General features: G+C 43.7%; 2 protein-coding genes and 3 pseudogenes across 2 annotated transcripts; all 5 read left to right on the top strand.

Moving 5' to 3' along the window:
• The first annotated feature begins 3,992 nt into the window (after window positions 1–3,992).
• On the top strand, window positions 3,993–4,627 carry LOC148123317 (small ribosomal subunit protein eS7 pseudogene; annotated as a pseudogene).
• Window positions 4,628–13,823: 9,196 nt separating this feature from the next.
• LOC125405492 (palmitoyltransferase ZDHHC18 pseudogene) lies at window positions 13,824–15,308 on the top strand (annotated as a pseudogene).
• Window positions 15,309–15,837: 529 nt separating this feature from the next.
• LOC125405493 (uncharacterized protein C2orf78 homolog) lies at window positions 15,838–18,643 on the top strand (annotated as a pseudogene).
• Window positions 18,644–36,842: 18,199 nt separating this feature from the next.
• LOC125409676 (uncharacterized protein C2orf78 homolog) lies at window positions 36,843–42,601 on the top strand. Its single transcript, XM_087905502.1, has 3 exons — window positions 36,843–36,975; window positions 38,358–39,119; window positions 40,317–42,601. The coding sequence occupies exons 1-3, from the start codon at window positions 36,969–36,971 to the stop codon at window positions 42,200–42,202; spliced, it is 2,655 nt and encodes an 884-aa protein (XP_087761628.1). The 5' UTR covers window positions 36,843–36,968; the 3' UTR covers window positions 42,203–42,601.
• A 13,666-nt stretch (window positions 42,602–56,267) lies between these two features.
• On the top strand, window positions 56,268–66,592 carry LOC148123316 (ribonuclease P protein subunit p29). The gene is made up of 7 exons (XM_087906100.1): window positions 56,268–56,508; window positions 59,336–59,388; window positions 60,899–61,119; window positions 62,296–62,373; window positions 62,525–62,586; window positions 64,077–64,178; window positions 65,998–66,592. Exons 1-7 carry the CDS (start codon window positions 56,502–56,504, stop codon window positions 66,132–66,134), a joined length of 660 nt encoding a protein of 219 aa, XP_087762226.1. The 5' UTR covers window positions 56,268–56,501; the 3' UTR covers window positions 66,135–66,592.
• Window positions 66,593–72,089: the final 5,497 nt, after the last annotated feature.

The raw sequence follows: 72,089 nt of genomic DNA, 5'->3' as shown, positions 1-72,089 counted from the left end.
TAGACTTCAAACTAAAATCAAGCAGAAGAGATGAAGAAGAACACTTCATACTCACCACAGGAAAAATCTATCAAGATTAATTCTCAATCCTGAACATCTATGCCCCAAATAAAAGAGAAAACACATATGTAAAAGAAACTAAAGCTTAAATCACACATCAAATCCCACACACTAATAGAAGGAGACTTCAACAACCCACTCTGCTGAGCTTCTTATTCATGAACCAAAGAAATTAAATTTTGGGTCACCTACCACTGACTTCTCCTACCACAACTTGTCCCATCTCTTAACCTCCAAAGGCTTACAAACTCTACCTCATTCCCGAGTTCTTTCTCTCCAAGTGGCACTAATGGACGATGCCACAGATACTTTCCAATCTTGCTCACTCCTTAATATCTCACATCTTCTCCCTCAAACTAATACTGACCATACCCGCATCTCATTCCTGCATTGAAACCTTAGAGCAGCTACTGCCCCATACTTCATACATACAGGAGGGCACATTGCCACCTATACCTAATACACAGATGAGGAAACCTATAAAGTGGGCTATGCCATAGTGTCAAATACTGGGGTGGAAAAGGCACAGGCACTCCTCATCCATACTACTAACCAGCAGGCTGAGGTAATAGCTCTCACCTATACCTTCCAATTGACAAAGGGACAATTCACAAATATTTACACAGAATCCAAATGCACTTTTCATATTGACCTGTTTCGTGCTGCTATTTGGAAAGAGCTCAAGCATCTTACAACAAAAGGAGGATTTATAACTAACTCAGGCCAAATTATGACCATGTTAAAAGCCTCCCATTTCCCCAAGGCTATATGAATTATTCACTGTCAGTCCCATCTGACTGACAGCTCCATTAGTTGTAGGGTAAACAACAGGGATCCTGAGGCAGCTAGAGCTGTAGCCCTCCAAGGCCCAGACTCATCTCACCCACCACAGGGAATCCACACACTACAAACCATATTCTCAGTCATCCCCGACACTCAACAAATCTGTCCTATTTACATCCTAACAGCCAGGCTCTGTCTCATTGTGTCAAGGCTTCTCTCTAGCCCACTCCTGAGGACTTACAGTTCTTAAAAACTATCAGTGCCTCCTGTAAAATCTGTCAAAAGTCAAGACCCAATTCCAAATATTGTAGCTTCCTTTTTCCCACCCACCAGGCAAGGGACTCTATTCTGGGGACTGACTGGCTGCTTGATTTTACTCACATGTCCACAGTCAGATGGGTTAAATTCATAGATACCATGTCTGGGTAGGTAGCGCTACCACAAATAAAAAGAGATCCTTCTCAGTGAAAGTATTCCCCAGTTTGTGATTCAAACTTCTCTCCAGTCAGATAATGGTCCTGAATTCACCTCTCAGATCTCTTAATCTCTAGCTAAAGCTTGCAATATCCCTTTGCAGTTTCATACCCCATACCATTCTCAGTCCCTGCAGAAAGTAGAACAAACTAACTGCTCCTTAAAAAATATTCTTGTTAAGATGTCTCGCCACCAAGGCCACAGTAGTAAGAAAGACACATAGCAGCACAGGAACAAAACACATACCACTGACACAGTAGTGAGATGGTGGACAGCAGCTCAGAAGCCATACACACACTGACAGCACAGCAGCGAGATGCACACCATGAGCACAGTAGAAATATACACAACAACAGTACGTGGTGAGATAGCCAAAAAGGACAAAGGAGTGAGATGGACACCAGTGGCACAGGAGGGTGACCAACACCAGAAGCACCTAAACTAGACAGCTGCCAACAGAACAGCAACAAGACCACACCCTTGGCACAGTATCAAGTCAAATAGTGGCATCAAAGAAGCAAGATGGACACCAGTGGCACAGATGCGAGACGTACACCAGTGACACAGCAGTGAGACACACCAGCAACCCAGTTCTGTTGCAGCTGGCTCTAGGGAGACTCTGCACACAGTCCCCTAAGAAGATCATGTGGTGAACTGTCACCACCCCTCTGGATCTGTGCACTAAGGACTTCCTGTGCCCTCAGGAGGTGACTCTAACCAATGCACCGCTATGGGGAAGGAGTGAGGAGGCTTGGCAACTACATTCATTCCTCTTATTCCTGCCCTTCCCTAATAAACTCCTATGTGGATTTGTTGAGATCTTTGGTTTACTTCTCACATCCATAGAGACAATAAGGTATCATACATACATTATACACAGACAGTATAGTATCATATGTACATTACACATAGCTTCATCAATGAACCTTATAAGAGCACTGCCATGATAGCCTAGGCTAAACACCATAGGAATGAGCATTTCCATGCTATGATTGCCTCTTTCAGTAGCTCACACCTCAGTCACCATGGCTACTGTTGGTCTCCTAGCATCTTCTCCAACCAATCCCATCTTCTATTTAGAAAACAGTCCTTCCCATTGACTGTTACCTCATTTATGATATCATTCTCCCTCCAACCTACCAGCACCTCGTAGAATCTTCTTGTGCCCATGCCGATGCCCAAAAACAAATCTGGATCATCACAGGTCACCTCTGAACAGTGACCAGTGTCCAGTGAGTGCTGATACTGGGCATACTTGTCACTGAGGTCAGCTGTTCAGACAAGGTTTACCAATTGTCTTGCTCCATTAAATTATGGATTGCTGATACTCTCTCCCCCTGACTATGTCAGGTAAGGAAAGAAACTGTAAAACATTTCTTTGGATCACTTCTCCCGTAATATTTACTATACTTTCAAATCTTGTTGAATGCGGATTCTATTGATGTTGATGCAAATATATAGCTTTGAATGTCACATTTAGCTTTGGTACTTACTAAGTATGTCATTTTTGAAAGTTTACTCTCAAGTGTTTTCCATCCACCTCAAGGAGAGAGCAGTTTCACTATGCTCTGAGTTCTGCACTGACAACTCTTAAGAGGAAAGCAAATAAGGAATAAAATCAGGACCTTCTTAACAGTGTTAAACTCTAAAGACACAAGAACATGAACACGGAGTGCAGAGATCTAGCACACTACACCACTGAGGGAACAGTCTTCCTCCACTGTTTCCCCTTATGGTTTCTAATTCAGGACTGCTCTAAAAGTCACGATCACACCACAGATGGTGGCACGCACCTGTAGCCGCAATCTGCGGAGAGAGCTTGACAGGATGAAGGTCAGTTCAAGTCTAACGTGTTCCACGCTGTTCTGTGTCCACACCCATCAGATAAATATTAAATATGGACAAAGATCATGACTACCATTTTTGAGTTACTTGGACTTCCCTGAATTATACAAGGAAAGTGGGAGAGAATGAAAGGGCTGTGGAATCTCAGAAGGCAGTTGTACTGGAAGAACTAGTGAAGCTGTTACTTGAAAGACAGAACCACAGGAAATGAGGGAAGGAAGTAAACACAGTAGGGTTAGAAAATATAGAAATATAAGAAGGCACACTGCAGAGATGACCCTGGAGGTACACAAAGGGAGTTTGAAACAAAATATTGCAGACAACCACAGATTATAATCAAATAGCACAAAGCATTGTCATTTCCCAAGCCACATTTAGGCAACCACACTGTTAAGATTAGTCTGTGCAAAGGTTCCCTAGCATGTATAGAAAATAATATCCTGATCTGGTCCCTGGCTTTAACACTCCATCCAGCCCATCTTCTGCCAAATTCCCATGTCTCATGTGAACTGGTGATATTGGATATTATAAACAAGGGCTGGGCACTCCACAGTCAGTTGTCTGCAAAATGACAAATGACATGTCATTGTGTGTGGGCAATTCTCACAAGGATTTCTCACTTGAAGACTTATAAGAAGTTAATAGTTACTGAGGAACTGTCAGCAAAACAAATTAACCAACAGATATTAAATTGAGAATCAATCTTACTCAGAGATGAACCAAATAATACATTAGCAATCTCAGTCTCAAGAGGTCACACTAGCTCTTTTCGGCCTCCACCCGGATATGAGCAGTTCTCGCGAGAGCTGGGCCTCTTTCCAAGCCGGCACACCATAAGGCGAGCCATGTTCTGCTCGAGCACCAAGATCGTCAAGCCCAATGGCGAGAAGCCGGATGAGTTCGAGTCTGGCATCTCTCAGATGCTGCTCGAGCTGGAGATGAACTCTGATCTCAAGGCACAACTGCGGGAGCTCAACATAACCGTGGCCAAGGAAATTGAAGTTGGTGGTGGCCGGAAAGTCATTATAATTTTTGTACCAGTTCCTCAGCTGAAATCCTTCCAAAAAATCCAAGTCCGGCTGGTTCGTGAATTGGAGAAAAAGTTCAGCGGGAAACACGTAGTCTTCATTGCTCAGAGGAGGATTCTGCCCAAGCCAACTCGGAAAAGCCGAACAAAAAATAAGCAGAAGCCCCCCAGAAGCCACACGCTCACCGCAGTGCATGACGTCATCCTTGAGGACTTGGTCTTTTCAAGTGATATTGTGGGCAAGAGGATCCGTGTGAAACTGGACGGCAGCCGGCTCATAAAGGTTCATTTAGACAAAGCACAGCAGAACAACGTGGAGCACAAGGTGGAAACTTTTTCTGGTGTGTATAGAAGCTCACGGGCAAGGATGTTAATTTTGAATTCCCAGAGTTTCAGTTGTAAAGAAAATGACTGAATAAAGTGTCATTCGGAAAAAAAAAAAAAGAGGTCACACTAAATAGGAGCAAACAAGAATAAATTATATCAGCAGGTTGTATTCAAGGAATCGTATATGCATTCCTTGAATATGCTTAATAGTTATAAAAAGGTCATTATTTAAGGAAAGAATGCAAGGAGGAAGAGGAAGAGTGAGAGGAGAAAGGGAAAATTAAATATCTATAAAATTCTTTAGACATCATTACATTAAGAAAGCTCAGAGAAGAGAAAGGCTTGGTGAACATAACTGCCTACAACACCAACACTCTACAGGTAGAAGCAAGCCTATCTGTGTGATTTCAAGGCCAGACTGATCTATGCAGAGGAACCCTAGCTCACTTTTTAGTGTAAGATCTGCAAAGAACGGGGCAAAGGCACAGACATGAGGAGCTGTCTAAGGTTTTCCTACTGCTTAAAAACTTCTGTCCTAGGATATATTTGTGAGGCACTGTTCCAACAAGTATTAGAATAATTCAAAGTATGACAAAGAAGAGTGGTATCTATGGTGATATGCAAGACATTCAGCACTGTGGCTATGGGACAAGGCCAGTTCAGGCACCCTCTCCTCTGCTGCCCAAGGAACAATCTGGGGACCTCCCCTTGTACCTGGGAACCCCTCTAGGATCAAGTCTCTTGCAAAACTCTAAAAATGGCTCCCTTAATTAAGATATTTATTTCCCTGTTCCCATATCCACCCTTCCTCCATCCCACACATCCCATTCCCCCAAGTTTTCCTGAATCCTCCCCTTCTCCCTTCTCTCTACCCATCTCCCCTTACATCCACTCCCATCCCCACCCCTGTGCACCCAAGTTTTGCCTGGCAATCTTGTATACTTCCAGTAGCCCGGAGGATAGCTATATGATTTTCTTTAGGTTCATCTTCTTATTTAGCTTCTCTAGGGTCAGAAATTATAGGCTCAAAGTCCTTTAAGTATGGCTAGAATCCACTTATGAGTGAGTACATACCATATTCCTCTTTTTGGGTCTGGGTTACCTCACTCAATAAAGCGTTTTCTATTTCCATCCATTTGCATGCAAAATTCAAGATGTCATTGTTTTTTACCGCTGTGTAAAACTCAAATGTGTATATGTTCCACACCTTCTTTAACCATTCTTCTATTGAGGGGCACCTAGGTTGCTTCCAGGTTCTGGCTATTACAAATAGTGCTGTTATGAACATAGTTGAACAAATGCTTTTGTAGTATGATAGGGCATCTCTTGGGAATATACCCAAGAGTAAAGCGTTTTCTATTTCCATCCATTTGCATGCAAAATTCAAGATGTCATTGTTTTTTACCGCTGAGTAGAACTCTAAAGTGTATATGTTCCACACCTTCTTTAACCATTCTCTATTGAGGGGCACCTAGGTTGCTTCCAGGTTCTGGCTATTACAAATAGTGCTGCTATGAACATAGTTGAACAAATGCTTTAGTAGTATGATTGGGCATCTCTTGGGTATATTCCTACTAACAATGGATGATTGTTCCCCTTACTCCACATCCTCTCCAGCATAGAACCTTCATCTGGCGATGGATGGAGATAGAGACAGAGACCCACATTGGAGCACTGGACTGAGCTCCCAAGGTCCAAATAAAGAGCAGAAGGAGGGAAAACATGAGCAAGGAAGTCAGGACCACGAGAGTTGCGTCCACCCACTGAGACAGTGGGACTGATCTAATGGGAGCTCACCAAGGCCAGCTGGATTGGGTGTGATGGAGCATGTGATCAAACCAGGCTCTCTGAATGTGGCTGTCAATGAAGGCTGACTGAGAAGCCAAGGACAATGGCACTGGGTTTTGATTCTACTACATGGACTGGCTTTGTGGGAGCCTGGTTTGTTTGGATGCTCAGCTTCCTAGACCTGGATGGAGGGAGAGGACCTTGGACTTCCCACGGAGCAGGGAACCCTGACTGTTCTTAGGACTGGAGAGGGAGGGAGGAGGGAGGAGGAGGAGGAGGGGCAGAGGGAAAAGGGAGGTGGGGAGGAGGTAGAAATTTTTAATAAATAAATAAATTTTAAAAAAGAGTGGTGTCTATATCCACACAACGGTTAAAGATCAGCTAGGAATTACATTCCCACACAGGAAGATTGGGCAGCTCATTAAATGAGTATCATCTTGCTTAGTACCAAGAATCATTCTGAATGCTTTTGTTTGGAATATGTGAGGGAACATAGGTGTTAGACTCTCAGACAGTACAACCAGGAGATAACACAGCAACTCACAGGAAGCTAGAAATCTTCTATTTCACCATGTTCTCACTGACCAAGTATTTCTTCTTCCAGAAAATTTTCAAAGAATTAAGACTCAAAAGGCACAAATTAGAAGAGACCGGTTACAGACTCTAAATGATTTTCAGAGATTGTTAGGAGACATTTTCAGTCTATGACCAGCTGTTTGGATAACACCTGATCTAATAATTCATTTAAACAAAACCTTAGATGGTGACAAAGATTTGAATAGTCCCAGAGAATTAACAGCTGAAGCAGAAAAGGAATTGACCATGGTTGAGGAAAAATTACAGGAGGAACATGTAGATAGAGTGGATCCAAATCTTAGTTGCATTCTAGTCATATTGCCTTCCAGAATTTCTCCTACGGGAATTTTAATGCAGAGGGAAGATACTATTTTAGAATGGATCTTTTTACCACACAAACCAAGTAAAAAATTGAAAACTTATGTAGAAAAGGTCTCTGAATTAATTATAAAAGGTAAACTGAGACTTCGTCAAATAGCAGGTATAGACCCAGCAGAAATTATAGTGCCTTTCACTACTGATGAAATAAAAAAGTTATGGGAAGACAATGAGCCATGGCAAAGGGCTTGTGATAATTTTTTGGGAGAAATTAATAGCAACTATCCAAAAAGTGGTAGACTTAACCTTATAAAGAGAACTTCCTGGATTCTTCCTCGAATTGTATGTGATGCTCCAATAACTGGAGCCCGTACATTTTATACTGATGCTAATAAATCAGGGAAGGCTGGTTACAAATCAGATGAATTGAGTAAGGTGGAACAAAGCCCTTATACTTCTGTCCAGAAGGCAGAATTATATGCCATTCTTGTGGTGCTAAGGGATTTTAAAGAACTTCTTAATATTGTTACAGATTCACAATATGCAGAAAGAGTTATCTTGCTTATTGAAACTGCTGAATTTATACCAGATGATACAGAGTTGACTTCATTGTTTATCCAGGTACAAGACATAATCAGGAATAGGCTTTGCCCAATATACATAACACACATCCGGTCCCATACGGGTCTGCCAGGTCCTCTAGCACAAGGTAATGCAGAAATTGATCAAGTATTGATTGGAAGCATGTTGCAGACTTCAGAATTTCATAAAAAACATCACGTCAATAGCAAAGGTTTAAAGAAAGAGTTTTCCATTACATGGCAACAAGCTAAGGAGATTGTAAAGAGATGCCCTACTTGCTTTTTATATAACCAAACACCACTACCTGTAGGGACTACCCGGAGGGTACTCAAAGGAATGAAATCTGGCAGATGGATGTCTTCCACTTTGAAGAATTTGGAAAATTAAAATATGTACATCACACCATTGACACTTATTCAGGCTTTCAGTGGGCAACTGCTTTAAGCTCAGAAAAAGCTGACTCAGTAATCACACATTTATTAGAAGTTATGGCCATTATGGGTATACCTACACAAATAAAAACAGATAATGGTCCAGCTTATGTCTCTAGGAAAATGAAACAGTTTTTTGCTTATTATAATATTAAGCATGTTACAGGTATACCATACAATCCTACAGGTCAAGCAGTCATAGAAAGATCAAATCGAACTATAAAGGATATGTTAAATAAACAGAAAGGGATGGAAAATGCCCCCAGAAATAGATTACATAATGCCTTATTAACCTTGAATTTTCTTAATGCTAATGAGAAGGGAACAAAATCGGCAGAAAGACATTGGATAATGGAAAAGTCTGTTGAACTAAATCAACCGGTTTCTATCAAGGATGTGCTGACCTCTCAATGGAAGCAAGGAGATGTGCTACGTTGGGGAAGGGGTTTTGCTCTTGTTTCCACAGGAGAAGAAAAATTGTGGATACCATCAAAATTAATAAAGGTTAGATTTTAAGAGAAGAAATCTCTTGGAAAGGAGAAATGACAGCATCAGCAATGATGATAACCATACAGGTGGTAAGGAAAACATAGAATGGGGGCAGGGTTCTGTTCTTATCTCCACAGGAAAACACTTATCTTTGAAAAATTCAAGGGACCCTGGATATTTGAACACTGACAGATGGAAAAATAACTACCCAATATGGATTATCAAGAAAACTTAATAGATTCTGTGAGTATGAAGCTCTGGAATATACTAAATCATATTTCTGAATTTATAGAGCTGGTTTTGGAGTTGGACTCTTGGCTCGGTCCCTCTCTAATTCCAAGCCTGTTATTAGGAGAAAAAACCAGAGTTTCTGGAGTTTCTGCCTTATGTCAAGAGCCATGATATGAGACAGAAAGAAATATGAGTTTAGAAAACATCTTTGCTTTTCTTCATATCTATCATACTTTTCATTGAATATGTCTATCATACCTTTCATTGAGTATATGTTTGTACATGTCTATATAATTAATGTTTAAGTTTTCCACAATGAACAATGAGTTTTTTCTGCACTGACATTTGAAGCTTCCAGGAAGAAGATGGGACCCCCATAACAACAACTCCACTCGGTTGATATGACGTCATGATACTGATAGTGCTACTACAAGTCCTGTTTCGGATATCAGCTGCACAGATGATTCCAACTTGGTTAGCTGAAATGGTGCACATCTTGTGCAACATTCTGGCCAGACCTCCACCAAATACTCAGAGACTGTTTGCAATTTTAAAAGACATTGACCTTGAAATTTAACCATCACTTTACTTTCACAGGATCCTCCAGAAAGAACCATACCCCCATGACAGCTGGAAGTAATTGTAGAGGATGATGTCCCCTCTCTCAGCAAAGTTTGTCCTCAGGTTTAGGAACAATATTTAGGGATTGATTATAATTAGTATACGATTGAGAGTTGGGAAAGGAATTTATAAGCTCAGGGATATTTTTGAAAAAAAAGGGGAGGGATAATTGGATAGATAATAATGGTATTTGTGAGTTATTGTTTATAGATAATTACATCGGCATATATTGAATATTGTATGTATGCATGCTTCTACCTGTTTAAAACATTTTTATGTATTGATATATATTGTATTGATATATTTATACCATATTGCAGTGTACATTTCTACCTCTGATTAAGATACTCATATATTGTTTATGTATTGATATTTATTGTTTACATTTGGAGGTCATTGTCCTCATTTATTGCACAGTTGTTTATTCTCTTAGTCTTTAAGTTAGATACATGTTAAGAATTGTAGATCAATAGTCATCTATGTCTGTCATATTTATGGTTAGACTAATCAGGTTCTTTAGATACATAGAGATTATATATAAATAGTCTTCAACCTCTTCGAAGAGCTGTAGAAAATGGCATTTAATTTAATCTTAGAGTTCTGTGTAGTAAGACACAATCACTTCTGGCAACATCAACCTATTCCCGAGATTGTTGAGCACCAAAGACACTCCACTTGGAGCTTGTCTTCTTGACAAAACTGACCTCTGGGCAAGGAAATGCCCATACCTCAACTACAGACAAATACACTGTATCCGGAAATGGATAAGCAGAACTGTCAAATCTTACCAAGACAGGGTAAGATGGTTTTGAAAAATCTCTTGCCTGTTAAAAATAATCTGTCAGTTATTCTAGGCCTTAGTCAAAGTTGGTTGCTTCAACGCTGCAAACAGGTCTTTGGTGATTGCCCAGGTATCCAGTTGTCTCTGTGATTTGTTGCATGTTTTGGAAGTTCTTTGATTGCACTTCCTAATTACTCAGGTAACATTATTTCCCTTCTCGGATCTTCTGTGGGGTTGAAGACTAGATAAATGTAGCTACTTTCCTCTCATGACTTGGCTAAGTTATTTATTATACAAGACTTTAGCTAGTTAGAATAGGATATTTGTACTTATTGTATATAATTGTGTAGGTTTGTACTTACTGTATATAATTTCATAGTAGGCTTAGAACTCTCTTACTTAAACAAAAGGGGGAGGTGCTGTGGGAGTACCTTCCGCTGCTTCAGCCAATAGTCTCTGAAGCACGAGCCCACAGTGCTGCGGGAGCACCTTTCGCTCCGTCAGCCAATAGCCGCTGAAATACCAGCCTACTGGGGCGTGATATATTTCTCTTTAAAAGAAGAGCGGCAAGCCTCAGCTCAGCCTCTTGGTTCCGGCGCTTGGTTCCGGCTTCTGCTCCAGTGACTAGGCTCCTTTCCTGATGGTTTATGTGTTTGTAAGTTTACCCCCCAAAATAAATACCCCTTTAAAACATAACTGGTGTGGGATTGATTCGTCATTAATCTATGTAATAGTAAATTATAGATTTAGCAAACTGTTTATGTATTATTTTAAATAGCTGACTTACAAAATATTGGTACAGGGTGGGGATATTGAGTATTTTCTGTGGTAACATAGTCCATTAGTATCTTCTAGTAGGTTGAGAATTATTATAAGTAGGTACTGTGAAGGAAATTTTTTCTCTGTCCTTGTAAGGGCATAATGAAAAAACAATCTTTTAAATCAATAAGAGGCCATTCTTTAGGTATTAGAGAAGGGAAAAGAATTCTAGATTGTAGAGGACCCATAGGTTGAATTACTTGGTTGACAGCTTTAAATCAGTTACCATTCTCCATTTTCAAGATTTCTTTTTAACAACAAATACAGGAGAATTAATTCCGAGGGCTGGTTGATTCTTCAATATGATGAGCATCTAGTTAATTCTGTACCACCTGTTCTAAAGCCTGCAGTTTCTCTTCTATTAAAGGCATTGTTCAACCCATATTGGTTTCTCCATTAACCATTTTAAAGGTAGAGCCAATGGTACCTCTGAAGATTTGCTATTTGTTGTGTTCTTGTACAATGTGAATGGATGTTGACTATTTTTTGTAGTACCTTATAATATCCTCCCCAGAAAAATGGGTTTCTAGGTTTGCAGGAATGTTAATCTGAGTATCCCATTGCTACAGCAGATCATGAACTCATAAATTCACTGTGATATTGACACATATGGTTTCAGCATTTCTTGCTGTTCTTCTGGCCCTATGCATTCAACCCATCTCATGTTTTGTTTCCATTGAGATGGGACTCCAATTCCTAGAAATTGAACATTCCTTATTCCATCATCCAGAACAGTATGGTTTTTTAAAGCAGGCACTGGAGTTTGTTTTTTTTTTTAATTTTACTGGCGAGACATGTCCTTCACAGTGACTGAGAATGACCATGTTTGACATGGGGGCCTATGAGAGGCTCCCCAAGGAGTTTCCCAATGGTATCTGGTTGCCGTGTTTGTCTTTTTTTAATCTACATTCATTGGTCCAATGTGAGCCTATGCTGCATCTTCTACATAATCCAGAAGATTGAGACCTTCAATTTTTAATCATTCCCAGAAGAGATTTTTTTTTCTAAGAATTCCCTGTCTACAATCCCTTCTCAGATGTCTTATTCTACCACAAATGAAACATTTGCCACTTTGATATCCCCTTATACCTTTGGAAATTGCTTCGCCTACCCAAACCTCAGTATTATAGTCAAATGACTCAATGTTCATTGTATGCAGGATACTTTCATTCATTGGTGTTGTCCTAACCTTTAAAGGTTCAGGTATCTTTTTGCATGCTAGGTTGGCATTTTCAAAAGTCAGAGAGTTAATAAGTACTCATCTAGTTTCTGGGTCTGTTACTCCTATTTATACAGCCTTAGTTAATCTTTGTAAAAAGTCACGGGGGGGTGGGGGAATTCTTTGGCCTTGTTTAACCCTAGTATATGATTCAATTCTTTTTCCTAGTTCTTGAATCCTGTCCCAAGCATTTCGGGCTTCTGTGTGGCATAGGAACAAGATGTGTTCATCATAAAGGGCTTGATACTGTGGGTCAGGATAAGTGCCTTCACCAAGAATTTGGTCTTAGGAAACCTCAAATTCTTTTTCTCTTCCTTGTTGTTCAAAAATTTTTTGCTTCTTCTAGTCAGTAACATTTCCATAGTAGTTATGGCCTGTCTTCTAGGACTACTAAAACTAATTGAAGCCAACCATGTGGAGCAGCATTACTGCTGGAAGTCCATGTCTTTACCATCTCCCTAACAAATGGTGAATGCCTGCCATAAGATACTACAGCTTGCTTCATTTATTTTAGGTCACACACACCTATAGATTTCTATCTACATTTTTGGATACTTTTGAGTATTTAGAACTTGATGGTTTGTCAGGGGTGATTATGGAGTAAGCAGTTAAAACTCTTGGTAAGTCATCTCTGACTCTGAGTAATACTGGTAATGATAAATCCTTTCCTTGTACCTTCTCTCCTTGCTCATTAGTTCTGATAATTTCCTCAACTGTATCAAATCTCTCTACCATTGTATTTTATAAAGCCTGAGTCTCTTGATCTGTGAACTTTTCTAATAATGTCATTGACTCACATAACCTCTGGTCCTCATTATGTACATATGATTCCAAGGTATAAAACTGTTCCGTTAAGCATAACTTCTCACCATTGGATATTATTTGGATGGCATGCAGATTACCTACTGGAGAGATACTCTATCTGCAAACTTATCATAACTTTTTAACAGATTTTTATTGTCAAACAGTATGAATTCTTTCAGATAATTTCTCAGTACCTTTTGACATGGATTGAATTTTGTCTGCCAAATTAATGCTATCTTTTTCAATGGTATTAATCTTTTCAGCTAACTCTTGATTTTTGATGACATTAATTCTTTCATCTATCTATTCATTATTAGTCTGTAAAGACTTATAATTTCTAAAAGTGCCTCATTCTTGGCTCTGTTATTAAACCACTTTTTTAAGGATATAATATTAAAATCAAAGGTAAGTCCCAATATCAAAAAGATGGATGCATTGGAAAAACAATATAAGCCTTGCAGAATACCATCCATAGTATAAACAAAAAGGTTATTAAATTCCTGGATGGTGATATTGTCTGTTATTATATAACTTTCAAATTTATTGATTTATTTATTGATCAAATGAAATTACCATCACTATGAGATTTCAGTAAATTGTTGTAGGTATAATAATCTTTATAGGCCAACAGATGTCACAGTTGTGACTATGTGGCAGAGAGACATGAAAAGCAGTGGCATGAACAGCATGAACGTGGAACAGCTCAGTTCCACGTTGCTGCCTGCTAAAAAGGTCAAGTAACATATAAAGGTAAGCCTATCAGAATTACACCTGACTTCTCAATGGAAAACATGAAAGCCAGAAGGTCCTGGATAGATGTACTGTAGACACTAAGCTTTCTTTCACCATCATGGAGAAAACAAAATATTCCATGTCAAAAACAGATTTAAACAATACGTATCCACAAACCCAGCCTTACAGAAAGTACTAAAAGGAAAATCTCAATTCAAAAAAGCTAACTACACCACAATAGTGCAGACATCTGATAAACCCCCTCCAGAATAACCCAAAGAAGGAACGCATACAAATACTACTATCGGGCGAGGCTGGCCCGCAGGGCGCGGAGCCAGCAGCGAGCACCACGCTGGAGCAGCAGCGGCAGCGGGAGCCTGGGCCGCCAGCCGCTGTGTAAGTGGGAGGTGTTCCCTGGCCACAACCGCTTCTACTGCAGTGGCCGCCTCATGCTGGCCTGCCATGGCGGCGTCTTCGCGCTCACGCTGCTGCTCATCCTCAGCACCACCGTACTCTTCTTCTTCTTCGACTGTCCCTACCTGGCCCACAGACTGACCCTGGCCGTCCCCATCATCGCTGCCATCCTCTTCTTCTTTGTCATGAGCTGCCTCCTGCAGACCAGTTTTACTGACCCTGGCATCCTACCCCGGGCAACCATCTGTGAAGCAGCTGCCCTGGAGAAGCAGATTGACAACGCAGGCAGCTCCACATACCGACCGCCCCCTTGGACCCGGGAGGTGCTGATCAACGGGCAGATGGTGAAGCTGAAATACTGCTTCACTTGTAAGATGTTCTGGCCACCCAGGACCTTGCACTGCAGTGTCTGCGACAACTGTGTGACCTTCATCTTCGCCTGCGTGGTCACCCACCTGACTCTGCGTTCTCAAGAAAGCAACTTCCTCTCCACTCTGAAAGAGACACCAGCAAGTGTGCTGGAGTTGCTCATCTGCTTCTTCTCCATCTGGTCCATCCTGGGCCTCTCAGCGTTCCACACTTACCCCGTCGCCTCCAGCCTGACAACTAACGAAGACATCAAAGGGTCTTGGTCCAGTAAGAGGGGCAGTGAGGCCTCTGTCAACCCCTACAGCCATAAAAGTATTGTCACCAACTGCTGTGCTGTGCTCTGTGGCTCCCTACCTCCCAGCCTGATCGACTGGCGGGGATTCGTGCAGTCTGACGCTGTGTTGCCCTCGCTCATCAGAAGTGACGAGCCAGCCTGTGGGGCCAAGCCAGATGCCAGCATGGTAGGAGGCCACCCCTGAATGTGACTCAGTGCTTGCCACCTGCCACCCTCCACGCCTGCCGGGACCCTCCCCATACCATCCGAGGGAAGCAGAGCTGCCAAAGACTCAAGTCTTTTCGCATTTATTTCCCATCCTGCACAGATTTCTCTGAACTGTCACGTAGCTGTGCCCTCTTGCTCCTCAAACCCAGGTTCCCACAGTTTGGGCCCTAGGTCCCTGAACTGATCAGAGAGCCACAGCCTCTGGAGGCCACCAGGGAACCATGCCAAGTCACTGCCTGTGCCCAGGGAGACCCAGTGTGAGTGAGGGTGTGAACTGAGTGGGGGACCTCCCAGCCGGAGGCATGCTTGGACCCTGGGGAGCCGGGGCTTCTGGGAGCAGGACTGCTGAGCAGCTGGCCCTGAAGCACAGGTGGAAGGCCAGCACCTGCCCTTGGACTCCTGGTCTGGGACTCCCACATTCCCTTTGAGATGAGCAAGGCTATTTTGGTGGTCTTTGGGGGGGGCGATTATATGGAATTGGCCAGTAGGATAGAGCTGGGGTACCAGTAGAGAGCATGGGCAGGGGGTGGGAGGCAGCCTGTCAGAGGAAGCCAAACCAGTCATCCAGGCCCCAGAACCTCAGCTCCTGTAGAGTTCTGGGCAGCACAGTAGGAATGGGAATGGGGACCCTGCCTTCCCCAACCCATGGAGACTCTCAAGGATCCTTTCCTGTGCCGCACCCCCACAGTCTCTTCCAAATCAGAGCTAGAGGTGGGTGGGTTAGGTGATGCTGGCAATATTTGAAAGGGGTTTATTAATGCTGGGTATTTTGCACAATTTTATAGACCTCTTTTTTACATGGCCCTTTTTTTAAAAATAGAAGTTAATGTGTTACTATCTGTGTAGTGCCAAGTCAAGAATTTTCAGAAGGCTAGGTGGTTTGATAAATGTTTTACAGCAGATCTAGCTATAAGTGTGTGTGTGTGCGTGTGTGTGTGCGTGTGTGTGTGCGTGTGTGTGTGTGTGTGTGTGTGTGTGTGTGTGTGTGTGTCCCCGCCTGTGTACAAATACAGTTGACTTCCATATCCCTGGGCTCTTCCGTTTCCCTCTTGCCCTGTGTTCAGAAGCAGCCTGATAAGTAGGGGCTGGGAAGATGGTGCATTAATCACAAGAGACCCCTGGGCTCCTGCTCTTCCCTTCTGCCACAGCCTTCAGACAACCAGTGGCTAGGGACTCTGCCACCCAGCCCCCAGGTCAGGCTCCCAGCTGTAACCTGCCCCAACAGGCTGGGGCTAGGTGTGGTGGGTGGGGTGACTGGGTATGGGGAGTGGGAAGCAGCTGCCATTTTTCAAGCCACACCCCCATCTTGGCTTTCTGCTCTGTATATACCCCCCCATGCTAGAGAGTAGGAGACAACACAGTTCTGCTAATTAGGAATGAAGAAAGAAGCAGAACAGGCCAGGAGGCGTGTGGGTTGGCCAGGACCTCATAGCACATCGTCCTGCTGCTGGGATCTGTAGTTTCTAATCAAAATAGAGACTTGTTATTTTAGGACCCCCGCTTTGGCCCTTCAGGTGGGCTGAAGCCCTTGGATCATAGCATAGGAAATCAGTCCAACTTCTCTTCCTTGCTCCTAAGGCCATTGGGTCCCAGACAGCTGGGGAGTGTGCTAGCCAGGAGAAACCACTTCAGAGCCCTAGGCCATCCTGCAATGGCTCTGGGAGGTAGATGAGGGGCTGGAGGAGGCTCCCTAACCTGCCTTTTATTTAAGCCAGTATTTGTTCCTGCTTGTAATAAAACTTCCGTTTTTAAGAGCTGAAAAAAAAAGCAAATACTACTACCAAAAAATAACCAAAGTTAACTACCACTGGTCATTAATATCGATTAATATCAATGGTCTGAATTCACCTATAAAAAGACACAGGTTAAGAGAATGGATACAAAAACAGGATTCAGCCTTCTGTTGTTTACAAGAAACACACCTCAACCTCAAAGACAGACACTACATCAGAGTAAAGAGTTGGTAAAAGGTTTTCCAATCAAATGGACCTAAGAAACAAGCAGTTGTGACTATTATAGTCTTCTGCATGAGTGGGAAACAGGAACTGAACCCAGCAGGAGAGACAGAAGGCACACAAGCTTTATATCAGCATTTATAGTACAAGAGACCATGCCCAAGTGGGCTAGTATCTTCAAGGCTATTGGCTGAAGGACTTCCCACAGCATAAACCCACATAAAAATCCAAGATTTTGTGGGGGCATATAACTTATACCAAAAACTTAAATAAACTGCCAGCAATAGTCAAGTTTTGGAAATTATGCACCAGAAAACCTGTCTCATAGCAAACTACCAAAAAAGTGAGAGGCATCGTTTCGAAGACAAAGGGGAAAACAAGGGAGGAAAAAGCATCAAGAAGTTCTGTCAACTCCCCATAATCACTAAGCATATGAAAACCATACAAACATCAGAGAAAATGTAACATCACATGGCCATTAGTAAAAACTGAATAGTTCCTATGTGTCTTTAATCAGGATTGCTATCACTGCAACTCAAGCAGAACTCACAGGAATTCCTGCAACACTGCTGCAGGAGATTCAGTGCTGAGGTGTACTGAAAAGAGGGGAGCATCTCACTTTCCTGTCACCGACTTCAAACTTCTTCTTTTTCAGTGGCGGAGAGGGAGACGATCCTGGGATTAACACCTTCAGGCCAGACACTCTGTCTGCTACAAAGTCTAGACCTTGGCAATGTGTGCACCTAGGATGCCCAGATGAAGACATCATCTGTTGATGGGGAAATGTCATTAATTTCCCTCATGCATAGCCCTTCTAAATTCCTGGCCTTGCCTCCAGCTCCAAACCTAGAACAAACACAGAATAACAATGTACATGAGTTGACTGCTGAGCAATGAAAGCCTCTACATGCCTATGAGGGCACAAAGCACAACCAATATGCATTACTTCTCCCCTTTGCACATCCTGACATTCAGCAGCCCCTGAACTACACTGATGTTGGGAGCTTAAGGCAGAAGTTACTTTCTGATAATGCCACTGTGGGAAGCAGTAGCCTTGGTCTGGAAGAGCCTGAGGTTCTGCAGAGTGTCACGGTATCAAGCATTAACTTTGCAGATATTCTGGTAGCAGATATTCACCTTCCCCAACTCTTAAACTCCATCACTGACCTACACAAATGTAAGATCCCACAGCAATCCAATCCAAAGACTCCACAGACATCTTGAGGGATCAGCCCCAGAAATACTACAGTATCATCATTGGATTTTCTGAACCAGGGAGCAAGAAAGACCAGAAAGCCTCTGATTTGCTTCATGGAGCTCCTCAGGTGAGAACCCAGCACCAGGACCTGCTGGAGGGAGAAGATACTGGGGGCAGCGAAAAGGTTATTGAAAACAAGGAGAGCAAAGTTAAGAAATCTGTACCTAAAAGCCCCAGTGTAGCTAGGACAAGACCAAGAGGAACAGAGAAAACAACTCCAAGAAAACACAGGTGTTGAAGCCATCAAGTAACAGAGTCAAGGCACAGGACAAGCCAACCAGCCTTAAGATGGTGAGAAATTCACCTGACATCAGCAATGACACATTAAAGAAGCCTCCAACTCACCTTGACATGCACATTCTGGAGTATGTGCAGGTCTTTCACCCTCTAGGGAAAAAGAATGATAAGAAAACTGGCATCTCCTCCTTGCAGCTCAACTAAACTTCAGCAGCAACAAAGATCCCAGAACAGGGCCAATCACCACATCACCACCAGGTGTGCCACATGATGGCCAAAGACATGGGAAAATTCAGGGCAATGCTCAGAGACTAGAGAGCATTGCTCCATCCCAGTATGAGTGACCACTGCTGGGAAAGTGAAGTTAATACCTCTTCCTTTCACAGCCCTGGACAAGCCTCAAACCAAACATGTTTCTAGAAAGTTTCTCTCCCTGCCTTCACACAAGCCCACTGCAGCTTACCCAGTGAGGCCTCATTCCCACTCAGCCCTGCCTACCACACACAAGACATCACAACCAGCTCCTGCTAACATATCATTGATGGCCTCTGATAAGCCAGCTTTGCCAAATGCCACTAATGCCACACAATGTAACATAACCAACCCCATCCAATCTTACACTGGGCCTCAGCCCTAGAGGCTTGGACCCTACAGAGCATCATCTCATACTTTAATCCACAGGGAATCTGTTTTTTTTTCCAAGAACAGGGCCCTATATCCTTTCAGAACTCAAACCCAATACCTGCTGTAAGACTTCAGCCAGCAACCGATTTCATGGAGGAAAGTGGACATTCCAGGGCCACAGCCAATCTCTCACAGCCAATTCTCACAGACAGTCACTGAAGAGCAGAGGCCAGAGAGGGAGGCCATGAAGAGGTGGGCCCAACAGGAGAGAGAGAATGCCTCCAAGTGTACCTCTCTGGGAAACCACAGCTTTTCCTTCAGAGGGAGAAGGATATGGAAATTACTAGATATTATGGCTGTGCAGTGTGTGACCCAAGCCTTGGGAACACAATGCTATTCAATATAAACAGGTGGATAGATACAGATATACATGCATTCATTAAGTTTAAAGACTTAGGTGAATGTGTAGATGTACAGATACAAATGTATGGATGTAAATTCAAATGTAGATGTATGCATTTATGTAGGAATGGACAGACAGTGTTTCTACACTTGTAACTATTTGAAGACACAAAAAATGACTGGAGAAACTTAGGTCAGTTTTTAAACCATGAGTATATATAGTGGGCTTTGATGTTTTCCTCATAACTTCACTATTCTTAATTTGGGTTGCCAAAGTAATAATATGTGCTACATAAATACATCTTATGCTATAAAATTCTGGTACTATTTAATTAATGTTAAAGCAGTTAGCTAAAAGCTCTAGCAGTAACAAAATTAATCTCCTTGACTTTTATTGTCAGGATACTAGTTATTGAATATGGTATGTTTCTGATAGTGTATAATGTAAAGTGAACACACTCCTGCTCTTACTACACTTCCTCCCATTTTGAACGTCATAAACAAGCCCTTTAATCACAAGTAGTCCAGGATAGAGATCCTCCTGCATTTTCATCAAATGAAAGACAGGAATCCATGTACACACAATTAAGCACCCACAAAGAAAGAAATCAAACAAGCTTATCTTTCTGAGATGGGTTTAATTGGATTAATAGGTTTATCTCGTTATATCCATTTCTGAAATTATTCATTTGACATTTTAATTTCTCTTGTGTGTGTCTGTGTTGTCCACATGGATTCCTGTGTAAAAATCGTGTGGAGTGCCCACAGAGTCGAGAGGGGAGCATCAGGTCTCTGGAGTCAGGAATTAAGAGAGACTGAAATCCATCATCAGGTGCTTTGAATTCGGCCTGGAAGCTCTGCAAGAAAATCAAGTGTTCTTGTCTACTGAGCCATCTCATCGAACCCGAGTTGAATATACATAATACAAACAACATAACCTTATCTTCTCTATGGCTGCAAAGACTTGACTTTCTCTGTACATCACATTTTCTTCACCCATGGAAATACTGGTGGACACTATGCTATGTTCCCTGATGTACTGTAGACAGTGCTGCAACCAACACTGATGGGCAAGTGCCTCTCTAATATATTCAGTTCTCTGGGAATGTACACATGAACCATGTGGTGGGCCAGGTTTTGACTGTTAGAGATCCTTGTACACTGACACCCAACCAGGTTGGAAAACTTCCTATGCCCACCAGAGTGTATAGCATTCCTTTCTAAGAACTCCATCAATGGTGTTTGTCATTTCTTTTCTAGTCTGCCTTGGATGGTATCTATCGGAGGTTTCACTATGCCTTTCCCTGATTCCTTCTGAACATTTTTATTGCTCACCCTTTTTTGTTAAAATCTGTGACAACTGTCTCTTTCTTTGCCCTTTAATACCTGTGTGACATTTTTTCTTATGACTTATATATTTAATTCTAAATAATCTAGATATTAATCCTCTAAACTGAGGTATTCATCATAGCAAAGATTTCATGTGGTTCTGTAGGACATCCCTTCTAATAATTGCATCTCTTGCTGGCAATGAATCCTCTACTTCCTGCAGCAACCATTGGTAAATTACTGCCAGGATTTCTCGAGTGCCTGGTGTTTTTCTCCATGCTGGCCTATCCCTTAATCTTCAATTTTTGCACTATTCTGTGCTCTAACAGTTCAGAGTTTGTTACACTTTGTCCTCTGAGGCATGTGGCATTAACATTTTACAGGGTGACGAATAAGAAATGAACTCATTTATTTATGAGTTAATTTGTTTCCCAAGACATCTCTCTAGCCCTGAATGCTCTGGAACTAACTATGTTATTCAGGCTAGACTGACTATGTTATTCAGGCTAGCCTTGAAACCACAAAGAACTGCCTGACACTGTCTCTGCCTCATCTACTACCTTTGCCTCTGTCCTGCCTCGAGAGTGCTGGAACTAAAGGAATGCTCCAAAAACCCCAGATGAAATCAAGTTTCTTTCTGTACATGTGGATCCCCATTTTCAAAGCATGATTAGATGAAGAGGAAATATGTAAGTAACAGTACATTTTGGTACCTACCAAAAACCCCAGAAGCTTAACTGCATATGCTTACAACTGGATCTCAAGACAGATTCATTTTTCTGAAACACTGATGCTCAAGCAGAGATCATAGAAATTCCCTATTACTGTAGGGACCTATGTGAAGAGGTGAACTGAAAAGAAGGAGAGCATCTTACTTACCAGTCACTAACTTCTTTCTTGACTCTTTTTCAGAGGTGGAAAAGGAGATGGTCCAGGAACTGACACCTCACGCCAGATACTCCATCTGCTTCAGTCCAAAATATTGCTACTACTCCACCCTGGATTACCAGATGTTAATAGGGTCAGATTATTGACTGACCCCATCCACAGTCCTTCAGAATTCTTGGCCTTACCAACAGCTACTATCACAAAAAAAAAAAAACAGCGAAAAACAATTCAGATGAGATCTAGCAATGCCAATCTTTCAATGCCTCTAGATCCCTTGAGGACACAGAGTAAAAACAGCCCACTCACTCCTCCTTTGAGAACACCCTGATACACAGCAGACCCTATACTTTACTAACACTTGGAGCCCAAGGCAGAAGTTTGCTTCTGACAATGGCAGTTTGGGCAGCAGCACCTTTAGTCAGGATGAGCTTTGGGGTGAGCAGAGTGTGATGGGCTTCAGCTTGGACTCTGATGACATGACTACATTGGGGGCAGATATTAACCTGCCCCAATGCTTCAGCTCCCTCACTGTTTTAAACCAATTCTGTGACCCACAGAAACCCAACCCAAAGACTTCATAGTCATCAGGAGAGATCTTGCCCTATAAAGATAAAGTGTTATCAGCAGATCCTATGGCCAGGTGAGGATTAAGGACTAGAAAGACCCTTACCTGCTTCATGGAACTCCTCAGACCAGAATCTACTGACAGGATATGGTAGAGGAAAAAAAGGCTGAGTTCACTGCTGACGATATGGCTAAGCACATGGAAGGTACAGCTCAGAAAGCCATACACAGCAGGGACCAGCATGGCTAGGGCTCATAGGCAAGACAAAACCAAGAAGACCAGAGAAAAGAACTCCAAGAAAACAGATGAACTGAGGCATTCTAGGAAGAGTTCAGTCAGAAAAGAAGCCCAACATACCAAGGACCAAAAGGAAAAGGAATTCACCTGAGCTCAGGCAGGAGAGTTTTCAGAAACCCTGAACCCACTCTAGGCTGGCATCTGAGAAGGGTTTTTACCCCTTGTGAAAGAAGGGTGAAAAGAAAACCTACCTCTCCTAAACTTTCAACTATTTGCCTATGCTGAGCTCTAAATGTATCAGAGTTTATGAAACTTTGACCTCTGTGGGATGTGGCATTGACGAGTTACAGGATGACACATAGAAAATAGAATTCATTTATTTATCAACTTTCTTTTAGTTTCTTGAGACAGAGTCTCTCTCCAAAGACCTACATATCCTGGAACTAACTTTGTAGACCAAGCTGGCCTTGAAATCACAGTGATTTGTAAGCCTCTGCCTCTGCCTATGCCACTTCCTCTGTCTCTGCCTGTGTTCCTGCCTAAAGTGGGCTGGGACTAAAGATATGCTTCAACAAGAGTATAGCATCTGAATTTTACTCAGGGAATATATTCGACCTGTCCCTAGATTTTCATGGAGTATCTATTTTCACAATATCTAATCCCCAACTACTGTGTAGGCCCAGTACTGCCCATCCTAACAAGACGTATTTGCTGTCTAGAATCACCAATGTAGATAATCTTAACAAGAGCCACATGAAAAGATCCTACCACCTGCATCCAGTGATCCTCACAGGGTAGCATTTGGCTACAAGAGAATGATGGAAAGCAACAGCTTAGGGAAGTCTTTGGTTTTAACATTCTCTGTGTGGTGCTTTAGCTACAGAATTGGGCAATTCCATGAGTCTACTGTGCTTCACTTTACACCTTAGGAATGATGGAAAGGCATTTAGATGGATATCTTCTAACTTTGATATTTTATTATTTTAATCTCTATGCTTTCAAATTAAGTGTCTTGTAGAATAAATCTTATTGAACAAAACTTGGTACAGGAGAATTGTCTGTATTTTATCAATCATGTTTTAAATAAACACTGATTGGCCAGGCAGGAAGTATAGGTGGGACAACCAGACAGGAAATAAAAGTGGGGCAATGAGAACAGGAAAATGCTGGGAAAGAAGAAGCCCATTCCTCCCCAGTCCTGCCCAGACCATGGAAGAAGCAGAAAGTGACCTGCCCCTTTGAAAAAGGTACTGAGCAATGTGGCTAACATAGATAAGAATAATGGGTTAATATAAGCTAGAAGAGCTAATAAGAAGCCTGAGCAAATGGGCCAATCAGTTTATAACACAGACCTCTGTGTGATTTTCTTTGGGACTTACCAGCTATGGGAACTGGGCAGGATGGAAACCCCAACAAGCAGCCCCTCATGTTACAGAATGGTGCCCACGTGGATAACTGCATCCACAGAAAGCCTGAGAAATCTTGGGAAAGAATAGAGTAAAGCATGTTTTCTTGGTAGCAGCAATTTCTTGGGTCTGCACTGCTTGCTAGAGGCAAGCAAGCGCTCTCATCTAAAAGAGGCTTCCTGACTCAGCTTTAGCCTCAAAACCCTGCAGCTCTTTAAGAGATCCTGCCATGAAACACTTAAGTGGTGTTGATGAAAAACTGACTGCATACTTTTCAGTTTTCAGCCATAGCAGGAAAAAAGCTGTGCCATTTTAAAATGCCTGCTTTCTGGGCCGTCCTGCCAGGGCAAACTTGGACTCTTTCAGGCAGGCAATCCGACTACAGATCATTTGAGTGTGATTTGTGAACACACTGCTGCAGCTTGCTTGCTGGCAGGGGCATTGAAATGCCATAGAGTTGTGGCAATAAACATGGCTACAGCCGGTACCTCTGCCATGGGGCTGCAATCACAGAAAGCTAAGGAATGGGCTGGATTCAGCTGTCAAAGCCACGGCTTTAATCCTACTCATATTGTTTGGTAAACTAAAGACTTGTGTAGTCAGAAAAAAAGAGAGATACAGTAAAGAGAGATTCAAAGATGAAGAACACCTCTAAATGGTTTACAGTGTGTTAAAAATATACGCAGGCTTGAAAAAAGGTTAAAATTCTTGAAATAAAAAAGAAAGAAAGAAAGAAAGAAAGAAAGAAAGAGAGAGAGAGAGAGAGAGGGAGGAAGGAAGGAAGGAAGAAGAAAGAAAGAAAGAAAGAAAGAAAGAAAGAAAGAAAGAAAGAAAGAAAGAGTAGTTGGTTGTGGTAGTACACACTAATCCCAACACTTGGGAGACAGAGGTAGACTGACCTCTGTGACTTCAAGGTGTGGGAGCACACTTTTAATTCTAATGCATGGATGGCAGAGACAGGCGGATCTCTGTGAGTTCAAGGACAGCCATATTCTGTAGTCTTTGAAAGGTTTGAAGAATGCGTATCCATCTGATATATGTCTCTATATATCTAGAAAACCTAATAATATGACTATAAGATTGATTATTATAAATGATTATCTATTAATCTATATTTCTTAATTATTCATTAGATGTTTAAATGAGCTGCACAAACACAATATCTTAATCAAGAGCAGAAATAAACATGTAACAAAATTGACTTTAAATTTGTACCATTAAAGCAAGATCCATACAAATGCCAAGCATCTGTCTCTATAGCATATCCCCCTTTAAATGTAAACAAACATTTATAAATAATATTTGGGAATTTGGGCATAGTTCTCTCCAAATTACTTCCTGCTGTTTATTGAGAAAGGTAATTTTTTGGGGTGTTCACACCGACCTTATGGGAAGTCTTGGCCATCAAATCACATTAGTCTGGAAGGATTCTACAGGTTCTCATCCTCTGTAGAAACAAAAGAATACTCTCTTTTCCAAAGCAACATATCCTTGAACCCATATTTTTAAATCAAGATACCTTTAAAGTATACATGTTAGCTTAGCTTAGCAGTCCCCAGAATCAAGTATCTCTTCTGAAGTCAAAAAATCAAAGAAAACACAATAATATACATAATCCAGGCTCTCTGTGTTTTTTTCAATCTTTATGTGGCTTATTTTTCTGTACTCCTTTGATCTGTGACTGTCTGTACTCTGTCTCTTTAAAGACTTTGTTTTATTTTTAAAAAGCATTTATTTCTTTTTATAATTCTCTATACTCTTTTTCTTCTCTTTCCTAAGTCTATGTACATTTATCCAACATTGTGACCCATTTAGAGGTCTTTTCCAGCTGGATTTGTCTTTATTGCATATTTGTAATTATTTTCTGACCAGAAGGGCTTTTTAAAATGCTAAGCATCCTCATTAAGACTAAGGTTGCTTTTCCTTTTGGCTCTGCCCAGTCCAACATGGTGGGGTGGAGGTCTGTTTAGCATGAGCCATGCTTACAACCCCAGTTTTCAGGCACACAGTGGGTCTATGTTGCCATTAAGCAAGCAGTAGCACTCTGCTCACAAACCCCATTTAAATGCTCCATAGCCTGACTTCTCGAAAGAGTAGAGTTTGTGCTGACAGCATAGCTCAAAAAGCTACTGTTTCAAAGGTGCACATTGTTTTTCTACTACTGCTGAATCAGGAAGATCTCTCTTAAAAGAATGGCAAGTCAGAGTCAGTGATCTCCACCAGAACAGGTACAGGGAGTAACTGCTGAGCAAGTGAACCAGAGTCTGAGACCACTGAGGGTCCAGATGTGAAGCTGGGACCTTCAAGGAAGTAGACCTAAGCCAGGACCCTGGTGGGTCTAGGCCTGAGTCTAGGACCTCCCAGGAACTAGGCCTGTGCCAGGACCTCTGCTAGTCTGGGCATAAGTGAACCTGAGACCTCTGAGGGAATAGGCAGGAACCAGAGATCTCAGAGGGGCCATGCATGAGTCTGGGTCCTCAGAGAGAGAAGACCTGAGCCAGGACCTCTGTGGGTCCAGGCATTGGTCTGGGACATCAAAGGGAATAGGCAGGAACCTGGAACCTCTGAGGGTCCGAACGTGAGTCTCGGACCTCTGAGGGAGTAAGCAGGTTGTCTGTGGGTTCAAGCACCCGAACCTGGGACATCTGAGGCAGTAGACTGGAGCCAGAAGCCTTTCCAGATCCAAATCATTCCCAGGGACTTCTGCAGGAGGGGTTCCAGACCAGGATTTACAGATAAAGGTCAAAGCCGATAACCTAGACCACATATGCCCTGAGGCAAGAAACTCTACCTTGGGCAACAAATTACACAGGAGTGACTCTGAATGAGCTACCTAGGACAGAGAGGACCTGAGGAAACAAGCTCCACTGGGAGCAGAAGCCAGGAGCAAATACAGTCCCAGAAGCAAACCCAGTTCCAAGACACTGGAAGTTCAGGATTAAGCCAGCGACCAAATACAGAGTCAGCAATCTCTACCTGAACAGGGACAGGGGAGTAACCACTGAGCGAGTGAGTCAGAACCAGAGAATGATGAGGGTATGGACAAGAATCTGGGACCTTCAAGAGAGTAGATCTAAGCCAGGACCCCAGTGGGTCTGAGTTTAGGACCTCCCAGGAACTAGGCCTGTGACAGGACCTCTGCCAGCCTGGGCATAAGTGAACCTGGGAACTCCAAGGAAATAGGCAGGAACCAGAGATCTCTGCAGGACCAGGTGTGAGTCTGGGTCCTCAGAGGAAGTAGGCCTGAGCCAGGACCTCTGTGGGTCCGGGCATTGGTCTGGGACATCAAAGGGAAGAGGCAGGAACCTGGAACCTCTGAGGGTTCGAACGTGAGTCTGGGACCCCTAAGGGAGTAAGCAAGTTGTCTGTGGATTCAGGTGCACCCAAGCCTGGGACATCTGAGGCAGTAGACTGGAGCCAGAAACCTTTGGTCCAACTCCAACACAGGGACTTCTGTAGGAGGGGTTCCAGACCACGATTTACAGAAAGAAAGGCAAAGCTGGAAACCTAGGCCAAAGTAGGCCTGAGACAGCAAACTCCGAGGGACCAGAGCAAGCAAAGGAGTGCTAAGCTATCTCCAGGAACGCGAAGAAACCAACAGGGTAACTAGAACTGTGACACTGACTGTACCACTAGGAACAACCATCTGAGCTTTGGATTCACTGGTACCTAGAAGATTATTCACCAGAATCTCAGAAAACCCCAACCACACCTATTAGAAGAAAAGATGAGTAGAAAAGGTAAGAACACATGCAACATCATAAAGAGCAACACAACACCAGTAAAACCTAAAGACCCTGCAACAGCAAGACCTGAACAACCAACTATGGATAAAGAAGAAGAAAATGACCTAAAAAATAACTTCAAGAGAATGTTTGAAACTTTAAAAGAGGAAATGAGAAGTTCCCTTCAAAAAATTAAAGTCACTAAGGAGGTTGAGCATGACCTTAAGTGTCTTTTGGCCATTTGAACTTCTTCTGCCGAGAATTCTCTGTTCAGTTCAGTGTCCCATTTTTTAATTGGGTTAATTAGCATTTTAAAGTCTAGTTCCTTGAGTTCTTTATATATTTTGGAGATCAGACCTTTGTCTGTTGCAGGGTTAGTGAAGATCTTCTCCCAGTCAGTAGGTAGCCTTTTTGTCTTAATGACAGTGTCCTTTGCTTTACAGAAGCTTCTCAGTTTCAGGAGGTCCCATTTATTCAATGTTGCCCTTAATGTCTGTGCTGCTAGGGTTATACATAGAAAGTGATCTCCTGTGCCCATGTCTTGTAGACTACTTCCCACTTTCTCTTCTATCAGGTTCAGTGTGTTCAGATTGAAATTGAGGTCTTTAATCCATTTGGACTTGAGTTTTGTGCATGGTGATAGATATGGATCCACTTTCATTCTTCTACAGGTTGACATCCAGTTCTGCCAACACCATTTGTTGAAGATGGTTTCTTTCTTCCATTGTAAACTTTTAGCTCCCTTATCGGAAATCAGGTGTTCATAGGTTTATGGGTTAATATCCGGGTCGTCTATTCAATTCCATAGGTCGACTTCTCTGTTTCTATGCCAATACCAAGCTGTTTTCAATACTGTAGCTCTGTAATTGAGTTTGAAGTCAGGGATGGTAATGCCTCCAAAAGTTTCTTTATTGTATAAAATTGTTTTGGCTATCCTGGGCTTTTTGTTTTGCCATATGAAGTTAATTATTGTTCTCTCAAAATCTGTGAAAAATTTTGATGGGATTTTGATGGGGATTGCATTGAATCTATAGATTGTTTTTGGCAGAATTGCCATTTTTACTAAATGAGGGGCAGAAGGAGGGAGAACATGAGCAAGGAAGTCAGGACAACGAGGGGTGCGCCCACCCACTGAGACGGTGTGGCTGATCTAATGGGAGCTCACCAAGGCCAGCTGGACTGGGACTGAAAGGCATGGGATCAAACTGGACTCTCTGAACATGGCGGACAATGAGGGCTGACTGAGAAGCCAAGGAAAATGGCACTGGGTTTTGATCCTATTGCATGTACTGGCTATTGGATGTGGAGATTTGGAGACTGTGATATAAAATGCAGGGATCATGCCACCTGCACCAGGGGAGGTGTTGAGTACTGCCTTGGAATCTTTAGAAGTTCCATGGAATGCTATGGGACATTTCAGAATGACAAGTCCTCTGGCCTTTGCTTCTAAGTAGCAAGTGTCACATACCCTGTGGTTTGTGGAAGTGGTTGCCCTGAGGCCGCAGTCTCAGCTTGAAGCAGCTGTTCTGCTCACTGAAGGAAGTCTTAGAAGAGATTGGGACAGTGAGATAATGTCTCTGGAGACCCTTGTTTAAAATAGGCTAGGATGTCTTGCAAGCCCCCAGACCGACCACCCTTGCTATGTTAGCTGCTTTGTGTGCATAATCTAAATAGGTCCTTGGTTAACTCATGATCTATAGTTCCTCTTTTTGATAAAACTGTTGACTGAAGCAATTGTTTCCAAAGCGTATAAAAGGATTACTTAATAAATGTGCAGCATGCAGTTGCAAATGCTGTTTCCACTCTACATCCCCTGTGTCCTGGTTTATTTGACACCCTAACCCAGGGACCCCCAACGCACTAGATGTCAACAATTGGAGCCTTCCCTGACAGTGAGGGAATCAGCATAGGCCCAAACTAGGCCCTCTGAATGTGGGTGACAGTTATATGGCTGGGATAGACTGTAGGGCTACAAGCAGTAAAACCAGGATTTATCCCTACTGCGTGTTCTGGCTTTTAGAAATTCATTCTAAAAGGGATACCTTGATCAACCTAGATACCTTGAGGGCCTCTGTCCTACCTCAAAGCAATTTGTTAGACTTTGTTGACTCCCCATTGGAAGCCATACCCTCTCTGAGTAGATAAGGGTGTGATGATGTGTGGGAGTGGGAAAGGTGGAAGGAGCAGGAGGAGGGAAAGGAGTGGAAGTGGATTTGGTATGTAAAATTAGAAAAGACACTTTTAAAAAACAGAAATAATAATAAAAACCCGGAGTCAGATATAGGGGTTAATACAGAAAGATCAGAGAAGCAGAACAGTCAAACACTAGAAAGTTCTTATCTCTTCCAATGCTCAGACCAAAGGCACGATCCTGTCTCTACAAATCCTCAGACTGCTGCTGTCTCTATGAAACCTCAGACTATATTTGGCTCGAAGAATCCTAAGACTACATCCGAGTTCCTATCTCCTTCACCTTATATTCAGTCCTCTCTTTGCCCAACCATATCTCTCTGTCTCCACCTTCCTAGTGCAGGGATTAAAGGCATGTGATCCCAAGTGTTGGATGCAATCTCATGTAGCCTAGGGTGGTGTTGAACTCACAGAGATTCATCTGCCTCTATCTCCCAACTTCTGGGATTAAAGGTGTGTGTACCAAAGCCAGGTTACTATGGATAACTACTGGCTTAGCTCTGCACTCTGATTCAGACAAGCTTTATTTGTTAGATTACAAACAAAATATCACTACAAAAGAGACCTTGGGGCCTGGCTGGAAGGAACCTTACAGTTATCATGACAACACCCACAGTCCCCACTTGGATTCACCATTCACACATATTAATCCATGGGCTGATTTGGAGGTTGACTACACTCCAGAAGGAGTCAACATTGGACTTTGGGAAGCCATTGCATGCCTACAGGACCCTCTAAAACTGAGAACGCAGAAAGTCACTGATGCAGCTAGGTGATGGACTTGTCCCTGTGCTTTCTTAGTACATATCTGCTGGGGCTTCCCAGTCAGGCCACCATGGGGGACGACAACCACCACCTACCCTTGTTCTCACATGGAAGGTCATAAACACTGATTCAGGAAAGATCCTGAGCCATACTTCCCAAGCAGCTGCTTTAGGGACTGGCTCTCCTGGTTTGTACTTTATCTTGGGGATGTTTTATGGTTGGACTAAGGTATCTGATGCTAAGTTACAAGAAGTTACCCATTTTTATGTTTGCCCTGGACATGATAGAGATAGGCCCAGGTAGGGAATAGTGGGGTGGGGGGCTCAGCAACTAGTTCTGTGCTTCATGGAGCTGTGTCTCCATGAGTTACACCTGGTGGAAGGCCCCCAAGAGATAGAGACTTTATCAAACTAAAGAGGGCGAATGAAACAATATGAGAGCTTGATGGTCCTTATTTTCTGAAGAAGGGGCATGCAACCCTAATTCAATTCACTGATTCTGGTAAGAAGACATATAGTTGGAGTCAGGAAAAACCTGGGGCCTAAGGCTATATCGCCAAGTCAAAGGATCAATAGAGAAAGACCTAGAGGCATTATTCACACTGTGATTAGAAATTCAGCCCCTACAGCCATGCAAATCCCTGAGCCACAATAAGGTAATGGTTACCCAAAAACCTAGAAAACTAGGTCTAAGAAAATTAAAACATTGTCTTTGACAAGGACTGACCTCACAAGCCTGCCCTTCAAACCAGGTCACTTTAACCTACCAAGATGCTGTGGGAGCTCCTTCTGCTCCTTCAGCCAATAGTCTTTACGATACCAGCCCACTTGGACATGGTCTCTTATACTATAAATGCAACTGTAAAGCGTGTGTGCACTCTCTTGCTTCCAGCTCTCACTTCTAGCTGCTAGACTCTGTTCCTGTTCCCCATTTGTGCAGAGGGCTGTGATTTAGGGGAGTGATCTGCAAGTCTTCCCCAAATAAATGACCTTTTATTATACTTAATTCTGAACTAGTGTGGGATTATTTTGTATCTTCCTCCTTCATCTTGCACCCAAATGTGGAAACCAGTCCACAATTTTTGGGATTGGTTCGCCAGCCATGTGATGCATTAGGGACTGACTCTCCCACCCACAGCAGGCTACTGCTCAGGGATTCTTGCTCACTACCCACACACTGCTGCCTGAGATCCTTTCAGTGCACACAGTCCGCAACTTGCACTCACAGAAAACTTTGGGTTGTCTCTTTATTCTGAGCCCCAACTCTCAGAATTGTTTGATTGCTTTAATAAATGTTCTTAATTTGTTAAACAGCACACACTGCTGCTGCTAACATCTCTTGACCACGTGGTTGCAACTGCAATACCTGCTGGATGATAATGACTATTATACCTATTCCAATTCATCGTAATTGCTTTATGACAGATAAGATCTGAAAAACTACAAAACATGACTGATAACATCTAGGATATCAATAATTGCTTTTGTTATGGAAGATATTGTGCAAGACTTATGCTATTTTCGTTCTTATTATTTGATTCTAGAAATTAGCTTGTTTTCAATATTATCTCATTAAAAATGGTTAAATACTATAGAGAGGGATAACATCAAATTGATAAAATTCTTTGAAAAAAATTTGTGCTGTTGAATCTAACTGTTGGAATCTGTTGAAAAGTTATATGTTCAAGGATGAGACATTATCCTTACTGAACAAGTTGGAATCCTCAATGAGGATATTAGAACAGAACACTGGACAGGAGATTCAGACTTTTAAAAAGGCAGTAGTAAAAGATTTGAAAAGATTGAGGAATTTATTGAAATTGACAGAGGTACAAGGACAGGATTTAGCCTCATCAGTACATGCCAGACCCCTGGATGACTTAAACAGAGTTTCAACAGCATATCCAATAATTTCTTCAGAGAAACCATCTGATACAAAGTACCCTAACGTAGTCAAAGAATATGCATGGAACCAATACATACAAGCGAACTAAAAGAAGTAAAACAAGCAATAGTTTCTTATGGTCTACATTCACCATTTGTCAGGGAAATGGTGAAAATGAGGTCTTTAAGCACTAAAGCAACTCCACAAGTTTGACTTCAGTTAATCTCAGCCTATCTAGAAAATGGACCTCAGCAGCTTTGGAAGTGTTATTAGAGAGAAGAGGCAAAAATTTTAGAACAACAGAGGAAAGCAAAAGGATTTGAGATTTCCCAAGATAAAATTCTTGGTGAGGGTCATTACTCTAATCCTCAGGAACAGGCTCACTATGATGAACACACCTTGTCCCTACATAGTACAGCAGCTTTAAATGCCTAGGACAGGATTCAGGAACCAGAAAGGAGGACTGAGACATATATTAGGGTTAAACAGGGCCAGAGAGAATCCCAAACTGACTTCTTACAAAGATTAACTAAGGCTTTACAATTAGGAATGACAGATCCTGAAGCTAGACATGTACCAACTGAATTCTTGGCTTTTGAAAATGCCAACTTAGAATATAAGAAGATCCTTGAGCCTTTAAAGGTTAGATCAGCACCCATAGATGAATGGATCTTGCATAAAATTAATGTTGAAACATTTGACTATATGATTGAAGCTTGGGTAGAAGAAGTGATTTCTAATGGTATGAGAAGACACCAAAATGCCAAGTGTTTTAATTGTGGAAGAATGGGACATCTAAGAAGGGACTTTAGACAAGGAATTCCTAAAAATGGCAATGACTGGTATATGTAGGTGTGGCAAAGACCAACATTGAACTAATGAATGTCAGTCGACAAAAGATAGACAAAGCAAACTGATAACACTAGGAACTCCTTGGGCGGGGGGGGGGGGCTCTCACAGTCTCCAATGTCTAACAAGGCCCAGTCATTCCCAGGCACTGTGGAGAACATGTCTCACCAGGGAAATAAAACAATCCAGTGCGTACTGGAAAAAAAAATGCCCATTGAAATCCCAGCAAAATTCTTCACAGACTTTGAAAGAATGGTACTCAACTTCATATAGAAAAGCAAAAAACCTAGGAAAGCCAAGACAATCCTGTACAAAAAGAAACTTCTGGAGGCATCACAATCCCTGACTTCAAACTCTACTACAGAGATACAGTACTGAACACAGCCTGGTATTGGCATAAGAATAGATAGGAGGACCAATGGAATCGAAACAAAGATCTGGATATCAATCCACACATCTTCAAACACTTGATCTTTAATAAAGAAGCAAATAATATTAAATGGAAAAAAGAAGGCATATTTAACAAGTGGTGCTGGTATAACTGGATATCAACATGTAGAAGAATAAAAATAGACCCATATCTATCACCATACACAAAACTCAAGTTCAAATGGATCAAAGACCTCAACATAAAGCCAGCCACACTAAACTTTATAGAAGGGAAAGTGGGAAGAACACTTAAATGCACTGGTACAGGGAATCACTTCCTAAATAGAACCCCAGCAGCACAGACACTGAGAGAAACAATTAATAAATAAGACCTCCTGTAACTGAAAAGCTTCTGTAAAGCAAAGGACACAGTAAACAAGACAAAACGACAGCCTACAGAATGGGAAAAGATCTTCACTAACCCCACATCAGACAAAGGTCTTATCTCCAAAATATACAAAGAACTCAAGAAATTGGACACCAAAAGATCATATAATCCAATGGAAAAAATGGAGTACAGACCTAAACAGAGAACTCTCAACAGAGGAATCTAAAATGGCTGAAAGACACTTAAGGAAATGGTCAACATCCTTAGTCATCAGAGAAATGCAAATCAAAACAACTCTGAGATTCCATCTTTCACCTGTAAGAATAGCCAAGATCAAAAACACTGATGACAACTTATGCTGGAGAGGTTGTGGGGAAAAGAGAACACTTCTGCATTTCTGGTGGGAATGCATAGTGGTACAACCCCTTTGGATGTTAGTGTGTCAATGTCTCAGAAAATTAGGAAACAACCTTCCTCAAGACCCAGTAATACCACTTTTGGGTATATATCCAAAGATGCTCAATCGTGCCACAAGGACATGTATTCAACTATGTTCATAGCAGCTTTGTTTGTCATAGCCAGAACCTGGAAACAACCTAAATGGCCCTCGACCAAAGAATGGATAAGGAAAATGTGATCCATTTACACAATGGAGTACTACACAGAAAAAAAATAATGACATCTTGAATTTTGCAGGAAAATTGATGGAGCCAGAAAACATTATTTTGAGTGAGGTAACCCAGACACAGAAAGACAATTACCACATATACTCACTCATAGGTGGTTTTTAAACATAAAGCAAAGAAAGCTAGCCTATAAACCACAATCCTGGAGAACTTAGACAACAATGAGGATACTAAGAGAGACATATATGGATCTAATATACATGGGAAGTAGAATGTAGAAAAAGACAAAATCTCCTAAGTAAATTGGGAGCATGGAGACCTTGGGGAGGATTGAAGGGGTTAGGAGAGAAACAGGGAGGGGAGCAGAGAAAAATGTAGAGCTCAATAAATATCAATAAAACATGTAAAAAATTTACAATGGCTACTAAAAAAAAGTTAAAGCATTCTTTTTGTTTAAGCAGAAAAGAGAAAATAGTGTAGGAGTTCTTTCTGTTTGTGTGTTGCTTTCATTGGTTAATGAATAAAGAAACTGCCTTGGCCTAGTTGAGCTCAATAAAAATCAATAAAAAAATTATTAATAAAGAAAATAAAAAGCTATGATATGAATCTCTATTCACTTAGTCATCCTGGTTAATTACTCTCCTGTCAGCATTGACTGGGCCCTTGATCCACTTTATGTTGGCATTAACCTATGAACCTTGCATCATTAACACCCTAGTCAAATTTATAAAGGAGCAGATCTCTATGGTCCAACTAGTGGTTCTAAACAACAATGCAAGCCTATAAATTTAGAAGAAAAACATCTCAAGGATTTGAAATTCTACTCAAGGAGGAATGAGAGGGACACAGAGCAAGACCACAAGCATGACAGGTTTCTAACAACCCCTGTTTACTGGAACTGGCTGGAGTTGAGCAAGCAGTTCTTGGAAAAACCACAACTCAGAAGCAACCAGTCACCAGGGACCCCATGCCTTCTGCTAGCTCAGCAGATGCTCCACAGCCTCCTGCTAGCTAAAGATATCTTTCTCTACCCTGCTGTTGCAAAGTTCCTAGAGCAACCTACCAATCCTATAAAAGTTTGGTTTATACCCACCAATCAGCCCCCAGAATAACCTCTCCTCTCTAGAATCCCCTAACCCTGTATAAAAGATGTGTGTGAGCTCCTCTGGGGGTTGCCATTTGTCATCCCAACATGTTGGCAGTTGTTTTTTTAAAGATTTATTTATTTATTTATTTATTTATTTATTTATTTATTTATTTATACAGTATCCTGCCTGTAGGCCAGAAGAGGGCACTAGATCTCATTATAGGTGGTTGTGGTTGTGAGCCACCATGTGGTTGCTGGGAATTGAACTCAGGATCTTTGGAAACTAGTCAGTGCTCTTAACCACCGAGCCATCTCTCCAGTCCCCATTGGCAGTTTTTTAATAAATGTTCTTGTTGACTGCATACATGACTGGTGGTCCTTTATGGGATTTCTCTCAGACCCTAATAGACAGCTCATAAAGCAGATCAGCTGAAATGGTTTCCCACATGAGCTCCCTCAGCCTAGGTGTTCCTCTGCTTCCTGCCAAGACTAGACTGTATGGACAGGGTAGGCTGATGGGGCACATTCTGTTAGAATGTGATATACCATGTGCACATCATGCACAGCTTCATCAGTGAACCTTAGAAGAAGCACTACCATGATAGCCTAGGCTAAACGCCATGGGAAGCAGGATTCCTATACCATAATTTCCTCCTTTCATTAGCCCAATTTCAGCCTTCATGGCTGCTGTTGGTCTTCTGGCATCTGCTCTATCCAATCCCATCTTTTAGCTAGGAATCAGACATCCCCATTGGCTGCTGCCTATTTATGACATCATTCTCCCTCCTACCCTACCAGCATCTGGTAGAATATTGATGTTTCCATGGTAATGCCTGTAAACAAATTTGGATCATCACAGTCACCTGTGACCAGTGACTAGTAAGTGCTGTCTGATACTGGACACACTTGCCACTGAGGTCAGATGATCAGACAAGGATGACCAATTACCTTGCTCCATTGTACTGTGGATTGTTGATAATCTCCCTCTGACCATGTCAGGTAAGGAAAGAAACTTTAAAATGTTTCTTTCGATCACTTCTCCACTTACTTTCACTATGCTTTTAAATCTTTGTTTAATGGGCACACTATTCATGTTGATATAGATATCTCCGGTTGAGCGTCACTGTTGGCTTTGGTTCTTACCAGGGGTTAGAAAACAGAAATAACAGAAGATAAACTGTACAGATGACTGGAGAGGGACATGAAGGGAGTTGGGAACTGAATGTTACAGACAACCAGAGATTTTAAATCTAAAGGCACAAGATATGGTCATATTCCAAGCCATTTTTAGGCAACCACACTGCTGAGATTAGCCTAGGAAAGGTTCCCTATCAAATATAGAAAACAATATCCCACACTGGTCTCTGGCTCTTAACATCTACCCAGCCCATCTTCCAGAGCATTCCCAACATCTTATGTGCACTGGTGGTGCTGGATGCTATCAACAGGGGCTGGGTACTCCACAGTCAGTTGTTCTCAGGACAAGAACTGACACACGTGGGGGAATTCTCACAAGGATGCCCACTAAAAGAGTTACAAGAAATTAACAGTTACTGAGGAACTGATCATTTAAGAATCAGTTAACCAATTATTAAATGAAGAAACAATCTTGTTCAGAGAGAAACCCCATACTACATTAGTATTCCCAAGATGTCATATGAAACATAGGCAAGTACCGTGAAATGTTATCAACAGGTTTTGTAGTCATATATGCACATATACTTAATGGTTATACAAAAATAAGACGTCATGAATTATACAAGAAGTAGAAGGAAACGGGAGTAGTTGGAGGAAGAACATATAATTACCTAAATATAGTACTTATATATGAAATTCCTGATACATCATTTACTTAAAAAGCTCAGAGTAGAGACAAGCCCGGTGGTCATGGCAAATGTCTATGGTGCCAGAACTCTGGAGGGAGAAGCAGGCCTATCTGTGTGATTTCAAGACCAGAATGAGACCCTGTGTCTACACAGAGTAAAATCTGCACAGAATAGGGTAAAGACATGGCTACGAGAAGCTGTCTAAGGTTCTTCTACCTCCAAACCTTCTGTTCTAGGACACAGTTGTAAGGCAGTGTTACAGCAGGTATTAGAGCAAGACAAAGCAGGGGAAAGAACAGTGGTGTCTAGATCACAGTGAGGGTTAAAGCAGATCAACTAGGGAGTACAGTTCCACACAGGAAGAACAGACAGCCTTTTAAATGAGTGTCATTCTATATAATAACAGGAATCATTCTGAACCCATTTGTTTGGGATATGTGAGGGAACACAGGTGTTAGACTCTCCCAGACAGTACAACCTGGAGATAGCACAGCTCCTCACAGGAAGCGAGAAAGCTTCCATCTCACCATTTTCCCACTGTCCTGTTTCCTACAGAAAATTGCCAAAGTGCACCGTTCTTTGGGGCAGAATGTGCTCTGCAACCTTCTGTGCCTGTGCTGAGGGATGCCACACCCTCAGCAGAAAGTATATGCAACTTCTACGGGGTCTCCACACCAGCCGCGAGCTCAGCATGGCTCCTGCCATCAGACTCCAGCACTTGTTGCCAGCAGCTCATGGACAATGCCTGTCTTTACCAACGAGCTGGCACTACCACGTTGACTGCGCTGACGGACCAAAGCCAGATCTCCACCCTGGCACTCCCCTATGCAGGCGTTCTCCAGTGCGATCTCACCGGGAGCACTGATAGGAGGGAAACTGCATTCCAGGACTTCACTGTAACTATCATTGACCAGAATACCACACTCTCCTCCCTGGCGATGACAGCCCAGTGTGATAATATTCTAGATCCCAATGCCTTAGTCCCTCTTTATCCGACACTCTCTGCCAGCCTTGTCCAGGCCACACCATCAGAGGTGCCAAATCAAGGATACAACCTGGCACCTTCCTACCAGGATGGCAGCCAGCTCTATTACTACAGCCTCAACAGCCTGGGCCCTCTGATGGCTGGAGAACTCGAGCAGTGCCTGCAGGCCTATGGCCTTGTGTCCTACTCTGGAACTCAGGCCTCCTCCCTGCAACCAGAGATGGTGATGATGCTAAAGGAGTTTCAGCCAATGAACATCCAATCACCCCTTTCCGCCTCTGCCTTCTACTATCCCACATCTGCTCAAGCCATGACAGACACCAGCCTTCAAGGTGAGTACAGAGCCTGGAGGGGAAGGAGTGAGATCAACCCTCAAACAAAGAAGGCACAAATATACCTTTCAGTAGTGGACAGTCCATACAAAGGGAGAATGTGAGTTCTGATAGGTTAGGTTTGCCTCAGGTTCATCATCCCAGTCTTCAGTCTCTATAATGAGAGAGAATGCAGGGCAATGAGTGGCATCCATCCCTCATTAAGTCATGTCCAAGGAGCACCCCCACAGACACACATGTCACCGTGCAAGCTAATTAGTCCCATCCATCAACACACAGCAATCACCTCCTTCCTAATCTATTGCTCAGGGCTCTAGAGGACCCAGAGGCCTTTCTGTTTTCATAACACTTGATTTTTCCTGTGTTGAGATCTGACTCTGGAGCAATGCAACTCCAAACCAGTCCTGGAGGAACTATTACTCCCAAATTCCAAGTACTGGCCCTGCAATTCTCTTACAAATATACGTGCACCCAGAATCCAGTATAACCCGTGTACAATTGCTAAGGTGGGCAAAGCTGGCCTCGAACGCAGAGATCTGACTGCCTCTGCCTCCCAAGTGCTGAGATGAAAGGTGTGTGCTGATTTTAAAATCCCTGGCTGATTTTACTTTCTTAACCAATTTTTATGTCACTAATAACAAGACTGTGAAATTTGGGACTGGAGGAAATCCTGGGTTGTTGAACTGCTTGCCTTGCAAGATTGAGGAACTTGGTTTGGATACCTAAAGCCACATAAAAAGCCAAGATTCTGGAGGTATTTAAATAATGCCAAAAACTGAAAGAAGTTGGAAGAGATGGATAAGTTCTTAAAAATGATGGACCAGACAACCTGCCTAATAACAAATGTGCAAGGAAATGAGGGGTATACTTCCAAAGACAAAGGGTAAAACAAGAGAGGAGCACACACCAAGGGAATTCTGTAACCTCCCCATGGTGAAGACACATGCACACACCACACAAACACAAAGAAACACACAATCATCTGTGAAAACATGACATTGAATCATCACCAACAAGAATGGAGCAGTCACCACGAGTCTCCCAGTAGAGGTGCTGCCCCTTGCTATTCAAGCAGAGCTCATAGGAATGCCTTCCCACTGCTGAAGGGGCTGAGTGCTGAGGAGCTCTGAAAGGAGGGGAACAAGAGGGGAGCATCTCACTTATCAGGCACTAACTTTTTACTTGACTCTTTTTCAGTAGTGGAAATGGAGACGCCCCTAGAATTGACACCTTCAGGTCAGACATTCTGTTTGCTGCAGAGTTCTGACCTTGGCAATGCCTGCACCCATGATACCCCGATGAGGACACCACCTGTCAGTGAGGACAGGTCATTAACTGCCCCCATCCACAGTCCTTCAGAATTCCTGCCCTTGCCTCCAGCTCCAAGCCCGGAACAAACAGAAAATAACAACTTGGATTTCAAGAGAGCCGATCTATCAACGCCTCTGGATACCTATGACGGCACAAAAGAAAACCAAGACCCAGCACTCCTACCTTTAGCGCACCCCGACATGCAGCAGACCCTGAAATACACTGATGCTGAAAGCCTACAGCAGGACCTTGTTGACAATGCCACCTTGGGAAACATCAGCCTAGGGCAGGAAGAGCCTGGGGTGCTTCAGAGTGTGGTGGACTCCAACATGGACTTTGCAGACATGACTGCACTTGTGGCAGATATTCACCTTCCCCAACTCTTCAACTCCCTCACAGAACTAAACCAATTCCAAGATCCCAGAGAAACTCAATCCAAAGACTCCACAGTCATCAGGAGAGATCAGGCCCAGGAGAGCTCCAGCGTCATCAGTGTACCCTCAGACCAAGTGAGAAAGAATGACCAGAAAGTCTCTGAGCTGCCCGATGGAGCTCCTCGAGCCAGAATCCAGCTCCAGAAACTGGTGGAGGGAGAAGAGGCTATGGGCAGTGCTGGGTTCAGTGAAGGGGCTTTCGACAACATGGCCAACCACATGGAGGGCAAAGCTCAGAAAGTCACACCCAGCAAGCGCAGCAGAGCTAGGGCACATGGGCAAGACAAGGCCAAGAAGACTAGAGAAAACAACTCCAAGAAAACAGAGGAGTTAAAGCCATCAAATCACAGAGTCAAGGCAGAAGAAAAGCCCACCATCCCCAAGACCAAGAGGAAGAGGAATCCACCAGAGCTCAGCCATGACAGCTTTAAGAAGCCTCGCACTCACCTCGGCAGGCACATGCTGGAGTCAGTGCAGGTCTTTCACCCCCTGGGGAAGAAGAGGGGGAAGGAAACTGGCATCTCCTCCTCCCGGGCTCTGCTAAACTTCAGCAGCAACAAAGATCCCAGGACTGGCCCAGATACCACATCACTGCTGGATATGCCACGTGAGGGCCAAACCCTTGACAAAAGCCTGGGCAAGATTCAGAGACCAGGAAGCATTGCTCACAAGGAGTATCCATCTCCATCTCAGTATGAGTTGCCCCCACCTGGGAAGGTCAAGTTAGTACCTCTGCCTTTCCCAGTCCTGGACAAGCCTCAAACCAAACCTGTTTCTAGAAAGCTTCTCTGCCTGGCTTCACGCAGGCCCAGTGCTTACCCAGTGAGACCTCATTCCCGTTCAGCTCAGCCTCCCACACTCAAGTCATCCCAACCAGCTCCTGCCAGCACATCTTTGATGGCCTCTGACAAGCCAGCTCTGCCAAACGCCAGCAGTGCCACACGACCTAACATGACCAAGCCCATCCAGTCTTTCACTGAGCCTCAGCCGGCTGCCTCTAGGCCTGCACCCTACAGAGCATCATCTCACACTTCACTCCACAGGGAGCCTCTTTCTGCTGCCAGGAACAAGGCCCTGTCATCTCCCAAAGCTAAAACCCAATACCTGCTGCTAGACTTCAGTTGCCAACCCATTCCATGGAGGAAAGTGGACATTCCAGGGCCAGTAATCTCACAGTCAATCACTGAAGAGCAGAGGCCAGAGAGGGAAGCCATGAAGAGGCGGGCTCAGCAGGAACGAGAGAATGCTGCCAAGTACACCTCTCTGGGAAAACTGCAGTTTTTCCTTCAGAGGGAGAAGGATATGGAAATTTCAAAATATTATGGCTATGCAATGTAAGAGCTAGCCAGGTTTTCAGAATAAAGTGCTGTTCAATGTGACTAAGAAGAGATATAAGTACCAAAACACAAGCTTACATAGGTTTTGAAGACTTATGTGAATATATTGATACATTGGTACAAGTAGAGGCGTATAGATGACATGTAGATATAGATGGATATATAAAATATTTCTATTCTCACATATTTGAGTACTTAGTAAAACTCTCTAAAAATCTTAAGTCTGTTATTTTATTTGTGAGTAATGACTGGTTGAATATTTCTCTCTGATAATTTAACATTTATGTTTTCTAATTGCAGTATCATATTCTATATGAAATAAAGCTCACAAAATATGTATTTAATCTCAGATCAATTAATAAAAAGCTATAGTGGTATTAAAACCGTTCTCCTTGTGACTTCATTCACTGGACATGGTATGTCTTGAAGCACATACTGAGTACTGAGCGCACTCCTTGTTACCACAGTCTGCCCGTTTCTCATCTCTCCCCACAGTGCTTAGTCATCATTTTCTGCTACAGAGCTTTGTCTTTAACTTCATGAAACATATGCATACAGGATTTCATTTATGCAAATATAATCTGGGAACCACATATGTTTACAGAACCTGGCTAATTTATATGACTATCTCCACTGAATTTTTTTCCTACAAAAAAAACATAATTTCCAGTCTTTTATGAATCAGTAATTTTCCATTATGCTGATACATCACATTTTCTTTATACCTTTCTCTGTTGCTGACACCCAGGCATTTTTCCTAATGTAGCTACTGTGTACTGTTGCAATGGCTACTGTTGGCATCAACCTGAACATATGTGGAATAAAACCCAATTGATTGGGTACACCTGTAAGGGATCTTTCTTAATTAAAAAATTAAATCATTTGAAGTAGAAAGACCCAACTTAATCCAGCTCTTTTGAAATGGGAAGTTCTGTCTTTAACTTTGACCACAACCTCAGGTGGCAGCCTATATAAAGGATAAGGAAGAAGGAAGCCCTTTGCTCTTTGCTGGCTGGCCCTTACTCTTGCTAGCATGTCCATTCCTTCACTGGGATTAGAGCCTACTTCTTTGGAATTCCAGAGTATACCGAAGACCAGCTGAGATGTCTATCCTCATAGTGCGAACAACTGCTCTATTCTTGACATTTCTGATGGTAGACAGCCATTTTTGGAATAGGTAGATGATGGCCTATAAGCCACTTTAATAAATCATCTTTCTATATATACATAGATGGATAGATTCTATCAGTTCTGTTCCTCTAAGAAAGTCTGACTAGTTTAAGTATGCTGCAATCAATAATGATGTGCAAATATGCCTCTAATATAAAGAACTGAAATGCTTTGTGTATAAATCCGTGAGTGGTATAACTGATTCATTTTTAATTTTTTGAAGAGTCTCCACTGTGATTCTGTTATGTGGTAATTCTAACAAAGAGCACACATGGACACTCTTAAAGTTGAATAGAAAGTCTTTATTTCTGGCCAGCAGTTGCATGGGAAACTTGCACAAATGATGCAGCCCCAAGACTCACTGCCTCTGATCTTCTAAGCACAAAAACTACCTCCTGAGTTGACATAATTTAGTTAGCAAGAAGCAAAATTATAGAAGCCAAAGGCAAGGCTAGTACATTTAGAGACTTTCCTGGTTCCTGGAACTATTAACTATGTCTTTAAGGATAAGGTCTTTGTTCCCATTTTAGCAAGTGTCGGGACCTACTTGCTGGGTTCTAGGGTCAGAATGGTGCCTACAATGTTGTGTCGGCTGTTGGTGCGGGAGAATTGTCTGTATTCTGTCAATCATGTTTTAAATAAACGCTGATTGGCCAGGGAGGAGGTGTAGGCGGGAAAACCAGACAGGAAGTGGAAATGATGCCAGGAGAGCAGGAGAATTCTGCGGAGGAGGAAGTTGATTCCTCCCACTCCTGCCCAGATCACTGAAGCAGCAGGATGTGAGTTGCCCCACTAAAAAAGGTACTGAGCCACATGGCTAACATAGATCAGAAAAATGGGTTAATCAAGATGTGAGAGTTAGCCAGTAAGAAGCCTGACCTAAAGGGCCAATAGCATTATAACTTGTGTGATTTTTCTCTGGGACTAAACAGCTGGGGGAACTGCACAGGACAAAAATTCAAAGAAGCAGGCCCCCTCATGTTACAGGCTGTGCTAAGGTCAGGGGACTGATATCCAAATAAATAAAGAACTCAAAAAACTATACATCAAAATACCAAATAATTCCATTTTTTAAAAAGTGAACAGATCTAAACAGAGAATTCTAAACAGAAGACTCTCAATTGGCCAAAAGGCATTTAAGGAATTGTTTAACATCACTTGTAATCAGGGAAATGCAAATCAAAATGACTCTGAGATGCTATCTTACACCTGTCAGAATGGCTAAGATCAAAAGCACTGATGACTGCTTTGTTACAGATGTGTTGGAGTAAGGGGAACACTCCTCCACTGCTGGTGGGAGTGCAAACTTGTACAGGCACTTTGGAAATCAGTATAGGTGTTTCTCAGAAAATTGGGAGTCTCTACCTCAAGAACCAGCAATACCACTCTTAGGTGCTCAATCATACCACAGGGACACTTGCTCAATGATGTCCATAGAAGCACTATTTTTAATAGCCAGAACCTACGAACAACCAAGATGCCCTCAACTGAAGAATAGTTAAAGAAAATGTGGCACATTTACACAATTGAGTATTACTCAGGAAAAAAGAAAAAAAAGACATTATGAAATTTGCTGACAAAAGGATGAAACTAGAAAAGAATCATCCTAAGTGAGGTAACCCAGACGCAGAAAGACAAAAACAGTGCGTACTAATTCATAAGTGGATATTGGATGTAAATCAAAGAATAGCCAGGATGCAATCCACAGTCCCAGAGAAGCTGGGTAACAAGGAGGACCCTAAGAGGAATACATGGATTGCCCTGGGAAGGGGAAATAGATGAGATTTCCTGGATAAACTGGGGCTGAGGGAGACAGAGGGCAGGGGATGGGAATATGAACGATCCAGATTGTCCATATGGGGGACTGACAGAGAGAAAGAGCAATGAAAGAGACATCTTGATAGAGGGGTCATTTGGGGGTTAGAGAGAAACCTGTGCCAGGAAAACTTCCAGGAATCCACAAGGATAACTTCAGCTGAGATTTCTAGCAATAGTGGAGAGGGTACCTGAACTACCTTCCCCTGTAATCAGATTGGTGACTGCCTTAATTGTCATCACAGACCCTTCATCCAGTAACTGGTAGAAGCAGATGCAGAGATGCTCAGTCAAATACTAGGCCGAGCTCTGGGAGTCCAGTCGAAGAGATGGAGGAGGGATTAGATGATGGGGGAGGGGTCAATATCATGATGGGGAAATCCACAGAGACAGCAGAGCCAAGCCTTGGGAGTTCATGAACTCAAGACCAACAGCTAGAGAGCACACATGGGACTGATCTAGGCTCTCTGTATGTAGGTGACAGTTGTGAAGCTTGGTCTAGTTGTGGGACCCCTACCAGTGGAACCGAGATCTGTTCCTGGTGCATGGAACCCACTCCCTATGGTGGGATGCCTTGCTCAGACTTGACGCAGGGGAGAGGGGAGCTTGGTCCTGTCTCAACTTGATAGTCTACACTTTGTTGACTCCCCTTACACTTTCTGAAGAGTGGATGGAGGGCAGAAAGGTGGTGGGGGAGGAATGGCAGGAGAGGAGGGTGGGGAAAGTGTGGTTAGCATGTAAAATAAATTTAAAAATTAAAATAAAAAAATCAGAAATGAGCCAGGATCTTACACTCCTCTTTATGACCTAACTTCTCCCATGTCCCCACATCCTAAAGATTCTATTGCCTCCCAGTAGTGGCCCCCATTTGGATCAGAAGGGGCAGAGGCTCCTGCCAGCTCTGCACTGTCGTTTTCTTGTCACTGGAACCCAAGAGCACAAATGGTCATTCATGTGACACAGGGAACAACTTTTAAACATCTGTCTTCAGGACCAGCTATAAGGAATGTTTTCCCATTTCATTCTATGTTAGCTAGATGGGTAAAAGAAAATCTCCCGGATGTCCTTTGAGTGTGTCTTTCCTAGATCTCACACCGTGATCTGTCACACAACTTTACTCCTTCCAATCAGTGCCTAGTGCAGAAATCATGTACTGAAAATTAGCATCATTGATCACCATCCATCCAGGAATATGGTCAACAGGCAGAGTTTTTTGATCCATGTTACTGATCAATTTCCTAATTAAAGAGAAAGAAGAGCCTCTCTGCCCATCAGGGTGCATTTATGGACAATTCTCATATCTGTTGGGGCTGGCTCTCTGCTGGGGATTCAGCATTAGCAGAGATCGCCTTGAAAGAACAGTGGGAAACATGTGTGCTCTGTGGCTCCAAAAGAGAGTGCATCTCCAGGAAGTGGGGGACACTTTGAAAAGTACAGTGTGTGGGACAGACAGAACTCAGCTTAGAACAGACAGAGCTCAGCAGGCCTCAGCCAGACAAAGCAAAGTGGTCAGTCCAGGGAGGTGACAAACAGGGGTGAGCTCCGCACACTGTGTCCCCTCCTATCCTGCCTTCCTGCAACCCTTTATGGGGATCCTTGGTGGGTGGGGTGCAGTGGATAAGAAAACAAGCTACTTGTACCAGTTACATGCACCAGAGATAAGCCAAGCTCCCAGAGGCTCTGTCCTAGTCAGGAGGAATTTTATTGTCCTTAGGAGGGAAACTGGAATCCGTGTGTGTAGCTAGTCTGATCCTCAACCCTCCCCACCCCCAATTTTGATCTTTACCTATTCACTTGCTCCCTCCACATCCTGACTCTATCAGTGATCCAGGCTACAGATGTACCTTGGGACACGGCTCACATCCTGACTTTATCAGTGATGCAGGCTACAGATGTACCTTAGGACACAGCAGGGCTCTTTTCGTACCCCCTCAAGAGGCATGTGCATTCCAGAATATGACCCTGAAGAAAGCTGGCCACCTCTGCTGATGGAAGGACTCTCCTCTCTGCTTTTGGGAACTTGAGCCCTGCAGTTACGTGGAACAAGAGCTTATTTGTTACTATACTGATAGAAACAGGGAATCTGACATGCAATGGTGCTCCCTGGAATCACACCACTTAGGAAGAAGCTACCTGAGCATGTGCCAGCTACTCAGTCATTGCTACACTCAGGTCGTCTGCACCCCGCACACACCTCAGCATTATGGGATCCTGCCATCACGCTTGTCTTAAGCCCCCCTCACAAAAAAAAATTGTCTCTCATGTTGATGAAGAGGAAAAATTGAAATCCCAATGAGATGACACCAATAAATGTCATCATATACACACTAAGTGTGAAAATAGATAATCTCAATTGGGAACAATTTCCCTAAGTGACTGCTTGAGTTTTACTTGTCACAGGAAAATGACACCAGCACCTTAAATTCATGAGCTCGTGGACATATATAATACACAATGGTGGACATATATAATACACAGTGGTGGACACATATATACTTTTCAATGCAGAGACACTCCAATGAGTACCCCTCCATGGCCATAACAAAGTCACCAGAGAAGCCTTTCATGGGAAAAGAGAAAAGAATACCATCAAAAATAAATAAATAATAAACATAAGATGAAGCCAGAGTGACAAGTCAAGCCCTCAATTCATCAGAGCAGTCCTGTGTTGGACTCACTAAAATCTACCTGTGCATCCTCTCCTCTGGGATGGCTGGCCTCCTGCTCTTCCAACACCAATTCATGAATATCATCTGCAACCATGCCTCTTCTCCTTTTAACATCTGTTAAGTTGAAGCCACCTAGCTGTTGAAGTAATAAATCAAAATCCAACCATTTGTGTGGACAGAGAAATAATTCTGATCCTGAATGTCCACAGCTCCTTCCCACAAGAACCAGCTGCAATCCTCAGAAATGGTAGGTAATCCTGACTTTTAACAGGCACAGAGGAAAATCACTTCTCAGGAAGAAGGGACTGGTCCTATTTCATTCCTGATGCTACAACGACATCTAGTGATCAACTAAAGTGTCATTCTGAAGACCCTCCTGTGATTTTGAAGGCTTTGTATTTATCCACTCTGACCACTTCCATGTCCCAGAGGTTCAGGGAAAGATCTCAGAGCTGGCAGAAGATAATTGTTGCTAGGCCTGGTGATGCAAAACTGTTATCCAGCCTACTTGAGAGGCTGAGGCCCGGAAATCACAACTTCAAGACTAGCCTGGGCACCTACCCTGGGCTCCAAATAAAACACATAAAGAGGGTAGAGATAGAGCTGGCAGAACACTTGCCTAGTACATGTCAGCTGCTAGGGTCAATCACAATTATAATTGTTTATCAAACGACTGAGCATGAAGTGTGTCTGTGACTTTAGGGTGGATTTATGCTCAGTAATTATCCATGTGCTTACTTTATCCGTGCAGCCACCAATGAGAACAATGAGAAAGGTCGTTAGCATTTCTGTGGAGCATTTGTTCACCTATTCAGCCCATCTTTTCCTCTAAGCTGTTGATGTGTCTGTCATAGTATTTTATGGGTCTTTCTTCCAGTTCAGGCATCTCAGATGTCCACAGCACTGTCTAATCCTGGTCTATCCTGCAGCTTCCAGTATCTGATAGCACTGTTCTCTCCTGGTCTAGCCTGCAGTTCCCTGCATCTGATAGCACTGTTCTCTCCTGGTCTAGCCTGCAGTTCCCTGTATCTGATAGCACTGTCCTCTCCTGGTCTAGCCTGCAGTTCCCAGCATCTGATAGCACTGTCCTCTCCTGGTCTAACCTGCAATTCCCAGCATCTGATAGCACTGTCCTCTCTTGGTCTAGCCTACAATTCCCTGCATCTGCATGATTTTCTCCTTTGTTGCTTGTGCATATATTCTTCTATACTGCTTTTTATATTTTAAGTTGCATGTTGCACATTACAGGACAGAAGAGATAGGGGAAGCTAAAGGTATTTCCTCATCTCAGACACAGGGCTTTTAAGCCATTGCAAGCAGCGATGCTGAGGGGCTCTCTTCTTCACAGAACCAGGCTAAAGTAGCTCCAAGTCTGCTGTGACCTGAAGGGGAGGTAGGTCTTTTCCTTCCAGCTAGGTGTTAAGACACATCACCACAGCCAAACTTCAGTCTCTGCTTCCACTACTTTCCCCGTCTCTCACTTGCCAGTATTAGGGACCACCATGGCAGCATGCACAGGGAACTCTGAGGCCTGCAGCCAATGTCAACTTCTCTGAGACTGAACTTGTCAAAAGGGGAAGTACATGTGTGGACTGAGTGCATGCCCTTGCAGCCTACAGTGAGACCCTTGCAGACTCCTCCAGTGTCTCAGGAATAGCTCCCAAATCCAAAGAGCCTCAAGTTTATGTGAGACCCTCACAGAAAACCAAACCAAGTTTTACTCAATGGGGTCAGCACACAGCAAGACACTTCAGCTAATCTAAACAATCTACTGAAAACATAAAGTAGTGGTTCATACCTATAATCCCAGCACTCAGGAGGTTGAGGCAAGTGGATCTCTTTGAGTTCAAGGCCACTCTGATCAACACACAGTGAGGACCAGGACAGCCAGGACAACATAGTGAGACACTGCCTTGGAACAGAAATCTACTGGAGCCCTATTGTATACAACATGGGGTCAAAATAGCCTGAAAAGTCACTTTCACAAGTCGAAAGATCAGGGAATTGAATTTGACAAACTGATGTTGGGCTATACATGTTATGCACCAAAGCCTCTAATGTTGATCATTCCAAATATCAAAATATGGTGCCACCTCTTGACCAGGGGGTGCATATAATCAGGCCTGTGATTTCTATATCCAATGTGTCTACTTATTCAAGGCAGGAAATGGTCTGCCCAGGAGAAATACCCAATGTGGAGGTAGGCTAGAGTTCAATAGTAGATCTGTTGCCTAGCAAGTGGGAAAACAGGGGTACATCCACAACATTGTGGGGACTAACAAGATAAATGGATGAAAGAAAAGTCTAAGGTCAGTCTCTTTATTCTTCAGTGGCATCTGGAGACGTCATTAAACTAGAAGAAATTGGCCAGAAAAGTGGGTCAGTGGGTAAGAGAGCAACCTGTCAAGCCTGATAACCAGAGATCAATATCCTAAATTCAAGATAGAAGGAAAGGAGCAACTCTTCTAAGCTGTCTTCTGACCTCCACATACATAGCATGGTGAACATTCACACATATACTCCCAAACACAATAGGTAATCAACCAACCTGAAGAGTTTTGGTGCCACTGTACCCATGTTCTCCTCTATCCACAACCTCCAAGCCCTGCATGCCATTCCTCTGTACTGAGGCCAGTATTTGGATCAAGTGCAAACTAGGGCCAGGAAGTTCATAATCTGTGCCTTAATTGTTGAGGGCATGGATAAAGCTGGTATCCTCTGTCAGGCAGTGTTGTATCACAGAGTACTCCAAGCCAGCTATGAAGCAAGCACAGGAGAATCCACAATTAAAATCTGAAATAACCCAGAATCCAAAGTATCTTGAAAAATCATCAGATTTTCAGGACAATTTCCAGCTTCGAGTTTTCAGATTAAGATACTTCAATCAGCAGATTCATGCCAACATTCCCCCGGTTCAGAAAACTCCAAAGTAAGAGACACTTCTGGTCCCAGAACATCTTATTTTGGATAAGATGGGAAATATTCACCTCTGCTGCTCTCCTGCTGTTACACACAGGGGTTTCTTCTGTGAAAGCACAAGAAGGCCTGTCTCTCTCACACACATTCCAAAGAACCAGAACTGGACACAGTAGTGATCTACAGTCCCTTCCCCAGGCAGGCTGAGACACATGTATGCATGGGTGTACACACATTTCATATAGCAAATGAAATAAAAGAGTAATGAAACTTGGTAGATTACAACTCTGATGATTAACCAGGCCTTCTGGCTCTAATTGCATGCTTGGAGGTAATTCATCTAATCCCTAATTTTTAAGTGGTGTTGGGAAACTCCAGTAGAAATGTGTTTCCTTAATTTGAAAGTGAAGGGGGCTACAGAAATAATTCCCACTATCACCAGAAGTCATTTGATAAATGGATCTCCATCACTTATGGAACATGTGGTTTGAATCTGCAGTGTCCCCCAGAGGCTCATGTTTTGAGTACTTGTTCCCTAGCTGGTGGTAATATTTGGGAAAGCTATGGAACCCTCAGGAAGCCCAGCCTTCCTGGAGGACGTGTACAATTAGGAGTGGCCTTTGAGTTTATAGCCAAGACATAGTTCTAGCCACTCTGCTTTTCTTGGTCAGCCATGACATGAACAGCCACTGCCACACACTTCCGCGGCCATGAACTGAACCACTCCAGCATGCCCACTCCGCTGTGACGGACTGCAGATCACAGACCCTGAGCCAAAGTAAACCTTTCCCCTCTATTTTCTGTGTGTATGGTGTCACAGCAGCAAGAAATAAACTAAGGGGCTAGCAAGATGGTACTGTGGGTATGCTGGCTAGTTTTGTGACAACTTGATATGAGTTCACCTGAGTGCAGGATGAAACTGAGGTTTCAGTTGAGGAAAATGCCTCCCGAAGATCCGGCTGTTGGTAAACATGCAGGGCATTTTCTTAATTAGTGATTGATGTGGGAGGGCCCACCTCGTTGTGGCTGCTACCACTCCTGGGCAGGTGGTCCGAGGTTCTGTAAGAAAACAGACTGAACAAACACAGAGGGGTAAGCCAGTAAGCATCGCTCCTCCATGGATTCTGCATCACCTCTACCTTCAGATTCATTCGCCTTTGAGTTCCTGCCTTGGCTTGCCTCAATGGCCTGTGACTCAGGACATGAATAAATTTATATAAACCCTTCCTCTCCATCTTACTTTTGGTCATAGTCTTTCATCACAGCAACAGAAATCCTAACTAACACAGTGGGTAAATATGCTGCTGCCAAACCTGATGGCAGGGCTTCCATTTCAGGGGCACAGAGTGAACGGAGAGAACTGACTCCTACACCTGTCCTAGACCTTCACACACGCGCTGTGGTATGCACATACAAATACACACAGACACACATAATAACTGTAAAAGAAAAAAGGGGGGCTGGATAGACGGCTCAGTGGTAAAGAGCTCTGGCTGTTCTGGAGGACCTGGGTTCAATTTCAAGCACCCACACAGCAGCTCACAATTATAACTCCAGTTCCAGGATACCTGATGGCCTCATATAGATACACATGCAGGGAAAAAGCCAATGCACATAAATAAAAAATAAAAATAATAAAAGAAAAAGAAAAGAAAGTAACCCAAGTCATTTACTGGTTTTCAAATACGCGTGTGTTTAATAACTGAAACTTATTCTTGATTTTCTATATGAAAACATTCTCCAGTCTTCAATATGGCAAGCTGAAGGTCTTAGGGCAGCAAGCAAAATAGTCTGCGCAAGTGCAGCAAAATGCTAGCTATAGAAACATTTACTGTCTGGAGTGGGTGAGTGTAAGTGCTGGTACACGCGTGTCATGGCATGTGTGGAGGTCAGAGGTCAACTCTCTGGAGTCAGATCTTTTCTGTCCTGGTAGAATTTGTCGATCGAATTCAATTTAAAATTAGATTTAGATAGTAAACACTTTGGAGGTGGGTGGAGTCACCGCCATGTCACTGAACCGCAACTTCTCACAGAATTTTCAGATTCACTTGTGGAAAAATATGTGCATATCCATGATGCAAAGGCTACCACTCATTGCTATAAAAGGGGAAAATTAAGGTGTCACTTCTATAAGATGAATTTTTTAAATAAGCAAAAACATTTCCTTACCCATTATGAAATCTTTCAGTGTATTTGCATAATTTTTCTATATAGATTTGGTGTCATTTACCATTTTTCCATAACCATCATAAACATTGTGACTATCTAACCTGTAAGGTGACCCTACTTCAGCTGTTCTTTAAGAACACCTCACCTGAGAACATCCTCTAAAATTACAGATTCTGGGCTGCTCAGGGGTGCTGCTCATCCAGAGGTCCCAGCACCCACAGTGGGTGGCTCCAAACCATTTGTAACTCCAGATCCAGTGGAACTCTTCTCTAGCCTCTATGAGAACTGGCACAGGTACAGTGAGCACACAAGTGCACACACACACACACACACACATAAACATGTAAATTTGTTTTGTTTTTGAGATAGGGTTTCTCTGGCAAATTTTTAAAATCCTTTTTAAAAACAGATTCTAGGTACTCATCTGCTAGGCAACTCTCCTAAGAGATGCCTAGAAATCAGAATTTTTGAAGCCTTTCATGTGTTTGCTTTTTCAAACAGGGTCCTCCTGTATATGCTAAGAGTCTCAAACTCTCTACCCTCCTGGCCCAGCCTTCTGTGTGCTAGGATTATAGATGTGCACTCTATCACCTATGTGATAAATTTAATTTACCAAATAAATCAGCACATATTTCATTTGCTCACCCATCACTGTCAAATATTGTTCTGAGACTTAGCTATCATAAAGAATAATCACAAGAATTCTAATAGGTATCTCTTGTCATGCAGTGTTTTCTGAAGATGAAAAAGTAGGGACATCTCCTTCTTAAAGAGCAAATATTTAGTAAGTAGACAACTGTGGTCACTGTTGCTCTGGGGAACTGTTGGTCTACTGTAATCTAAATATCAGAGGGAACATTGGCAGATACCCAAAGTTATGCTGGCTATCTGAAAAGAGTTCATTAAGTGGTTTCTAATAACTGGGCTAGAGAGAGGGCTCAGCAGCTAAGAGCACCTGCTATTCTTCCCCAGGATCAGGGGTCAATGTACATGGAACCCACAAAGGGTTACAACCGTCTATGTTAAGTCTACCTCCAGAGAATCTGGCTCCCTCTTCTGGCCTCTGAAGGCACCGCACACACACAGTGCACATAGCTACATAAAGACAAAAGACGATAAAATAGAGCCAAGCATGGTAGTACATGCCTTTAATCCCAACACTTGAGAGGCAGGCAGGATGATCTCTATGAGTTCCAGACCAGTATGGTCTACAAATTGGATTACAGGAAAGCTAGAGCTGTTACACAGAGAAACCCTATCTTGGAAAAACAAAAAACAAAACCACTTACAAAATAAAAATAGTTCTTTTAAAAATAGAAACTCCGAAGAATCTGAAAGAGACTGGCCTTCGCCTGTCACTATATCCACAGAAGTCATCTACGACCCACAAAATGACTGCTGTTTTTGTTGTCTAACCCAGCCTCACCCTGCAGCTCTGGGAATCAAACTCAGGGCCTCACTGTACAAAGCAAGTGTTCTACCACTGAGCTACACACCTAGTATGCTGTTGTCTTGTGCTTCTCCAAGTTCATAACTGTGAAGGGGAATTACACAGCATAAGTTAGTCCTGGGTTAATCCTAAGCATCAATAATCAATTAGCTTTTTAAGAAAAGAAAACCAAAAGTCCACATATAATATTCTAATTATGTCATAGTAACTATAGCAACATCATTTGTTTGAAAAACACTACAATTTTAAATGTCTCACCACAAAAACAGTTATATGAGGGTATTAGGTATTGGATTAATTAGTCTGGTTTAGCTATTCTTCACAATATATAAATTTGAAAGTGTCATTTTAAATGTCATAAATATATACAATTTTTGTCAAGTATTCTTTTAAAATGTTTTAATCCCAGCACTCTTGGGACTGAAGCAGGTAGAGTTTGTGGCCAGTTTGATCTACATAGCCAGTTCCAGGACAGTCAGGCCTACAAAGACCCCGTCACAAAAGGAAATCAAGTGATACAATATTGAGTTCACATGTTGAGTCCCCAAGGGCACTTTCTCAAACAGTCTTATAGATGCTAAACTAGTTGCAGGCCTTTGCGAATGCAACACATTTAGTGTCCATCCTGCTGCTGTCAGGCTGGCCTCAAGCTCTAAAGCATATGTGCGTTAGCATGTCCTCCACTGCTTACGATCAGAAAGGCACACAGTTATCACCCAAAGAGATACAAAGCCTATGTTTCTTAAACAAGGATGTGGTGGTGTTTGCCCAAGTTTCTCTGAGACTTCTTTTTCCTTCTTTAAAAGAAGGTTGCATAGTACTCAGTATTAAAAAATCACTGACTACAGAGAGGACAGGGACAATAACTCTGCTTTCTCTCACCCACCATCCAAGTTAGAGCAACACTCATGAGAAGTTAAGGGCAGTGCTGGACAGAACCCAGGGAATCTGAGAAGGCTGGGCTGGGCCTCCGGGTCCCACCAACAGAAACTAATGCTCCAGTCTCAAGAACGCTTTCTGAGTTAGAGGCAGTCAGAGAGGCAGGGAAATTCTAATGCTCCAGGAGCTGAGACAGGACTATGACACTTCCATCCTCAGTCTGGGCTACATAGCAAGTGCCTGGGCTTCACAGGGAGACTTTTGTCTTCATAGTGAAAAATTAATTTAAAAAAGCACGCGTTCTGAGAGCAAAGGCAGATAAAGCTACTCTCCTTTTTCACTCATAGAAAAGGGACCCTTAAACGGGATCATAAAACGTAGTACTTAGCAGTTGAGACAGAAGGAAATTCCTGAACACCGTTACAATTTGGGAGTAGTATCTTGAGGGAATTCTAGACCAGTCAGCGTCAAAAGAGCCCTTGCTAAACAAACAAACAAACAAATAAACAGGTTCACGCCATAATAGAGAGGAGAGAGACAGAGACAGAGACAGAGACAGACCGACAATCGGGGCGGGTGGTGGTGGTTCAGGCCTTTAATCCCAGCACTCAGGGGGCAGAGGCAGGCAGATGTCTAAGTCTGAGGGCACCTGGTCTACGGTGAGTTCCCCAGGGCGGCCCGGGCTGTTACACAGAGAAACCCTGTCTCAAACACGCTAAAGGAATCCTAAGACCTCACTACAGCCATTACTTCCTCTATTTCAGGCCCATTTCCTCCGTGTCCCCAATCTCCCTTGCGTCTCCTCCATGACAGCTTGACTCATAATACTTCATTGATTCTGACCCGTAACTCGACTCTTCCAACCAGTGAGAGAGTCAAACGAAAGTTGGCACAAAAATACAGACTCCACCCGGCACAGAAGGGGCGGTTAGCTCGCCCCTCCCTTGGCCGCGGAGCTAAACCTAAGGCGCACGAACCGCCAGACGCTGACGCGCGTCGATGACGTCACAAAAGGCGCCATCTCCGAAATCTGGTCCCTGCGCGCTGTTGTCCGCTGGAGCAAGTTTGTTTGTGTACTGTGCCTACGTTGTTTCTTAGGCATAACGGATTTTTCTAGAGGAAATTTAGACAATAAAGAGTCCTGGTGACTGAAAATTGCAGAACAAAACGAAGAAAAAGAAGAGTGAGGCCTGAAGGAGACGTCATCAGAGCGCTCCGGAAGTGTTCCGACGATGAAGGGTAAGCGGGATGAGAGACATGAAATTGGGCACGGATCACAGTATAGAGGGTCGAGACTGGAAGATGAATCAGGGATACCTGTCGCAAAGAGTCCCAGGACAATGTCCAGGGAATTGACTCAGTACACACACACACACACAAAATCGAGGCCCAGAGTGTGAATCGGCCCGACTCTGTCTTTAAGCTAGGAATAGATGTCAGGATCGAGTGTGTGTTCACCCAAGGAAACTAGAAGAGGTGGATCCAAGGCCTTGGTCAGAACTAGGCACTATCTGCCCTGATAACTGTTGCCTGCTCCCTCTACAGCCTGGCTTTTCACACTTCGTCGTGTGAAAAACTTCCTAGTCGCAGTATCTCAAACCTAAGGCATTGGTATTTGAGCAGAACACAGATGTGTCGGAAAGGGGAAGCAAGCATTGGAGCACTATTAGAGGAGAGAGTGGATGCGATCAAGATGATTCACACTCATGCCATGTCCTTTTATCAGAGATCGCGTGCCTTGGCATATCTCGACTTCAGTATTATTATGTGCATAGAGAAATTCCCAGAAATCCACAAGAATAACCCCAGCTAAGACCCTTAGCAATAGTGGAGAGGATGCCTGAACTGGCCTTGCCCTGTAGCAGATTGATAACTATCTTAAATGTCATCATAGAACCATCATCCAGCAACTGATGGAAGCAGCTGCAGAGATCCACAGTGAAGCACTGGGCTGAGCTCCCAGTGTCCAGTCGAGGAGCAGCGATAATATGAGCAAAGGGATCAAGATCATGGTGGGAATACCCACTGAAACAGCTTACCTGAGCTAATGGGAGCTCATCAACTTTGGCCTGACAGAGAGGGAACCAGCATAGGACCAAACTAGGCCCTCCAGTTTATGGTGACAGTTGTAGGCTGGGGCAGACTGGGGTCTCTGACAGTGAGACCAGGATTGATCCCTGCTGCTTGTACTGACTTCTTGGAACCCATTCTCTTTGGAGGGATATCTTGATCAGTCTAGATGTAGTGGGGAGGGCCTTGGTCTTGCTAGACTTTGGTGGACTTCACATGAGAAGTCTTCCCCTCTCTGAGGAGTGGATTGGGGTAGGATGGGGGAGAAGGTGAAGGGAACTGGAGGAGGGGAGGGAGTAGGAGCTGGAGTTGGTATGTAAAATCTGAAAAGATGTTTTTTTTAATTTTAAAAAATAGTATTGCATAGTTAGGAATAACTAATTTAAAATTGCTTAGAAGAATTAATGAGACTAAAGTAAATGTGTACACACACTTCTGAGTGTATTTGTGTCCTTTTAAATCAACTGCTTGACAAGCAATGAGTATACCAGAGCTGTTACACGTGTACTGATGCAGAAAGACTTCCAATTCTGATGATAGGCATCTGAGGTAGGTAAAACAAAGTTATTCCTAGGGTCCCAGACCCTGCACATTTTTCTCAGTAAACAAACTCAATCTGCAGTTTAAGGGAGAATCAGATTCTTTTGTTGTTGTTGTTATTTGTTTTGTTTTGTTTTTTCGAGACAGGGTTTCTCTGTAGCTTTGGAGCCTGTCCTGGAACTAGCTCTTATAGACCAGGCTGGCCTCGAACTCACAGAGATCCACCTGCCTCTGCCTTCTGAGTGCTGAGATTAAAGGTGTGCACCACCACTGCCCGGCTCAGATTCTACATGTAAATCTGATAACTACCTTGGTTTGTTTACTTGTGCAAACATGTACTCAGGGAAGCCAAGAGAACAGAGATGAGTTTTTGTTTCTTTGTATTGTTGCTGTTGGGATAAGGCCAGCAATGTAGTGGAACTCACAGTGTCAACTAGGCTGGCCTTTCCCTCTGAAGTAACAGGATTAACCATGTGTGTCACTACACTCACCTTAGAGATACATGTATAGGGTGTCGTGTGAGCTACATTTTCTGGTCATATGCTCTTTCTTATCCTGTTTACTCCTGTACTCTGTCCCCCAGTGCCACCATGGTGGTTTCCTCCAAACAAATAAGAAATGGGAGCATGAATCTCAGCATCATGATGGGCATATTTAGAATTTGAAGAAAGACTGTTATATTTTAACTGGTCAGGATTCTGAACTGTGAAAAATCTGTTTCGAACTTCTTGTAGTCAGCAAAATGTAATGTTTCAATCAACCACACGCCCTAGCCATCAATGTCACCTCACCTCTAGAGTCTTCACTACTTAGTGAGCATTGCCCATGCGTAATTATGACTTGTATTTTAAATGAGAACAACTCTAGAGTGCTCCAGTGAGGACTTCTTTTGGACATGCAGAGTCTGGAGTAGGAACTAAACCCATGCTTTAATAATAAGATACCAGTGACTCTTAAACACGTTAAGCTTTGAGAAGTGTTCTTTTTAAACCCCATCCTGGGAATTTCTAGGACAAATCCGGCCAGAGGAAAGAGGAAGAAGTATCTAAGACAGTTGTGGTGGTACATGTCTATAATCCCAGCAACTAGCATTGGGAGCCTGAGACAGGAGTGTTGGGGGTTTAAGGCCACTGTGGACTACATAGCAGTTTCTAAGCCAGCCTAGGGTACAAAGTGAGACCTTGTCTTTTAGTAATATGTAATTAAGCAGCATTCAGAAGGGCCAGGACATGGATCCAAGGTGAAGCACTTGCGTGGCATGCATTAAACGCCACTGAGTTTAACCCCCCAACAATGCAGAGTAAACAGAAGGAACATCCAAGAAAGCTTTGCCTTTTGATACTAACCCAATATTCCTTCTCTAAATAAGTGTAGTTATTGTCGTAGTTAGAAAAGCCTTGGATATTATACTCATTCCTAACAGAAGTAATCTTCTATTTTTGTGTTTGTCCCCCAGCTGTGATTTACCGTGCATTTTCTCACAAAGAAGCCAGAGAGCACGATGTGCAGGTACCGTCATTCAAAGGTGGGCTGGGAGCAGTAGACTTGACAGCAGAGCAGGCTCAGTGTCTTCTTAGACTGATCTAGCTGTTCTTTCCCATGGATTACTCATCTGCACAGGTCTTATTTTAGCCCAAATCAAAGTCTTTTTGGTTGGTGTCTTCATGTTCCAGGCTCCTTTCTTAGGGTACCAGAGGGTCAGCTCTGAGGCACTTGGACTCCTTAATTTCATGTCATCTCCCACTCCGTAGGGAATGACAGACAGCCTGTGCCTACCGAAAATCTGTCTTGATCTTGCTTCTGTGCCCCAGGCAGTGCTCAGCCGATTTCATAAGTGGATGTTACAGATTCTCTCTGGATGCTTCACAGGCTTTGTCAGTTGGGCAGAAGCTTCACCTGTGGCTCATTAAAGAGACCATATCCCACCAGGTTGTGTGGGGCACGCCTTTAATCCCAGAACTTGGAGGCAGAGGCAGGCAGCTCTCTGAGTTCAAGGACAGCCAGAGCTACACAGAAATCCTGTCTCAGAGAGAGAATATCCTTTAAATCAAGATGTTAAAAGGCCAGCTAACCTTTAATTGTATTTCCCCATACAATTATGGGGAAAGAGAGACCACATATGTATTTAAAAGAACCAAATTGCCCTGCTATTGATGATGAATTGTTTAGCCATCCCTGCTCAGACTTGTTTTTACTATCTGGGTGATGCAAAAAGAACCAGCAAATGGCCCAGCCAAAAGGTAGGCGCTCAGGAAAGAGCACTGCCCAGAGCTGCAGCAGATGAAGGCCGAGTGAGGTACCTGCGGCCAGTGTAGAATAGACTGTTGCTGCCCCAGTCTGAGAGGTGGGAAACTAGCGTGTTTCAGGACTGATGCGGCTGTGAAACAGTTTGCCCAGCCTTCCCCAGGAGTCCATGTAACTCTATATATGTCCTGTGGTTGAGAGTGAGTGTGCCCGAGATGCCCTTCACACTTTGTGCCTCAAAGTGGGGCTGGAGCAGACCTCTCCAAGAGCAGCCACGTGGGGTCCACAAGGCTGAAAAGGCAGGGAAGAGGACTGTGCTGCTCACTGTCAGAATTCCTCCTCCTTGACCTCCCTGGACCTCCAGGCAGTTTTCCTTGAGCTGAAATGGCTCGTTTCCCTAACAACCCCAGCTCTCTTCCACTTCAAGCTAGTCTGTGGTCGTGACTTATTAAATAACCTGTGTTGTCCATTTCTCAAGCTTCCTTCCCCACAAGGATTAGAGAAGGCTTGCATCACAAAGGATTTTGAATGCTCAGTAGAGTAACCTCAAGGACTCTTGAAGCAGGACTGGTCAGCGTTTGACCTGGCTGCAGTGTGGGGCGGTGTCACAGTTAGCATGAGTGTGACTTTTACATCTAGGTAGTTGTATGTAGGAAACACTTGACAGACAGATGTGTGAGCCTAGCTCAACAAAGATGGTGGCTCTCAGGAATGGGATGAGTGCCTGGTTGTCTGAGAGCAAAACAGTGAACCACACCACCCTGTCTCTGAGCAGGATCTGGGAACCCAGCGGGCTGAGGCCTTTGTGAGGGCCTTCCTGAAGCGCACCATCCCAAACTTGAGCCAGCAAGACTGTGAGAGCCATCTGCAGCGCAAGGCTGTGGTCTTGGAATACTTCACTCGCCAGAAGCCAAAGCAGAAGAAGAAATCCAAAGGCCTCTCTTCCAAACAGAGGAGAGACATGAGGCTCTTTGACATTAACCCAGAGCAACAGAGGTACACCAGTCTTTCCCATGGCCTTGCCACTCACTATTGCATAGTCTTCCTGGTAGGGCTGTGAACTGGGGATTCCAGGGATTCCCTAGACAGCTCTGCCCCTTTAGTCTCAGGGGCTTCTCCGCCATCTGCCACAAGGGGGCAGCGGCCCGCTACCAATTTTCCTTTGTCTTGGCTTGGCCTCTAAAAGGCAGGCATTGGTCAGACTGAGGACTTTTCATCATTTAACTTCTCTCCTAGCCTCACTAATAAGTGTCTCCGTTGCCCATAGCAACAGGCTGTTTGTCTTTTGGCTTTCTAGAAAAGAGGAACTAATATTCTTTAATATGTACTTTCCTATACCCTTTAACATCACTAGACAGAATCACTCTAAGGTTGCTGCCAGGGAGAGGTCCTGCCTTCGCATTTCAGACGTTTCTGAAAGGAATGTGTCACTGTTTTGTGGAAGGATGTCTCCCTCGAGATGGTTCTGAGTTGTGTTTACAGCCACTGTGTTTAGGCTTTGTGTAACACTCCATAGCCACACAGCCTTTCTTGTCCCAGAAGACAAGAGAGTGTCGCTTTGCACTGGGGCTGCCTCCCTGGAGTCCTTGCAGGAAGTGCCTGTTTCAGATTCGAGCCTGGTGTTCTTGACTCTGATCCTGGCTTTGTATGAATGGGCACCAAGACAAATGATAACCCCAGAGAAAAGCTCTTGGTCCTTTACCCTCCCTTCCAGACAATTCTGCCACCTTACACAAGGACCTGCCTGGCACCCTGCACCTCCTGTAACAGTGGGTTAAACAAGACTGATGTTCATTTGTGCATTTCTCTTGGGAAAAGGAGATTGTGTGAACAGCACCTGGGTTATGGCTGAGGCTACATCACCACCTTCAGATGCTCTCCTGCTCTGAGCCAGGGGCTCCTCTGTCATGCCCACAACTGGCCAGGAGGTAGGGCATCAAGGCAAAGGCCGCCTTGTCCTTTCTCGAGAGCAGAAATTTAGCCCTGAAAAGGTTCTGCCAGGGAAGAGATTGAGGTTCAAGGAGGGGAGTGCACTTGGCCTTGGTCATGTTGTCATCAGGGCACCTAGGGCTTCCACGCAGTCTCGGGTGCTCCCTCGTGCTCACTCTCGGCCTTGAGCCCAGCTCTGGATTGCCACTGGAAATCCCAAGCTCATGTTTCTGACTCTGACAGATACAGTCTCTTCCTCCCTCTGCATGAACTCTGGAAGCAGTACATCCGTGACCTGTGCAACGGGCTCAAGCCAGACACGTGAGTTTTATTTCTGACACCTGCCATGGGATTAGATCCCAAGACTCGCGTGCACTAGACACGCAACCTGGGAAACCAGCTGGCTGTGGGCGTTTGTGATCCTGTTTGCTTTGTTACCGGCTTTTCTTTGTGGGCTCTCTTGACCTCCTAGGCAGCCGCAGATGATTCAAGCAAAGCTCCTGAAGGCGGATCTTCATGGTGCTATTATTTCAGGTAATTTCTGTGAGAGCATGTGGTCATTTGGAGACTGTTACTCAGTGGCAGTACTCAGCCTGGCATCTGGCATCTGGCATCCTGAGGTTTCTCTAAGTTACAAGCAGTGAGGCTCTAAGGTGCTTGTGACCTGACCCGTGCTGGGACTTGTTAGACACACTAAGTGGTGACTGCATGCCGTCAGCTCATACTGTTGGCACCTACGCTGTAGTGCAGACTCTGGGGGACAGAGTCCCCCTCTTCATTGTTTCCAGGTGCCATCACCAGTGCAGACCTTTCCCATGGTTGCCAGGCTCATTCACCCCATGGCACCCAACAGCTACCTGGACAGCCAGGAGGGGCCTCAAAGTACTTAACACAGAGCCCTTGGTCTCCCCTGAGGTCAGCTCTCTGATTATGACACATCTCTATATCCAGTTTGTTCAGACTAGAGACCTAGAAGTACATACACATTACCTCTTTCCTAATCCTGCACCTCAAGTCGGTTAGCACACCTAGTTCCTGAATCTGACCCACCTCTAACTCCCTCAAGTGCTGTGGAAGCTTCTCTCACCCTCCCCCACCTCACATACTGTTTTATTCCCACATGCACAACAGATTAAACACAGAATGAAGGCTGTCATCGGACATCAGACTCCCGGCTGCCGTTTGCCTGTCCTAAGCCTCTGGCAGCTTCCCATCCAGTCAGAGTAAAAATCTACGGTGTCCTTTGGCTGCCCTCTGTGTGACTTACACACCCAGTGCCTTTGCTTGGGTCCTTCTCTCAACGAGGGGGCTCTGGAGGTTCATGCATTGACTCCTGCTGTAACTCGGGTCCCTTTCCTGATGTCACTTTCTGAGAGTCTACCACCACTGAGTTTTCCCCTCCACTCTCATTGTGCTGTTCTTATTTTCCTCGTGGCCATTATCAGTATCAAGAAATAGAATGGCCCGTGTTGTCTATACAGTGTCCTTCATGAGAGCTTCAGCTCACAGGAGCAGGATACAGGCCATCACATTCAGTGTCCTGTCCCAGCACTAACTTAGGACACTAAGCACATAGTTAGCTCCAAATGCTGATTACATGGAGGGGGGCAGGGCCCTACCAGTGAGGTGACTCACCTGTCACATCTGGGCAGCTCTGTAGGAGGACTGCATTCAAGGAAAAGTTCAGGAGAGTCAAAAGTGAATGATGGATGTCCTGCCCATGGCACTTGCTCCATCAAAACAACACGACTGGACTTAGTTCTTTCTGTGTATGGCCTCTTGGCTCCAGAACCCTGCATAAAACCCAAAGGACACCTGAGAACAGCCCAGAAATTGCAAAGCCCAGGACAAAGAGTTGGGAATCCTGGGCTCTTGCTGGCTTGGTCATTGCCCAGCTACAGAGCCACTATCCTCCTGGCCTTCTCTTCCTCAGCTTGAAAGGACCAGGCTCTCAGTCCCTGAGGCCAAGCTGTGACTGCTGGCACCACCCAGGCCTTACCCTCATCTGCTTTTCTCCTTTGCAGTGACGAAATCCAAGTGCCCCTCCTATGTGGGAGTCACAGGAATCCTCCTGCAGGAGACCAAGCATGTCTTCAAGATCATCACCAAAGAAGACCGACTGAAAGGTGTGTGTTGTGTCCCTAGGGTGATAGAGAATGAGAGAGAGAGAGAGAGAGAGAGAGAGAGAGAGAGAGAGATCATCCTTTCCAGGTTCTACTTGATTATGGAGTCAGACAGTCTGCAGGTGCTTGCTGTATCATGAACTGCAGAGAGAGGCCCCTGCCCCTGTGGCTACCAAGAGACATCATGAACACAGTCAGCAGCCTGTCCATAAACAGGACAGAAGAACTGCTTATCTGGGTCTTTGACCCTCATCTATTTGAGGTTTCTACCTCCTCTCAAATGAATAACTAAAAGACAGGCAGAAGGAACCAAAACAGCTTGCCACTGGAGTTCTGAAAACTGTACCCTTGCTGGAGACACTCTTTTTGAGGTTTTCATTGTTGGGAGAAGAGAGACACTTTTTCATCCCCGGCCACTTAGCCCTGAAATAATCACACAGAAACTATATTATTTAAATCACTGCTTCACCCATTAGCTCTAGCTTCTTATTGGCTAATTCTTACATATTAATTTAACCCATTTCTCTTAATCTGTGTATTGCCACAAGGTGTGGCTTACTGGGTAAAATTCCCACAGTTTGTCTCTGGCAGAGGTTCCATGGCTTCTCTCTGACTCAGCCCTTCTTTCTCCCAGCATTCACTTTAGTTTTCCCCACCTAGCTAAGTTCTGCCCTGCTATAGGTTCAAAGCAGTTTTTCTATTCCATTAATGGTAATCACAGCATACAGGGGGAAATCCCACATCATAGCATGGTTATTGCTGCTCCAGCAGGTACTTTTGAATCTTGCAATACCCCAGTACCCGACCTTGCCCACAAATCCAAAGTTCAAACAACAGTTGAGGGGCTTGTACTCATTTCTGTTGATGCTGGAAATCAAGCCCAAGACCTCTGTCTGCTAATCCTGGGCTCTACACCTGAGCTACCCCCACAACCCTGCTTCATTGTTTTTCCATTTCCCTGTATGTTCTTCTGCTCACTTTGTAAGTCTAAGGAAGTAATGTAGAAGTTTCCCCACTCTGCACAAATCTAAGAACCAGTTCAAGACTCTATGGGAAATTGGCTTTGGTGGTGTGAGAGCCCTCAGTTCTGAGAATTAAGTTAATCACCTCCAAATCTGGAAATTAGGCAGTGAGTTATATTTAGACTGTGAATCAAATAGCCCAGGGCTTTTTTGGGTACTTCTGGCATGGGTCTCCTCAGTGCTGTACACTTTTTTAAAGACAGTCTTATATGCAGTCCTGGCTAGCTTAGAGCTTGCTATGTAGACCAGGCTGGCCTTGAACTCTCAGATCTACCTGCCTTTGTCTCCTAAGTGCTGGCAATAAAGGTGTGGCATCACCTTAATAATGGTGTGGGAAGCCCTTCTATATATGTGTTGCTTTTATTGGTTAATGAATAAAGAAGCTACTTGGGCCTATGACAGAGCAAAATAGAACAAGGCAGGAATTGCAAGCAAAGATAGAGGAGAAAAGGCAGAGTCAGAGAGATGTCATGTAGCTGCCTAAGGAGACAGATGCCAGAGCCTTACCGGTAAATCACAAGTCTCATGGCAATAATAGAATTAATAGATTAGTAGAAATGGGTTAATTTAAGATGTAAGAGTTACTTAGTAAGAAGCCTAAGCTATTGGCCAAGCAGTATTGCAATTAATATAGTTTCTGTGTGATTATTTTGGGTCTTGGCAGCTGGGAAATGAACAAGCAGTCTCCGACTACTTTAATACAATTTAAATGTAAACGTGCATGAATCATGCTGTACACGAACATAAATGCACTGTCTCTATTGTTCCTCATCCTTTTTCCTTTCTTCTTTTCCACTCAGTTATCCCCAAGCTAAATTGTGTGTTCACCATAGAAATTGATGGCTTCATTTCCTACATTTATGGAAGCAAATTCCAGCTTCGGTCAAGTGAGAGATCTGCCAAGAAGTTCAAAGTAAAGGGAACAATTGACCTGTGAACTCTTTGCCACTGGCAACAGATGTCTCTGGCAACTGAGAACTGGAAACGCCTTAAATACCCACTTTTCCATGAAGCGCTTTCTGGCTGTGGCCGTCTCGACTCCAGGGAAAGCAGAGTGGCTGAAGAACATTGAACAACACAGGAGGAAGTCAGGGGTAGAGATTTGTCTCTCCAGGGAGGAAAGACTAGCAGAAAATACACCAGGACTAACCTTGGGTGATTTGAAGGTGGCCATTTGGTTCTGTGTTTCTTACTTTCCTGTGTTTCTGAAACATTCTGTGCTAAATGAGTTATTCCGTTAATAATGGTATTTGGGCATCTTAGTTCTATTTTAGCTGCTGTATTTGTAACCTTTCTACTGTGTAAGACCAGATGAGGTCTTTCTGCACATGGCCATTGGAACTACAGGTCAGGACCAGCATTAAAAATGGCTGGGGTCCAGCTACTCTGCCAGTATTGAGGAGGCCTTGTCATTGACACCTGATTCAGAGGGGCCAGTTGCCCCTTGTTTGTAAGAAGTGTGTGACTGCTGGCCAGCTCAGAATCTGCCCTGGCAATAGTAGGTGACAGCACATCCAGCACTCACCCCAGGTCAGCAGTGGTGCTGGTGTTCAGTTCCTCGGTGCCTCCCACTCAGACTACACTGGATGGAAGAGGAATGAGTGAGCCTGATGATCTTTATATGACAGAAAAACAGAAAGCCTACTCCCTCCCAGAAACCAAAGTGCACCCCCAAGTCTCAGAGATTACCTAGGCCCTGGTTCTGCCAACATCATCTAGACATTCCTCATGGCACTGCCCCGTCCAGGCACACATGACCCCTCAGCCTGAAAATGATCATTGTCCGAGGTCTTACGGACTGGTAAAGAAAGGTTAAGATCTGAACCAGAAGACCTGGCTCCAGAGTCATGTTCTTCCCAGGAGGACAGCCACAGGGGGGTGAGAGAGACTGCTAAGAGTGTGTATATGTTCCTTATTTACCCAGCGCTCTACCAAGGAACTGTCTTCTGTGTAGAGTGACTGCTGTTGTAGCTGGTTCAGAGTGCGCAGGTGCTGTACCTTCAGAGCAGACCTGTTCAGCCCCACCCTCTGTGATGTAAGGGGTGCACTATGTTGCATAAACACAGTTGCTTCCCACAGAAGCTGCTGGTGCCTCTTGCCAAGTGAATCATGTCACTGCTGGCCCCAACTCAAGTGTCCATTGACTAGCTATGAACATTCTCTCTCAAGGGAGACAATGTAATGCTCACCTGCCATAGAGTCTCTGCTCTTTACCTTGTCTGGGATGTGCTGCTGTTGTCTCCCTGACCTCCCCAGGGGACTAAGGTCCCCAGCATCCTCCCAGACACTGGTCCTGAGGAAACTGCACTTGGTATTACAGGCAGCATGACTATCCAAGTCCCCACAACTTCATGGAGAGGGGTATGGTACTGGCAATTGTGACTGCCTCCAAGGAATAGGACTGTGGAAGAAATAAGATTTGGGGTGTAGAGGGACACATGACAACCAACTCTGTTGGATGTAAACCATGCCCTACAGAAACATGAGCCCCATAGTGAGTGCCATAGAAGCCAATGGGAAGAACAGTTGGCACCTCAAGAAAGGGCTCAGACTGCTGTCGAAATAGTTTCTACTAAGGCTTCGTCCTGACTGGTCAACAGCCACCTCTCTGTGCGTATGGTCTGTCCTCAAGAGGGAAGCTCTAGTGTGCCTCTTAACGATGGTGTGATGAGATGAGATGATAGCATCTCATCTATGACCCATTTATCCTTCGTTACCTCATAAAGATCCTATCTCCAAACATAGTCGTGTTGGAGATTAGAACTTCAACACAAGAATTTGAGGGTAGTTAGTAACAACTGTGGAACGTTCCTAATTAGAAAAATTGGCTTTACCTCCCAGGACGGTGGCAATGTCCAGTCTGGACCCCATCCACAGACAATGGCCTGGGTTTCTCTGCTGTTTGTTTGCTGTATGCTATGCTTGGGACACCAGGCAGCTCAACCTAACTGCTAGACTCTGAGCTCACATTTTCCTGAATTTCATGGGCTTTGACTTAAAGTGCATGCACAGTATCCAGAGTCCCGGAGTTGTGAGCAGCCAAACTCCTCCCTTGTTCCACTGGAGCCAGCAGAGTCAGGAGGGAAATGTGTAGAGGGATGGAATGGTTGATGTCAACATGGCTGGATTGAGAAATGCTTTGAAAAGGACACTTCTTGGTGTGTTCCTGAGGGCTTCCAGAGAGGATTAACTGAGGTAGAAGAGCCACCCTATACATGGGAAGTTTCATTCCCTAGGGTCAGGAGCTAGATACAATAGAAGGAAGCTTGCTAAACACAGGCATCCTTGCTCTCTCCACTTCTCTGCCGTGTGTCCTGTCCCACTGTGCCTTCCCTGCCATAATGGCTGACGCTATGAGCAAAATAATGCCTTCCTCATGTCACTTGTGTCAGGTATTTTATCACAGGGACAAAAAGTTCAACATGTGAAATGGGCAGAGTTGGCCACTGGGGGAGCTGTGGAATGTGAAGAATCTAATCACACCTAGATTCAGAAACACGAAGAACCCAGTAAATCAGAGCAAGGCGTGGAAAGGTCTCCCTAGAGGAGGAGAATTGGGAAGGGGACAAGTGGCCGCTAGTCCCAATGGCGATGCCTCAGGTTGCACCCAGCTCTGTAGTGGTAGGAAAGAGATGTCAGGAACTTCTAACTTTCTAAACCATGGAGCAGGTTACAAAATTCTGATCTTTTCATCAATACCTGAAATCTTTCAGGGTCTCTAAACTACCATCTGTCGAGTGAGACAACTTGACTGCATGAAGGCCTCCTAGATCAGGCTGCTGGGATTCCTCAGCAGCATAAGCAGGCCCATGTCTGCAGCAGCTGTCCTCTGCTGCACTTCAGCCATACTGAGTCAGGCCCCAGGAGTGGAACTCATATGTCTGTGTGTTTATGTAACCCCACCTGCTTCCTCCAGTCACCAGTATTTGAAGATGGTACATTCCAGATGGCATCTAAGTCTCTTCCAGTCCTGTCATCTGATTTGACCATAGATTCTTGAGCCAGTCTTTTCTGGATGCTGAAAAGGATCACCCAATGACCAGGCTCAGATTCTGAATAATAAGCATGAATATTCTTCCCCAAATGCATCAACTGTGATAAAAGGCTCACTTTATGGACAATGGCTTTTGTGTTAATTTCTTATCTATAATGCCTCATAAAGACATATGCTAAATATCAACAATATTAATTTAATAGAAGGGGTTCTAATAGAACTGTATTGGAATTGTTCGTTTAATTAACCTCATAGGCCTTTAATGGATATCTTAAATAGACATTAACAAGAATGCTAGACAAATGAAAATTAGAGTCATAACTTTCTTGGTAATTTCTCATGAGCTGTGAAGGACTAGCATTGCTAAGTAGGCAAACAGAGATGACTGCAAAAGAAAAAGTGTTAGAGCAGCAGGAAATCCAGAATGGACAGGGCCTCGAGGGTTCACCATTATGTGTCCCAGGAGATTTCGACAAAGATGTTTCCTGGCCACCAAGATGGTACTCAGGAGCAATGCCTCAGCCTTCATATGCATTTACAGAAAATATTCTCTGCTTCCTTGGACTGATCTCCAGATAGGGAAGAGTGGAAGGAGATGGGGAGCATGAAATCAATGGAGAAAGAGAGAAGTATTAAAGAGAGGGGAGGGTCATGACATTGGACTACAGACCAGGCTCAGTGGGACTCACTAGGATAAGGCAGGTTGGTTGGGACAGAGTATACAATGGGATGAGGTGTAGAACACTACATTGCTTTTGCCTCCACCATTCACTCACCAGCTGACCAAGTGATGCATTTTTGCAAAGCCTAAGGCTGTCTCCCCGTATTGATCTCCTTTGACCTCCCTCCAGTCAGCACTTAGCAGGAGGGCACTCCTTTTTATCCCCACCCTCCTAACTTTCACCACCATCCTGGCCACTCCCTCTTAGAGTCCTTCAGTGACCTTTATATTCCAGAACTGTAAATGTTGAGCTGCTCTCATTCCAATTGTTGAACTTCTCTCCAACTTCCCTATCTGGTCACATGGCCCAGGTACACCTAAATTTCTCACAATCATATTTTCAAGCAGAGAGGAAGTATGATGTCGTTGTCTTCCTCCCCCAAGTTAGATTAAAAGCTCAGTAACAATAAAGCCTGTATTTTGATCATTCTGGATCCCCAGTTATATAGAAGGAACCTGACCCACGGTAGAGTATCATTGAGTGCTGGTGTGAAAACACTGCCCTTTGACCTCTGCATGTAAGTACATCTACACCCACCTCATAGAATTGTCTCATTGCCTCTGAAACTCAGGTACAAGATCCAGTTATGCCTTGCTTTCTTCTCTTTTGTCCACAACCACATCCGACCTTTCTTGAAGTCCTACTGGATGTCAACTTAATAAGAACTGGAGTCTCCTCCCAGCTCTGCTCACGGTCCTATCTCTTGACCTCATCTTCCCACACCAACTGCCCAGCCACAGCCACAGCTCTCCTATGGCTTCCCTGACTCCATACTCAGCCACGTATAAACAAGGTGGCCATTGGAACAGGACTCAGACTGTGCCATCCTTCCACTTAAAATCCACAAGTAACTTTGCCCGAACTTGATGTTAAGTCATGTTCCTGGCCAGAATTCCCAAGTTCCTCCCTGATGGCCCTAGGCTCCCCCTTATTACCTGTCCTGTCTGCTCTGGAACCCTCAGGTGTGCACTGCTCCACTCTCAGTGTTTGCTCTTGAGTTCTTTCTTTGTGGGATTTTCTTTCTGTTGTCCCTCAAACCCCATGTCAGCCTTATCTTCTGCATTTGTCTCTGTTCTACTGGAAGGTTCTCTCATGGCCTTCCTAGGTCATTCCCACCTTCCTAGCTCAGCAGCTTCTCCTCCACCAACCTGTCGCTTCTTGTGTGTACTACAACCCTTGTCTATTTGTCATTAGAGCCATCAAACATCACCACATGGTGTTGACACTGCTTTGCATAGAATGTGTTTAGCAGTCACTGGGTGTGGTGACACACACCTGTAATCTCAGCGCTCAGGAAGCCTCTGAGGCAGAAGGATTACAAGTTCCAGGCCAGCCTGAGCTACAGAGAAAAACCTGTCTCAAAAACCACAAGAAAGACCTCAAAGTATAGTCCAGTGGTAGAGAACCTTGCCTAACAGGGTCAAAGCCCTAGCTCCCAATCTCAGCACAGGAAAAAACATGTTCATACGTGTTTGTTCCTTATCTAGTCGTAGTGGCTCATACTAGTAATCAAATCACTTGGGAGACCAAGGCAGAAGGAGAACCATGAGTTCAAAGTCAATAGTGAGTTCAGGCCAGCCTGGGCTACACAGTATGAGACCCTATCTCAAACACACACACACACACATACATAAGATTTATATGTGCACTGTCTTGTGAGAGGGAGCCGAAGGTGGACTATGATGAGTGGGCATTGGTTCTCACAGCTGCCATGATGACAGCAGTGACTCCATCCTTGTCACTTGCCCACAGCAGATCCATATGCTACCCTCCCATACAAGCAGGCACTGCATCCAGCAAGAGTCCCCAGGTGCCACAACTGCCCTGTGTCATCAGAGCCTGCCCCCAACACACACAGAGAATCACAAGTCCACTCTCCACAAACAGCAGGACCATGCAACAGTCCAGCATTAATATGCCTTTTTAGCTCCACCCATTGAAGCAGAGTGTGAGCCTCTGTGCTGTCATCTTGATAGTCAGGAAATCAGAGGTCAAGGCCAACTCACTATCAACCCTCAGTTTCAACAACAGAAGATGAGGACTAAGGAGCAGTGTCTACACTGACGCATTTAATACGCACACATTAAATTGTACCTTCAGCCAGAAGTGAGGGAGAGAGAAATGTCTTATTTAATGCTTCCACAGGCCCTCTCTCCACAGAAAGTTTGCCGTGCAA

The sequence above is a fragment of the Myodes glareolus genome, chromosome 1 (genome assembly GCF_982192425.1).
Source record: "Myodes glareolus chromosome 1, mMyoGla1.1, whole genome shotgun sequence".
Lineage (NCBI taxonomy): Eukaryota > Metazoa > Chordata > Mammalia > Rodentia > Cricetidae > Myodes > Myodes glareolus.
This window is presented reverse-complemented; position numbering and strand designations above follow the sequence as displayed.

What these genes read in the sequence shown, in the direction of transcription:
- LOC125409676 (XM_087905502.1), top strand. An exon ending in GACAGACACCAGCCTTCAAG is followed by an intron (nt 39,120 to 40,316) that starts GTGAGTACAGAG and finishes ACTCTTTTTCAG; the next exon opens with TAGTGGAAATGGAGACGCCC.
- LOC148123316 (XM_087906100.1), top strand. An exon ending in AACGGGCTCAAGCCAGACAC is followed by an intron (nt 62,374 to 62,524) that starts GTGAGTTTTATT and finishes TTGACCTCCTAG; the next exon opens with GCAGCCGCAGATGATTCAAG. An exon ending in CAAAGAAGACCGACTGAAAG is followed by an intron (nt 64,179 to 65,997) that starts GTGTGTGTTGTG and finishes TTTTCCACTCAG; the next exon opens with TTATCCCCAAGCTAAATTGT.